The sequence below is a fragment of the Hoplias malabaricus genome, chromosome 5, assembly GCF_029633855.1.
Source record: "Hoplias malabaricus isolate fHopMal1 chromosome 5, fHopMal1.hap1, whole genome shotgun sequence".
Lineage (NCBI taxonomy): Eukaryota > Metazoa > Chordata > Actinopteri > Characiformes > Erythrinidae > Hoplias > Hoplias malabaricus.
This window is the reverse complement of record NC_089804.1, coordinates 33,052,169-33,124,257: the sequence shown is the minus strand read 5'-3', so window position 1 is coordinate 33,124,257 and position 72,089 is coordinate 33,052,169. Positions and strand designations below refer to the sequence as shown.

General features: G+C 41.4%; 3 protein-coding genes across 5 annotated transcripts; 2 read left to right on the top strand and 1 right to left on the bottom strand.

Annotated features, from left to right (window-relative positions):
• The first annotated feature begins 17,598 nt into the window (after positions 1-17,598).
• On the top strand, positions 17,599-19,154 carry pth4 (parathyroid hormone 4). Its single transcript, XM_066670220.1, has 3 exons — positions 17,599-17,681; positions 18,415-18,503; positions 18,708-19,154. Exons 2-3 carry the CDS (start codon positions 18,415-18,417, stop codon positions 18,949-18,951), a joined length of 333 nt encoding a protein of 110 aa, XP_066526317.1. The 5' UTR covers positions 17,599-17,681; the 3' UTR covers positions 18,952-19,154.
• A 451-nt stretch (positions 19,155-19,605) lies between these two features.
• Positions 19,606-50,545, bottom strand: apobec2a (apolipoprotein B mRNA editing enzyme, catalytic polypeptide-like 2a). Its single transcript, XM_066673133.1, has 4 exons — positions 50,300-50,545; positions 44,780-44,960; positions 43,881-44,230; positions 19,606-19,850 (listed from the first exon to the last, which is right to left on the bottom strand). The coding sequence occupies exons 1-3, from the start codon at positions 50,530-50,532 to the stop codon at positions 43,883-43,885; spliced, it is 762 nt and encodes a 253-aa protein (XP_066529230.1). The 5' UTR covers positions 50,533-50,545; the 3' UTR covers positions 19,606-19,850; positions 43,881-43,882.
• A 7,222-nt stretch (positions 50,546-57,767) lies between these two features.
• On the top strand, positions 57,768-66,610 carry elf3 (E74-like factor 3 (ets domain transcription factor, epithelial-specific)). Of its 3 annotated transcripts, none has more exons than XM_066672038.1 (9): positions 57,768-57,814; positions 61,287-61,431; positions 63,077-63,307; positions 63,647-63,769; positions 63,900-64,010; positions 64,283-64,357; positions 64,467-64,571; positions 64,808-65,003; positions 65,300-66,610. In XM_066672038.1, exons 2-9 carry the CDS (start codon positions 61,293-61,295, stop codon positions 65,403-65,405), a joined length of 1,086 nt encoding a protein of 361 aa, XP_066528135.1. In that variant the 5' UTR covers positions 57,768-57,814; positions 61,287-61,292; the 3' UTR covers positions 65,406-66,610. The 3 variants fall into 3 exon arrangements, with proteins under 3 accessions (XP_066528135.1, XP_066528134.1, XP_066528133.1); XM_066672037.1 differs by lacking the exon at positions 57,768-57,814 and adding an exon at positions 57,828-57,984; XM_066672036.1 differs by lacking the exon at positions 57,768-57,814 and adding an exon at positions 60,511-60,618.
• Positions 66,611-72,089: the final 5,479 nt, after the last annotated feature.

Sequence of the window (72,089 nt, the reverse complement as noted above, 5' to 3'; positions counted from 1 at the left end):
GTCGTCCAGGTTTAATTTTGGAAATTTGCTGTAAATTAAATTAGTAAATAAAAAAAACAGTAAATACATTCATGTATATTTTGAGTTAAGTGTGTGTGTTTAGTTTCTGCAGGACTTAAAATAAATTGCACTGAAATGTATCTCTGCAGCGGCACGTTTGCACAAAAGTTAGAATCTCTGTCATTCAATTCCAGGGTCCTGGGGTTATGAGTTCGAGCCCCGCTTCAGGTGATGGTCTGTGAGGAGTTTGGTGTGTTCTTTCAGTGTCTGTGTGGGTTTCCTCTGGGTGCTCCTGTTTCAGCACACAGTCCTAAAATACATGTTGGTAGGTGGACTGGCGACTCAAAAGTGTCCGTAGGTGTTGCCGTGCAAGGGACTGGCGCACCTCCGGGGGCCTATTTCCTGCCTTGCGCCCAGTGATTCCAGGTAGGCTCCGGACCCAATGTGACACTGGACTGGATAAGCGGTTACAGACAATGAATGAATGTATCCCTGGAAAAAAAAAACAGGTTTCTTATTGTGAAGGTCCTACCCTTTGGAACACTGTAAAACTTTAAGGTAAATAAAATCTGCAAACAAAATTAAAATCGAGGAGAAAGTATATGTTGGGAAGTCAAAACAGTAAAAGTCTCTGATTTATTTTTTAAAAAAGATACTTGGTTATTTTATTATCCTTTGCAATTATTTGATATTTATTTTATTTGCATTTTGCCAATCTTTGCTTTCATTTTGTTTTTGTTTTTGTTTTTGTGGATTTTGCTGATAAGGCCTTTTACTTCCGGGATCTCTCATTTGCTTCTGCTTTTGGCACAGGTTTCAAGGGTGGGTTAGAAGGTGACGTTCACCTTGAATCTATATTTATCACTGATTTTCGTCTGACAGGTGCCCTATAACCTCCTCTGGGATCTAGCCATGCCCACCGCACCCTCAAATGGAACAAGCATTTTTACCCATACACAGCTGCACTTAAGCTTAATTTTAGTATTACAAATTTCATACAAACATTATAATTAATAGCTGAATGGTCTGTATATACTGCAGATGCTCATATTTCTTCCCTACGCAAGTGTTTTCTCTCCATCCGGTGGTCTAGAATTTTAGAAATCTCACATTAGTGAAGTGTGCTGAATATTTCTTTTCATGCCTAATGTAGTTATTATACCATCTAGAAAAGTGTTTTGAAATTGTGTTATCAAGAAATATTTAGCACACTAATGTGAACATTTTAAAATTTGTCAGTTGTATGGAGAGAAAACACGTACGTAGGGAAGAAATATCCATCCATCCATTATCTGTAACCGCTTATCCAATTCAGGGTCACGGTGGGTCCAGAGCCTACCTGGAATCATTGGGCGCAAGGCGGGAATACACCCTGGACGGGACGGGAAGTAATATGAACATCTGAAATATCTACAGACAAAAAAAAAATCTACATTCAAAAGTCAATTTGAATGTTTGTATCAACTGTTTAATGCTAAAATTCAGTTGACCTGTTTTGGAAAATAGCTTGTTCCATTGGAAGGGCAAATATATATATATATATATATATTGAAGAATTAAATGTTCTTTTTAGACCGTTCCCAAAGTAATTAAAATTTAGAAGATCTCCAAAAGATCCAAAATACAACCTTCCTCCTCAAGGAGGCGTGCTCGTTCCGGAAGTTTTACAAAGACCAGTCGAGTGAATTTCAAAGCAAATCAAAGTATTTAATACAATACTGGATCCAGGAGAACTAATACATAAGAAACGCAACCTAGTGCCCTTCCACGCAGAGTTCTGACCTCTCCTGATCTGACTCCATAGTTTTATACCCCAAATGACGTATACCCTGCTGGCAAGGCGTTTCTGGCTGATTAACATATATTAATATGCATAATTAGACATGTTAGTACTCAGGTTTCTGCGTGCAGGTTTCCCATGCACCTATGACCTCAAAACACTCATCATGTCCTTCTGACTCTGTAGGTATTATTACCCACATTCCTTTTCTGTCACCAAGATTCAGAGGGGTCACTAATGGACTTAAGGTCACTGAGATGCCCTAAAGTTCAACTGTCCTAACTAAAACTTTGAATTTATACTACAAGCCTAAGTGCAGATCTGTTAAAGATCTAAGAAATTAGAAAGGTGTAAACACTGAGTCAGCATGTCAGTTAGTGTGCAGATTCTAAACTGTTTAAATGCATGGTTAAAATACTGGTTAATCATTCATATGAATACAAGGTTTCATACAATGAATATGTAATTATACTTTCTAATTTTAACTAATCATCATTTAAGGATATTTGTCCACTAACACAAAGTAATAAAATTATTTTTCACAACAATATATATATATATATATATATATATATATATATATATATATATATATATATTGTTGAAAATAATTTTTCTTACACTCTCTTCCTCACATGAACTCTAAGATAATTCAGGATGCAACCACCTTGGTGACTTTGTATAATGTATAATAACCATGGGGTGCCTTTTGTTCCAACCATTTGGGCCAAGCTGAAGACAGACTGGATGTCCCTAACACAGCAGGGGTTCTCCATTTCTGTTAACCTGATTGCTATGGTAATTGATTAGGTGTGGTTAAGGGTGGGAGGATCACTGTGTTATCCTTAAAAGGGTATTGTACAGAGAGTGTTTCAGACTTGTTTAGGAAGAGACCCATGCGCACCCAATAAACTTCATTTTCGTCTCTACTTTTCGAGTCTCCTCTCCTATTTTCAAGAAACAACTTGCCAGCAGAAAAACAACTTCCAGCGACGAAAGCAGGAACAAAAGAACAAATTTTAAAAGACAACAATTTTGGCGTAGTTGGCAGGATCCTGCTGTCCGACGCTGTGAACTCCTGTTGCTGTCAGATTTGGACCAAGAATCCTGTTCTTCTGACGATCTGCTTGTGGCTGACCCTGTCACCTCATACAACAAGGGTGAGCGAAAGAAATCTCAGAACACAGCACACACTGCCAGGGTAGGAGAGTTGTCTTGTCTTAAATGTGGTCCCATGTATTTGTGGGAAGGACACAGGTATAGTTTTATTCCTGGTCAAAGGCTGTAAAATCCGGTAGGACGGCGTTTTCTACTGAGAATCAGGTGTTCCTGGTTTTGGGGAACAGACAGCGTTTCTGTTCTCGGATTAGATTTGTTTCTAACCTTTATCTTAGGAAGGCGCAGAGAGGTTTAGATATACCCTCTGGTCTTTACAAAAGCAACGGCGTTTTGCTTTGGATTTAAGTGTTTCCCTATTTCTACCAGTTCCTAGATCAGAGTTCATGGTGGCGTCCTGGCTCGGGGTTGGATTAAGTCTATTCCTAACTTTTTGTTTTTGTTTACGGCATTTATGTTTTCAGAATAGATCTAAATTCTAACCTTTATCATAGGAAGGCGCAGAGAGGTTTAGAGATACCCTCTGGTCTTTACAAAAGCAACGGCGTTTGCTTTGGATTTAGGTGTTTCCTACTTCCACCGGTTCCTAGATCAGAGTTCATGGTGGCGTCCTGGCTCGGGGTTAGATTAGATCTACTCACAACTGTTTGTTTTGTTTTGTTTTTGATTGTTTTTTGTCTGTAGTTGTGTAGTTTGAAATATTAGCATTTACAATGCAGAAAGTAAGTGGAACTCTGTTTTCCAGATGCGTGACTAGTTCCACAACTAACACAACAGAATCCACACCACCACAGTATACAGACAGGGGTGCATTTGAAGGAGATTTAAAACAGATGCTAGACAGGTTTTGCCTAAAAAGAAAAGCTAAACTGTGTAAAAAGTTTAACATCTCAGAAGATTCAGAATGGAGTCAGGAACAGTGTTTCACTGTTCTAGCTAAATGTGTAAAGAAGAAAGATATTGAAGGGTGTGTACAGGTTTTCAGGCAGTGGCATTCCTTGCTAATGACAGAACAGCATTCTAAAATTGAACAGTTAAAAGAGGAATGCTCCCATCATAAACGTGCTGCCACCAATGCTCAGAAAACCTGTGAACACAGCCAGCGATCACTTGTTCTTCTTGAAGCAAAAGTTGAATTGCTAGAGAAGGAGAAAGACAGACTGATAAGCAACAACACAAAAGCTACCAACCACCAGCTATATCCATCTTTGGATGCTTTTAAGAGAGAAACAGAACAGTCCAGTGGGCCTTCTTCCAGCGACAGTGAAGAAGAGGATTTTAATATCTCTATGTTAGAAGCTGCTCCAGTAGTAATTAAACAGGTGAAAACCAAGGGAGGTGAGGAGAAGATAACAGTTAAACACAAACCACTTTCTCCTGAGCAAATTGATCGTCTCTCTAAAGAATTTAGCCATCCTAAAGTTATGGGGTTGGGTCCTTTTATGACACAAATGTCACGTAAGATCAAACTATACTCTCTACATCCATTAGATGTTTTAGCTTTGTGTTTACAGATATTGATGCCTGATGAGATAGACAAATTAGAGTCATACTATGAGAAACATGTAGATAAGCTTCGATCTATGAAGGCTGTCAAAGAGTGCAATATGGGCATGTTAGCAGTTTTAAAAGAAGCCATGGGTTCTGCTGTTTGTTGGCAAAAGGTAGTGGAGTGTCATCAGAAACAGGATGAATCTGTGAACCAGTATACGTCACGTTTTGCTGAAGTTTATATGTTGCATGGTGGACATGAGGACTGTACTTCTGTTGAAGAAGTACTTAACTCAAAGTTTCCAGTTGCACAATGGGCTGATGGGTTATCTCAAGACATGAGGAAGATTTTGCCTCTTTTGAAACCAAACTGGCGTACAACAGCAGTAGGGGAGCTGTCTGACAGTTTAGTAGCATATGAAAGGGATTCCAGTGTGAGATTACATATATCTGCTGTTTTGCATAATGCCTCCCAACAATCCAGGAGGACACATAATAAAATTGATGGCATATGTGTATATACTGTGGTAAAGAGGGACACTGGGAAAGAAAATGTAAACTGAAGCATTTAGATTCCCGGAAAACTGCTAACTCAAACAGGGATCAGGACAGTTCAGGGGATGAAACTTTATCACCTGAGCTGGCAGGGCGGCTCCTCAAGCTTATTCAACAAGCCAGCCAAAAGCCCGCTTCTCATACTCACAATCAGGTGTCTTTAAACTGATTGTGTCCGCTGTGAGAGCTTATTTGCAACCGGTCACACATGAGAAAGACAATAGATCGTATGTGAAAACTACTGTAAATGATCAAGAATTTGATTCCCCTGTAGTGATGTCACAAACTCTCACAGTGCGTTGTCCACATGAGATTACTTCTTTTTCATCCCCTGCTCATGAAATCATAGTTTCTGCCCAGAGAAGGGGTAACCGGTTTGCTGCTCCCACAGCTCCAAATATTAGCCTCCAAAAGGCACAAATCACAAATCAATCATCCTTAATGATGACTGCATTGTCTGATAATTGTGATGAGAATGATAGTGATGATCATAAGTGTGTATTGTCATCACACACACCGACTTCAGGCATTTATGAGTGTCCCTTAGAAAATCCTGACATGATTAAGTTTTGTGATGGTTCTCCCCAGGTCCTGAATGGAAGCAAACAGGCTGGGTGGACTATATGTTCACCTGATGCAGTGGTAGAAAAGGGCCATCTTCCCGACCATTTCTCAGCACAAGCTGCTGAATTAAAAGCCCTTACTAAGGCTTGCATCTTGGCACCTGGTGTTACTGCAGGTTCTCCCATTGAGAATGCGCCTTTGGTATCTAAACTCATGACAGCTCCTGAGCTCCCAGCTAAGCCTACAATGGCTAAAGTTAAAGCTCACAGTTCCCCCAACCTTATAGAAACCAGAGGTAATATTATGGCTGATGCTACAGCTAAAACACCAGCAAAATTTGACACAATTTCCGCTGCTGCAACAACTTGTAATGAAAACATCCCACAAAATATGGGTTTATCCCTATTGCAAGCAGATGCTCATCCAACTCCTGATACACTGCTGAAATACTGCATGGACCTCACTGACTCTCTTAGCTCCGTACAACAGCGTGAAAAAAAGGGTGTGGGCTAAGTCACCAGAGAGGGGAAACTATTGTACCAGGACAGTTGGTAATGATTATAAATCATACAGCTGCTCCTTTAGAGGAAAAATGCAAAGGTCCGTTTCAGGTTTTGCTAATCACAGAACTTATTTCAACGTCAGAATGGATATTTGCTTCACATTGTAGAATTATGCCACCTCCTAATTAGGGATAATGGGTGAATTAGTTGGAAGAGCTTTGGGAAGATCTGCTGGTATGTAGACCACAGGGGCCAAACCCAAAGTGAAGACTCCCTTTCCCAAATATAACGACTAGCGTTTCCACACTTCCAGCTAATATCTTACGACCCAGTGGTTAGGTAGGGACAGAATGGTGGTATCATATACAATGTTAAAGCAAAATACACAAACACATTTTTTTTTCTCTCTCTATCTCTTTCAAACATACATACAATGGTCAAAAAGATACTGCCGATGGTGTTCTTGTGTTTTACAGCTGCCAGAAGTGGCCAATGGAAGGAGAAATATCTTCGAGACATTTCATCACTGGAACCAAACTGGAGTACTCCCAGTTCTGACAACCATCTAAGTGCTCAACAGAAACACTGTCAAACATCACCAATATTTTTTGTGTAGTGTTGGCTCTACTATAGACAACTACATTTGACCACACTCCTGTATGGTCAAGAGGGGGGAATGTTGAAAATAATTTTTCTTACACTCTCTTCCTCACATGAACTCTAAGATAATTCAGGATGCAACCACCTTGGTGACTTTGTATAATGTATAATAACCATGGGGTGCCTTTTGTTCCAACCATTTGGGCCAAGCTGAAGACAGACTGGATGTCCCTAACACAGCAGGGGTTCTCCATTTCTGTTAACCTGATTGCTATGGTAATTGATTAGGTGTGGTTAAGGGTGGGAGGATCACTGTGTTATCCTTAAAAGGGTATTGTACAGAGAGAGTTTCAGACTTGTTTAGGAAGAGACCCATGCGCACCCAATAAACTTCATTTTCGTCTCTACTTTTCGAGTCTCCTCTCCTATTTTCAAGAAACAACTTGCCAGCAGAAAAACAACTTCCAGCGACGAAAGCAGGAACAAAAGAACAAATTTTAAAAGACAACAATTTATATATATATATATATTATATATATATATATATATACTCAACAACAACATACTTTCTCCCCTTGATTTTAAGAGGTTTTTGGGAAATTGTATTATTTAGTGTAAAATTTTTGACACAAATTTAAAACCATAGAACAGTAGGCAAGGGTTAATAAGAGGGTTAATTTTCTGCATTTGTTTTCAAGTGATCTATTCTACTGATTTCCAGTTGTGTACAGTATAATACAGTACAGAGGGAGTTTTGGAGAACGTTTTTTTCTAGTGTTAGCAAAAGTGGGTTTAGAGAGAAGCATTAGGATCATCATATGTTTAGAATGTACAATATATGTTTTGATGCCATAACAGAGGCTTCTCTCGTACATAAAGTATAAATTCATATAGCGCAATGCTGTAACCTTGTAATGCAGTTACAGCTAGTTAAAGTATGTTTGGGGCAATGCCTCTGTTCCATGATGTGGGTTTTGCAAAAGTAGTTTGTAGCAAGGCCTGTAAATAACCACATTGGTCAGAGTTGGTCGGCTTGTTTGATTTCCTGGCCCTAGATATTTTGTTTTTCGCCTCTTCATGCACTTTACCTAACATTTGTCATGAATATCCTATTTGAAGAGGAAGCAAGAGTAATTTTGGAGCAAGGCCTCAGTCTTATAAAATTGTCTGTGCCAGTGTAATCTTGCAAGGTATTAGACTTTTATGTAGATAAAGTGGGTTTAAAACGCCCTTTAATAATCCATCCCTTTTTTTTCACTAGAAACCACTGTCCACTCCGAAAAATAACTGCTAAAGCTTTCATCCCCCTAAATAGTATTCTTTAAACACGTTTGCAGGCATTTATGCCAACATTATCAGACAAGCGCCATGATTAGAAATAAATAACATGCAGCTACACACAAAACATGTTATATCTGTTTTTGAAGCCTGAAATGTGGCAAAAGTTTGAAAAGTTCAAGGGGGCCAAATACTTTTGCAAGGCACTGTATCCTGTATCGGTTTTAGTAGTTTTACCATGTTAAGAACATTAGGAAGATTAGAGATTTTCTGACTAAACCAGACCAGGAGAAATTTATCCATGCTTTTATTTCTAGCAGGATTGATTACTGAAATGGTTTCTTAACTGGACTTCAAAAAAAGACCTTTAAACAGCTTCAGCTGATTCAAAATGCAGCTGCCAGAGTTGCAAAAGAAGAGATCACTTCACCCCCATTCTCAAATCTGTTACATAATAGCCTTAAAGGTGTTATTACTGGTCTATAAATGTCTTAATGGTGTAGGACCAGCGTATTTATCAAATCTGCTACAGAGATATGAGCTAAGCAGATCTTAGATCTTTAGGAACTAGTCAGTTAGTCCTGCCTCAGGTGAAAACTAAATATGGAGAAGCAGCATTTAGCTACTATGCTGCTCTTAAAGGGAACTAGCTGACTGAGAATATTAGAAGAGCCCAGACTTTAGACACTTTTAAATCAAGACTTAAAGCATTCCTTTTTGAGCAGACTTACAGCTGTTTTAGTTAATAAATATATTGCAGGTTTGAATATGCTAAAATATATCTAGCCATAATCACTTGGTCATCCAGTTTGTCTCATGTCTCTGAGGTCTCTGGTCTTTGGACTGTATAATTTGATTTGTGTGTTGGTATGCTAATTAATAGACATAAAGAGTGTGGCTCTGGGGTCCATACAGGTGATCCTTTTGGTACTCAGGTAAATCCTCAGATGGGATGTGTGTGTGTGTGTGTGTGTGTGTGAGAGAGAGAGAGAGAGAGAGAGAGAGAGAGAGAGAGAGGCATGTTTACAATATATCAAATATAACAATGCAGTGTAAAATTTGCTCTTAATAAATAGCCTACGTCTTTGTGAAGTTTGGCCCTGCCACCTTTCTTTCACAACAGAGAAAAGCAGCTGTTTGTTGACTACTTCTTTTCTCTGGAGTGAGGATGTATTTTCCATTCATTACTCTCTTGTCCATGTTCTTTTTCTTTCCTTCATTTTGGAGGTATGTCCGAGGTATGTTCTCTCCAGTGGAATGTACAGCAACATGATTGTCAGGAAGAAAGTTGATCTCTGACTATTTGATCTTTCTCTTTATCCCTTTTGTCACGATTTGTTTATGATTCTGAGTGTGGAAATGGTTGGACAATGAAATTATCACAAAAAATACATTCTGCGTTATTATAGTTAAACATGCATGCAGAGCCATACCACAGATAAAATACAAAACGTTACAACACAAAACCCCACAACCCACTGCAACACATCCACCATGGAAGAAGCATGTGTGCTCATGTAAAACTGTTAGCCAAAGACTTGATTACCATGTCATATAGTGAGCAAGTCAATATAGGTGTGATTGTTCAATGTGAAAATAAAACACATATCACAGGTTAATTTTTGCCTCAACCTCCACCATTATGCTGCATGCCGTTGCGTCTTGTGAAATACAATATATATATATAACTGGAAACCTGTGTCAGTGTATGAGGAGTAAAATATAAACTAATCCCTGTCTTGTGAATTAACAAACCTGCCTTTATGAGTACTTCAGATGTAACATATATTGCAGAAAAGCTCATTTTAAGTGACTTCTAAGGTTGCAATAAAGGACTGAACAGAAGAGTTTTCCAGAAATTATTAGCTTATTATAATTCTGTTAATGTAAATATTATTTTAGTTGATTGAGATGGCACTCTTTTTAACCATTTTGTATCCAACTAATGATCAATTCTGAAAACAGTGTGAAATACCATAGTTGCCAAAATAATTATCAGCTCATTCATTCACATTTTTGTCAGCCCTTTAAGCCAGGACAATTTGCTTGTGTGTTTATTTTTGGGCTTAGATCAGGATCAGTAAGAGTCTGCAAGTCACAGGTTACTGAATGCAGTTTTTTAGACCAAGTACCTATTATCAAATCAAAGTCTCCAAGTACCACCTATCAATGTCTTGCTTGAATATTTGTAATTTGCATGCTTAAACTGAATGTTTTAAAGGGTGGCACGGGCCTGGAGGTTGTGGGTTCGATTCCTGCCCCCGGTGACTGTCTGTGAGGAGTTGGTGTGTTGTCCTTGTGGGTTTCCTCCGGGTGTTCTGGTTTCCTTCCACAGTCCAAAAACACACGTTAATAGGTGGACTGGCAACTCAAAAAAGTGTCTGTAGGGTGTGTGTGTGTTTGTTGCCCTGTGAAGGACTGGCACCCCCTCCAGGGTGTATTCCTGCCTTGCGCCCAATGATTCCAGGTAGGCTCTGGACCCTGAACTGGATAAGCGGTTACAGATAATGAATGTTTTAAACACAATTATACATTTATGAAAACATATAGAATTTTGGGAAAATAAGCATTTTGAAAGAAATAAAAACGTGAAGAGAGAACAATTTAAAATGTGCTTTAATAGGTTGTAGGTGAAAACTGTAGGTGCAGGTGCTCACAGCGGCTCTCAACACTTTTAGTACTATTAGTAGGTGAAGAAGGCAGAGCGCTGTTAAACAGTGTTTTAGGACTCTAATGATGCGAAGATCGGCCATGTCGTTTTCCTTCAGTTAAGTGTTCTCTCTATTTGTTTTTCTCGTTTCAACTTTGCAGTTTTTGCAATAAAATCCAAATTACTGAACAAAAGCTGAAACTGGTCTTTCTTTTCATAGATTGTGCAAAATACTGGGAGATTGCATTCCCTCCGTGGAAATAAGAAGCAGGGGAATGCTGCACTAGCCTGACACAACTCCCAACTGCAATCATAATTCATTTTTTCAATTAAAAGTCTGCATATTAAAATCAAACTTTACATGATTTCAAAATATAGAAACACATTAAGTTAATGTTATTTTCAACACACACACACACACACACATGTGTATGTATGTATATAAATGTATAATGTATATGCATATATATAAATATAAATCTGATATAGCAAGACTAGCTAAATGTTCATTCATATTTATAAGCAACATAAAGGTATTTTCTGAAGCAGATACTTTTTGTTCTTGTGTTGCGGACGTCCATAGAAATGTCCTACAGTAAAGGTTACAAATGTACCCAAATAAGGATGTCAGCCTACCCGTCAGAAAGGTAGTAACTGTGGGTTATGGACAGAGGAGCTGACTTTCCATCAGAAAGTTAAATGTGTGTGTATCACAGAAACACCTCCATACAACAATAAGAGATTATGATAAAAGCTCAACAACTTTCAAAACATTTAATTCTGAACGTCTGTCACACTCTCGTCTTGTCATGTCTGTTTTTCCGGCCATGTGCTCGATCTCAGCACATGGCTTTGTTTTGTTGTTGTTCTGGTCCCGCCTTTGTTCCGCCTCCTCGTTTGTCTCATTTGTTACCCTGCCCCCTTGTTATCTGTCTCAGGTGCATCTCGTCTATGTTTGGTATTTAAGCCCTCTTGTCTCACTTCCTCCTGTCAAACATTTCTCCTTTCACCTATGTCTAGTCGGTCGTGTTATCTAGTCTGTCCGTCTGTCTCCACAGTTTCTCCGTGATTGTTTTCCTAATCGTTGTTTCATGTCGTAGTTTCTTTTCCTCTGTCGTTAGTTCATTAACTCTTTAGTCTGTCAGTCCCATTTGCCCTGTTTAGCTCCCTGTGTTTAGTTTAGCCTGCTTGGCTCCCTGTTTGTTTTCGTTCTGTTTAAGTCTCTTTGTTTTGTTATTTTTTGTTATTAAAGTTTGTTGTGTTTTAGCAAGTGCGTCCCCTCGTGCCTGACAATGTTCGACCCAACAAAGGAAGCAGCTAGTACAGACTATCCTTTTGCGAGCTGTGCAATTCGCCGGACTCCATTCTGCACAGGCCCCAAAGATCCTGTGCAGGAGGCTTTAAGAGCGGCCTCGGAATGGAGTCGACGGCTTCAGCTCATGACCGGCGCGGTTCCTTACACCCTAACAGAGGGCTCGATTCAAGAGTCGAGTGATTACTCCAGCGGGAATCGTAGGAACCGACGAAAGAAACGTGCTGGAGTCACCCCCTCGATGGTGGATTACCCCCTCAGGTCCAGAGAAATTTTTGGGGGGGTTAAGGGTGGGGGCTGTTAGCCTCACTTCTCTTGTCCAGGCGCACCTCTGGGGGATCCAGGGTTAAAGAAATCCCTCAAGAGTGCGCCCATCAGACCCCCTAAACCCTTAACAGCTCCAGTGCGGGACGTCGTCGCAGGGCCCCCTGCCTCCGTGGACATCGTCGCAGGGCCCCCAGCTCCCAAGCACCTCTCTGCACTCCCTCCTGACCTCCAGCAGAAGCTTACAAGCCTCGTGGCGTGTCTGGAGGTCTCCGTGAACGCGGCGTCCACCACCCCTGTCTCCGTGAACGCGGCGTCCACCACCCCTGTCTCCGTGAACGCGGCATCCACCACCCCTGTCTCCGTGAACGCGGCATCCACCACCCCTGTCTCCGTGAACGCGGCTTCCACAGCCGCCCCTGTCTCCGTGAACGCGGCTTCGACAGCCGCCCCTGTCTCCTTGAACGCAGCTTCCACAGCCGCCCCTGTCTCCGTGAACGCGGCTTCCGCCGCCCCTGTCTCCGTGAAACCGGCTTCCGCCGCCCCTGTCTCCGTGAAACCGGCTTCCGCCGCCCCTGTCTCCATGGACGAGGCGCCTGCCTCCGTGAATGCGGCTTCCACAGCCACCCCTGTCTCCGTGAACGCGGCTTCCAAAGCCGCCCCTGTCTCCGTGAAACCGGCTTCCGCCGCCCCTGTCTCCGTGAAACCGGCTTCCGCCGCCCCTGTCTCCATGGACGAGGCGCCTGCCGCCCCTGTCTCCGTGGAGGCGGCACCCGCCGCCCCTGTCCCCGTGGAGGCGGCTCCCTCAGCCGCTCCTGTCTCCGTGAACGCGGCATCCACCACCCCTGTCTCCGTGAACGCGGCATCCACCACCCCTGTCTCCGTGAACGCGGCATCCGCCGCCCCTGTCTCCGTGAAACCGGCTTCCGCCGCCCCTGTCTCCATGGACGAGGCGCCTGCCGCCCCTGTCTCCGTGGAGGCGGCACCCGCCGCCCCTGTCCCCGTGGAGGCGGCTCCCTCAGCCGCTCCTGTCTCCGTGAACGCGGCATCCACCACCCCTGTCTCCGTGAACGCGGCATCCACCACCCCTGTCTCCGTGAACGCGGCTTCCACAGCCGCCCCTGTCTCCGTGAACGCGGCTTCCACAGCCGCCCCTGTCTCCGTGAACGCGGCTTCCACAGCCGCCCCTGTCTCCGTGAACGCGGCTTCCACAGCCGCCCCTGTCTCCGTGAAACCGGCTTCCGCCGCCCCTGTCTCCGTGAAACCGGCTTCCGCCGCCCCTGTCTCCGTGAAACCGGCTTCCGCCGCCCCTGTCCCCGTGGAGGCGGCTCCCTCAGCCGCTCCTGTCCCCGTGGAGGCGGCTCCCTCAGCCGCTCCTGTGTCCTGAGTCCTGTCTCCTAATGGTTCCTTGTCTTGTCCTAGTTTGTCTTGTTTTCCGTGCCCTCTCCTGTGCCACCTCCTGGGGGGTTTAGGTGTACGCGTCCCGGGAGTTGCGCGTTCAGGGGGGGCATCTGTCATGCCCTCGTCTTGTCATGTCTGTTTTTCCAGCCATGTGCTCAATCTCAGCATATGGCTTTGTTTGGTTGTTGTTCTGGTCCCACCTTTGTTCCGCCTCCTCGTTTGTCTCATTTTTTACCCTGCCCCCTTGTTATCTGTCTCAGGTGCGTCTCGTCTATGTTTGGTATTTGAGCCCTCTTGTCTCACTTCCTCCTGTCGAACATTTCTCCTTTCACATTTGTTTTGTCGTGTTCCCAGTCAGGTCATGTCGTTTTGTTTCATTATCCTTTCTCCTTTGTCCTATGTCTAGTCGGTCGTGTTATCTAGTCTGTGGGTTTGTCTCCACAGTTTCTCCGTGATTGTTTTCCTAGTCGTTGTTTCATGTCGTAGTTTCTTTTCCTCTGTCGTTAGTTCATTAACTCTTTAGTCTGTCAGTCCCATTTGCCCTGTTTAGCTCCCCGTGTTTAGTTTAGCCTGCTTGGCTCCCTGTTTGTTTTCGTTCTGTTTAAGTCTCTTTGTTTTGTTATTAAAGTTTGTTGTGTTTTAGGGAGTGCGTCCGCCTCAGTCAGTCCGCAGTGCTTGTCAGAATACAGTGTGATGGACATAGAACCGTAGTGATGGACACGAAGTGATGAGGCAAAATGTGTCCCAGTTCTACTCTCAGACACCTTTATCACTTGAATGCTGCATCCCTTTTGCTTACGTTTACACTGTTATTAAAGTGCTCACTTTAAAGAAGGGCTCAGGGCAGGATTTTCAAAAGTGTGACACTGCTTTGTGATTGTTTAATGCTGCATTCCATCTCTCTGTGGAAGTTGACTTTTTCCTGAGAAGCCCGCTCGTTGACCTCTGGCCTAGATTTGTATTTTTGCAATCTGATATATTCGACTTTATTTATGGGTCAGTATTTTTTTATTTTATTTCATCACCTCAAAATTTCAAGTTTATCAAATGCCGTAAAAATAAATTAAAATATAAAATATTCAGTCAAATATAATTCAAATATTCAACATTTAGATTCAGATGCTTATGTCATTGATTTAACTCAACCTTGTAAACACACCATCCAGCGGTGTCGCAACGGACACTGAAAATTATTCAAAATTTCAATTCTACAGTGATCCTCATAGCTATGGCTAAAGTTGAGGAACTTAAGTCCATCCTAGTTGTAAAACTTGTTACAATGACCTTTATTTGCTTTTCCCATTCTCCAGCAACATTAAACCGGTGCCCTATCTAGCAATAGCTTTCATGCCTTCCATACACTTTAATCCTCTGTCCTCTGTCAATAGTAAATGCAGGTCGCATATCACTTTTAGTTCTATACCATCTATTCCCCCTACTGCGTCTTTCATAGAACGCAGCGCACACTTTGAACTCTTCATCTTCAAGTGAGACCACTGCAAAAACTTGTCCATACACAGGAGCATGTTGCTGATGACACTCTCCTCCCTCGATGCTATCAGCACGTCATCTGCAAAACCTTGAACCTTGGAATTGAAGATCTTACATGCAAAGGGGCACACTGATGAAGCCACTTAATCCAATGATTTATGGCAATGATAAAATTAACTGCACTCCAAGGACATCCAGTCTTTATCTCTATGTTAAGTTTGATTGGCTCAGTGATTTGATTTCCACAGATCAATTGTAGAAATTAGCTATTGTGCACATCCCTAACTATATCAACGTATACTCTCTGTACATTGATTTCTTCCAACAATCTTTACCTTATCTCATGGAATAGTGTGCCGAATGTGTCTCCAAAATTCAGAAACACAGTGTAAAATCTGGCAGATTCATACTTGAAATCATCTATTCCAGTTTTCAAAGAGAAGACATGCTCATTTATGCCCTGTCTATTTATATAGGCTTTTTGATTTGGGGATAATACTCCTGTTTCCGTCAACCATGGTAATATACAACTGAGGATACATTTCATAAAAATCTTGTAAATTGTAGGAAGCAGAGAGACATCCATCCATGTAGTCGGATCATCAGGCCCATTGTCCTTTTTCGGTATCCTATGAATAAGAGCACCCTCTTGAGAGTCCAGAGCTTTCTTATTAACTAGACAAAAATTAAATATTTGTCTCACTATTCCACAAAGTCGCTATTTATTAGCTTTTATAGTTTCATATGGGATCCACTGGCTTTATTATTTGGAAGGCACTCAAATCACTCTTTCAACTTCTTCAAATCAGAAGAAGTTTCAAACAGAAGACATGCTCATTTATGCCCTGTCTATTTATATAGGCTTTTTGATTTGGGGATAATACTCCTGTTTCCGTCAACCATGGTAATATACAACTGAGGATACATTTCATAAAAATCTTGTAAATTGTAGGAAGCAGAGAGACATCCATCCATGTAGTCGGATCATCAGTCCCATTGTCCTTTTTCGGTATCCTATGAATAAGAGCACCCTCTTGAGAGTCCAGAGCTTTCTTATTAACTAGACAAAAATTTAATATTTGTCTTGCTATTCCACAAAGTCGATATTTATTAGCTTTTATAGTTTCATATGTGATCCACTGGCTTTATTATTTGGAAGGCACTCAAATCACTCTTTCAACTTCTTCAAATCAGAATAAGGAGGTTTTGGGTTCCTCACTTGGAAGGTGTAGATCTAACATTTCTTTCCACAGCTCCCCTCGCAGGGTTCATGGTCCTGATACTTAGCACAATAATATTTATAGACGTGATTCACATCGCTAGTATTGGACACTGTTTCTGGGTATGTGCCGTTATTAAGACACACACACACACACACACACACACACACACACACACACACACACACAAGGTTGCTGTTGAGAACATCCACGGTTGAAGTGCCCTTGAGCAAGGCACTGAACCCAAAACATCTCCCTGGGCGACGGGGAAGGTGCCCCATGCTGCCCCATGCTCTGGGTGTGTGTTCACAGCCCCTAGTACACTAGTGTGTGTTCACTGCCACAGATGGGCTAAATGCGGAAGACACATTTTGTTATACAATAACGAATAATTGCACATTATCATTATCTCACACACACACAAACACTTCTGCATTTCTCCTACACAGAAACCAGTTGTTAAGTGATGAAAGTTCAATGGTTTCTTTTTCTTTTGAGTCAGTGTAACTCAGTCATTCTCCAAGTGTTTGGTTTCAAGCTGAGACCCATCACTAAGAGAGAACTATTTTAATGAAGCAGAATTATAAAAAAGGCCAAAAGGCAGTTTAATCAAGAATGTGTTCGTCTTTGCTGCAGTCTGTTTTTCTGGAAAGGATTTTCACTTGATGTAGTGGAACATGTCTGTGAGGATCTGATGGTATTCAGCTTCATAATCATCACTGAGGGTCAGGGGTTAGTGTTGGTGATTAGTTTTGGATCACACACACTACTCCAACTCATCCCAAAGGAACTCCATCACTCCAGAGAACATTGTTCCACTCTTTCACACACCAGAGGAACTCTATCACTCCGGAGAACACAGTTCCACTGTTCCACACACCAGAGGAACTCCATCGCTCCTAAGAGAACAGTTCCACTGTTCCACACACCAGAGGAACTCCATCACTTCCGTAAACATAATTCCACACACCAGAGGAACTCCATCACTCACGAAAACACAGTTCCACTGATCCACAGCATAATACTGGGTGGCTTTATACCCCCTTAGTGGGATTCTTGGCATTGGGCGTAATGAGATTTTGCTCATGTGAACCTGCTCCAAAATATCCTGCCATTTGATATTGTTCTATAGAGATTATACACAATGTACACAGAGCAGCTGAACTCAGTATAAGGGGATTGTTGAAAATGATTAGCATTGTTAGCATGAATGCTAGTATGTTAACATACTAATTTGTAATGAATGAATTGTGAATTGTGTCAGAATTGAAAGACTGTGTGCATGTGTGTGTGTGCGTGTGTTTCTTTTGACTGGTGAAGTGTGTGTGTGTAAGGTGACGTGCTAACTGCTAACAGTTGCTGACGATATAAAATCCCAGTCACACACACATTCACACACAGAAGAACCAGGAGAACAGGTGGAACACAGTACTCACCAGAAGAACACGGTCAAAAGGTGAGTGTGTTAGACTTGAGAATAGCAAAAAATAGCCTACTAAAAGTGCAATTAATCTGTATTTATTCTTAAGTAAATTAATATTTTCCTTTAACACTTTCTGTTTCTACCTGAGTAAAAATATATATACTGTAGACGTACAGATTTATTCTTCAGGAACAAGAATATGTGTACACAAATACTGAGTGAATATTTGTAGTTTAATTATACATATTTCTAATTGAATAAATAAAAATAATTAATATTTCTACTAGAACAAGAGAATTTTTAAATAATTCTCCTTGAGTAAAGAACTTTGAGTATTGAATCTACATCATATCTTCATTAATTTTGTGTGCAACCTAAGAAAGTATATAGTATGTACACATAGTCACCATGACACTGAAATGTGGAAAAGAAGATGATGATGTTGATGATGTACACATGCTGTGAAACATAATGAAGTTAAAGTAAAATTAGTTGTGAAATGGAATACTTCGGTAATTTTATAAATCGTAAAGTGATATATCTTTACATTTTTTAATTGAAAGCTTTTTTTGGTTCTGTGAAGTTGTTCAGACTTAACAATGGTGAGTTTAAGTAGGCTAATGCTGATCCATAGTTTGCATTACACTGGGATTCTTTGGAAATTGATTCTCCAAAATATTGTTTTAAAAGTTTGAGGTGTTTTATCAATTCAATAATTGAGTTACAATGACAGAAGGTTGTTGTTTTGTTTGCTGTGTGTTTGTAGATGATGTTGAAAGCTCAGAGATGCCAAACCTCTTTCAGTCTGATTGTGATGGTAGTATTAACTCTCACACACTGCCAGGAGAATGAGAGGTCAGTAGAAGTCTCTAAAAGGTTTATGTTCTATAGAGCGGGTGCCACAGAACCACATGTTTAAAATGAGATTATTGCAGAATCTCTGACATATCCAGGCCATCAAGTGTTAGTGTAATGGCTGTTTAATAACAGGGGAAAAAAACTCTTACAGAAAATAACTACTTGCTTGTTATATTACAGTGTCTCTGTCTCACCCTATAGGAGGGCAGTGACGGAGCACCAGCTGCTGCACGATCGTGGACGTTCTATCCAGAGCCTGAAACGGTTAATTTGGCTCTCCAGCGCCATGGAGGGTTTACACACTGCTCATACTCACACCCTAACCACTGACACTAACGCCCCACAGCCTGCAGAGAGCAGTATTCACCGGGGGGCACTAGAACTGCTGCTCAGCGACACGTACCGGCCCTCCTTCTCTTCCAGCATCAGCAACGCAGAAAAATAACACAAACCCCTGCACCAGAATGAACCAATAAATACATCAAACATAACTAAACACCCTCAGAATATATACACACTTACTACAAACAGCATGAGTTATCCTCAGAATATACAAGAACCAGCGCACCCATAACTGACCGGTCCAGGCAAAGCCCCTCATACCTTTCCCTTTATGTTATTTCATAACTGTGATGCAGAGAACAGTAAAATTGATCAACCCCTGCATTTGAAGATGTGTGGAAACTTCCTGTACCTGTATTATTTCGTTGTGATTAGGAATCTCAAGCTGATTCTGAGTAAAACAATGTTTAGATCTGGGTTTAAAACCGTCTGTTTTGAACTGAAATTTTTAGAATTTATAATAAATGAATATTTATTTTTATGTAAATCTATGCATATGCAAGAAAAAAAATAAAATACTTTTGTTTAAACTTTTGTAAAGTTGTAAATAAGAAACTGGTTTTAAAAAAGGAAAAATGCTTTTATATATTGTAATTTTTTATTCATTCATTCCAAACCACTGAGGTTTACGTTTTTGTCATTCATGTAAAAACAGTCATAGATTTTTAAGATAATACATACATACATAAATTATTACTGTGAAAACAACAAAATGACTTTGCAAAACAAAAACATTTCAATCAAACATGATGTCACTTTCAGTAGATTAAAATATAAAATATACTTTCCTTTTAAAAGTGTATAAAGTGTATATCTGGCAATAAAATAAGATAGCTTGTTGGAGTTTGTTGGGAGACCAAACACACACACACATACACATATACACATATTGATGAATTTAATGGACCTTTCTACAGTACAAACACACACAAACACAAACTCTCCTCTTAAGGTGGTTGTAAAGGAGTACATTCAGATCTGATCCTTCACTCCCACTGGGTCCTAAAATAGACAGAATGAGAGAGACAGAGAAAAATGATTAGAGATTATCCTTCATTAATTAAATTTCCAGTTGTTTGATTTCCATGGTGTATAAGATAAGAAATTCCACTTTCAGCCACAAAACAACAACCTAGCAAACTAGACTCCCTAGCAACAACTTGAGACACCTTAGAATCCAAATCCCACTAAACCCGCAAATATTAGAAACCCAATAACCACCCAGGGGTGCGTTTCCCAAAAGCATAGTTGCTAACTACGTTAGCAGCTTACATAGTTTGAATGATGCTGTTGTGATGCAAGTGTTTCTCAAAACCATTGTTGGAACTATTGAACTACGTTGGCAACCTGCATAATCCGAACCATCATTAAACGACAAAGGTGTTTCTCAAAACTGAAAGTTCACAGAAACACTGTCATTAAGTTGTGTAGTTGGAACTACTGTGGCAAGCCTTTTTAACATTAAATCGTCTGACTGAATTTACATTACAGATATCTGCAATTTATTTATGACTATGCACAATTTTAAATATCTGTATAGATATAAAATATATCTCTAATTATATTTTGACTAGGCGAAATAACAATTTGAGATATCTTCGTTTATATTTAACGAGTGTAAATTACGTTAAATTAACCCTTGAATTAAATGGAAGATCCAATTCCAGATAACTGAAATTAATTATTGACTATATTAAACTTACATTTCAGATATCTACAATTAAATTAGGACTAGTCAAAAAGTAAATTAGAGATATCTTGCCCTTTGTTCTGAATAGTCATAATTCCAATTAAAAATATCTTAAATTTCCTCCTTATTAAGGATATTAAAGATACAACTATGATTAGTTTTGATGTATGTGGGTGTAGCAGTGTGATGTTATTCCACTAGATGATTCTTTTCTGGTATTTTATTTTGATATCAGCATGAACTTTCAATTGCAGGTGCAATTTATAGAGGACAGAGAAGGGCAGGGTTTGTGTGGAATGTGTGGAAATATATATAATTTTTATTATATAATAGGATATTTTGTCATAAATGTGTTTTATTTCATTTGTTTCTTTTATTTATTGCAATTTATTTAATTTTAGAAAAGTATAAAAATTGTAGTTTGATTTTCCACAGTAATTTACATATGCGGATTTAGCAACCCTTACAGAGGTGAAGTAAGCTGTGCTCCTGCCTTTCGTCCTCTTTGGAATTGAACCATTGCCAGAGAAGGTATGTGCTGGTGCAGCTCCATATTTGTGGCTCAAAAGATACATGTTTTATTTTTGGATATAAAACAATTGAATTCAGTCATTTGTGTAAAAACGCTGTTCTATGTGTTTTAATATGTGCTGCTCACTGTTGGGCCTGAGTTATGTGCAGGAAGGATTTTAGGGTGCAATGTTAATTACGACATAAGTGTAGAGAAACTAGTGTTCGGGAGGCATCTTTTTGGTTGTTTTTTTATATTTTCTTCATAGAATTCAACCAACAGTGGGATGCATCTGATTGCTTTAAAAGAAATGGATATAATAGTGCACAGTCTCCAACAGGTGCACTTTAGAGCAAGAGAGAAAGCATTAAATATTTGCCTTGTGTGCACTTTATGCAGGTATGTTGAGTTATACTTGAGTTAAACTGTCAGATATATGCATTTAATACTGTTCAGTAAATGGAGAGCATACACAGCATACAGTTTTCTATACCTGTATTTATATTTTTATTGTCATTGTTCTTTTTCCAATATGTAATTAATGAATTGTGCTCTTTGGAAATGTGCCTTTGTCAGAGAAGGCAGAGGAAATAAATACCACTTCATGCTAGCTGGTGTGTTGATGTCTTCCCTTCCATCATCCTTTATCCTTACACAACGCAGAAGTAAACCCGTTACAAGTGGTGCCGTGACCCGGAGCTGATAACAGTTCAGCAGACAGCTGACCACCATGTGTGCTCCTGAGTGCTCTGAGCTCTGTCTCAAGCTTCGTCGATGAGGAATGCTGATCCACAAGGCTTCTAAGGCTATGGTTTGTACTTTGCGGTCATAAGGACTGTTTGGTTGGAAAAGAAAATATATTCTATGGACTGCAACATTTTTTTCCCTGTCTCCTGCTCTTTTGAGAAATAACAAAATAACATTGCACTGGTAGCTGGTAACTGGTATATTTTTTACTTTTTGTTTGATTTTTTTTTACTTTAGCTACAATTTTTACTACAGTTCCTAAGCTGATTGTTTGTTAATAAGAATGGAAGGCATAAATGATGAAGGGACTAGGCATGTCTCCCAGGACTCCATATCCCAGAATGCATCAGACAGTCACATGAGTCTACACCGTTCTCACTCACCGGAATTCTAATCATGCACGCCTGTTTATCCCAGTATATAAACCTCGTTCACTCACCAGTCCGTGCTGAGTATTGCCGTGATTAATTTCCGCATACAAAGCATTCTCTAGAAACCTGACTATCCTGATATCCTGTTGCCTACCTCTCGCTCGTTTTTCGATTCTTGTTTTTTGTTGTGCTCCTTTGGATTTGTTGTTGTTCTCTGGTTCTTGCCTGTTTCTTTTGGCTCATCTCTGAGGTACTGTGTGTTCCCGGTATTCGACCCTTGCTTGTTTTTGTCTTCCCCTTTTTGATTGTGTTTAGTAAACTCTTTTTGACTGTAACCCACAAGTGTCTGCTTTCTGTCCAGTCGTGACAGAATACTCGGCCACAGCATGCAGACAGCGGATTCAGATGCCGTGAGAACGGGCCAAATGCTAGGTCAACACCAGCAAATGCTAGCTAGAGTGACTCAATCTGTAGAATCTCTCGCTCAGCAACAACAAACCAGCAGCAACACCTTTCGCAAGTGTTAGTGTTAATGCCCTAACCCTGAGCGTCCCTCAGTCTCTGTTAACGTCTCTTTGCATTATCCAGTCAGTAAACCTGAAATTTTTGAGGGGAATCAGGCCAAATGTAGCGGATTTTTGTTACAATGTTCTGTATTGTTTTGAGAACTCACATCCTAGTAATGATAAATCGAAAATAACTTTCCTGATCTCCCATCTTTCGGCTAAGGCACTCGAGTGGGCCACTGCAGTTTGGGCTAATGTTATGAATAAAACTTATCCCGAGTTTGTGACTATGTTCCGGGAGGTGTTTGATCACACAAATGAGGGACAATCCTATGGTGAAATCCTTCTGACCCTTAAGCAGGGTTCTTGCACAGCGGCTGCATATGCTTTAGAATTTAGGACTATTGCTGCTGGGTGTGGGTGGAATGAACCAGCACTAATAAATGTTTTCCAGAATGGTCTCAACTCAGATATACTTACAGAACTGGCCTGTGGAGATGGACTAACCTTGGAACAACTTATTTCCCTATCCATCCGCCTCGAGCAACTTCTTAAAAAACGGCCCAAGACCTTGTGTCAGGGACACCTTACTGTAAAGGGTCAATCCTTTCCTGGTTTTAAAAACCCAATGATGAACTCAAGTTCCATTTCTGGTCCTAGTCCTCCTACAGAACCGTGTGATGTTTTGAGACTCCCACAAGAGGAACGCCTTCGTCGCCTACACGGTGGATTGTGTTTATATTGCGGAGGTTCTGATCACTTCAGATGTGATTGTAAAAGACATCCGCAGCGAGGTCCAACACACCACCCGGAGAAGGCTTCACACGTTAATAATCAAATCAAATCAAATCAAATTTATTTATATAGCGCTTTTCACAACTGATGTTGTCACAAAGCAGCTTCACAGAATTCCAGTAAGACAAAGATTTGACATGAAATGTAAAAACAAATGTAAAACCCTCAAGTGAGCAAGCCAGGGGCGACAGTGGCAAGGAAAAACTCCCCAAGCTGAGGAAGAAACCTTGGGAGGAACCAAGGCTCACAAGGGGTGACCCATCCTCCTCTGGTCAATCTACTGGTGATGATAGTTAGTAGTCCATGAGAAATTCAGTGTAGGGACAGCTTCAAGGCACTTGGTGGTTGCTGGAGCATGGGCAGCTGGTCTGAAGCGTGGAGGAGGGTCTCGACAGTCATCCATCAGTGTCCAGACAGACAGGTGGGCAGTTGTTTACTCGGAAAAATGTAAAGGGATGGAATTAGTTTTGAACTGTTTTGTGTTTGTAAAGTAGAAAATATGAAAATTTCCAGAGTGTGGCTAATGACTCCGGCAGATCTGACTATGACAGCTTTAACTAAAAGGAGAGAAGGCATCCCTCCGCTCCACCGTCAACAAACCTGAGTGATCGCGAGAAGCGGCGGGACGACAGCACCAGCGTCTCAGTTTACTATAATTCCCTGTGTCCATGGACCCCCCCGGATCTGCCGCCTTTATCTATGGGGGAGTATTAGCTACCAAAAGATAAACTAAACAAATGTGTTTTTAGCCTAGATTTAAAGATTGCGACTGTGTCTGAGTCCCGAACATTTTCTGGAAGATCATTCCAGAGTCTGGGGGCTTTATAAGAAAAGGCTCTTCCCCCAGCTGAGGCCTTCTGAATTCTGGGAACAATTAAAAATCCAGTATTCTGTGATCTGAGTGAACGTGGAGGCTCATAATAGGAAATTGTATCTTGAAGATATTCAGGAGCAAGCCCATGTAGAGCTTTATATGTTAATAACAAAATTTTGTAGTCAATGCGGAATTTAACAGGCAGCCAATGAAGTGATGATAAAACTGGGCTGATATGTTCAAATTTTCTAGTTTTAGTGAGGACCCTAGCTGCAGCATTTTGAACTAGTTGAAGTTTTCTTAAATTGCTGCTGGTGCATCCTGACAGTAGTGCGTTACAGTAGGCAAGCCTTGAAGTAATAAAGGCATGAACTAATGTTTCTGCGTCCTGAAGGGATAAGGCATTCCTAATCTTAGCAATATTGTGAAGATGTAAAAAAGCTGTCCTAGTGATACTACCTATGTGCTGATCAAATGATAAATCCGGGTCAATTATGACACCAAGATTTTTTGCTGCTGAACCAGGTTTAATTGGAGAGTCAGCGAGATTTAAAATTAAATCTGATAATTTATTTCTTGCCACTTTTGGACCCAAAAGCAGGACCTCTGTTTTGTTGCTGTTTAGAAGGAGGAAGTTACGCAACATCCAGCCTTTAACGTCTTTTACACAGTCCTCTATTTTCTTTAATCTGTGTTTGTCATCGGGCTTGGCTGAAATATACAATTGTGTGTCGTCTGCGTAACAGTGAAAGTTAATGTCATGGTTTCTTATAACTGTGCCTAGCGGTAACATGTATAATGTAAATAATAATGGTCCTAAAATAGAGCCTTGTGGAATTCCAAATCTTACTTTAGAATAATTTGAATTTAGATTGTTTACTTTTACGAATTGATAACGTTCCGTTAAGTAAGATTTGAACCATAATAGGGCTGTCCCTGTGATTCCAACCATGTTTTCTAACCTTTCTATGAGAATATTGTGGTCTATTGTATCGAAGGCTGCGCTTAGGTCAAGAAGCACCAACAGGGATAGGTGGCCTTGATCAGAGGCAAGAAGAAGATCATTTGTTATCTTGACTAGAGCTGTCTCTGTACTATGATGTTGCCTGAATCCAGATTAGAATTTTTCATATATATGATTATTATGTAGATATGAACTAAGTTGTGGGGCCACAGCTCTTTCTAAGATCTTGGACAGAAATGGCAAATTAGAAATAGGCCTGTAATTAGACAGTGTACTAGCATCAAGATTTGGTTTCTTGATCATAGGTTTAATAACTGCTAGTTTAAAAGCTTTGGGTACATGGCCCAGACTAAGGGATGAGTTTACTATAGTTAAAAGAGGATCAATAATAGCTGGTAGTACTTCTTTGAGCAACTTTGTGGGAATTGCATCAAGTGTGCAAGTTGTACAGTTTGCGGAGGTGATAATCTTCTCTAGTTCTAATTGTGGGAGTGGGTAAAAGGTTTCAAGTCTTTCTTTTACAGTTATATTATGTTTTATATCATTCACATCGGGTGGCAGCCAGGATGGATTTGATCCTGTGGCTTGAGTTTGTTGTCTAATATTCTCAATTTTATTATTAAAAAAGTCCATAAAATCTTTACTGGTGAGAGTTGCCGGAATTAGTTGTTCAGAACCTGCTTGATTTTTTGGAATTCTAGAAAACACACTAAACAGTGCTCTCGGATTATTTTTATTATTGGAGATCAGCGAGGCCAGATATGCTGAGCGAGCTTTAGTGAGGGCATTTCTATACTCTATAAGGCTGTCCTTCCAGGCAGAATGGAACACTTACAGCTTGGTTGATCGCCATTTCCGTTCTAGTTTTCGTAATGTTTGTTTTAAAGTACGGGTCTTATCATTATACCATGGTGCAAGCTTTTTCTGTCTTATACTTTTATGTTTAAGTGGTGCTACATTTTCTAAAGTAGATCGACAGGTATTTTCTAGGTAATCAGTTAGTACATCTAGGTCCATTGGGTCTGGTGGAGTTGGAACTGGGGTCGATAGTTCTGGTAGGTTTTTTATAAATTGTAGGGCGGTAGATGGTTTTATTATAAGCCTTGTAGAATAGCGAGGGTTCCTACATATATTATGGCTAAAACGTAGCTCATATGAAATTAAGTAATGATCAGAGATTGCTGAGGATTGCGGTAAGATATTAATTTTGTCAATGTTAAGACCTAGTGTCAGAACTAAGTCTAAAGTGTGGCTGCAGTAGTGTGTAGGCCCTGTTACATTTTGAGTAATACCAATAGAGTCTAAGATTGAGGTAAATGCCTTTTTTAGTGGGTCACTTTCCTTCTCAAAATGGATATTGAAATCTCCTACAATTATAACTTTATGATTGCACACCGCTAGGTTTGTAGCAAAATCGCTGAATTCTTTCAGAAATTCTAAGTAAGGCCCTGGTGGTCTGTAAATGTTGCATAATAAAAATGCGTCCTTTTTTTTGACCGGATTTGTAATAATAGTGGAGAGAACCTCAAAAGAAGAGAAGGTGTCACATTGTTTAAGACTAATTTCTGGGGTATTTTGGTAAATTACACATACTCCACCTCCTTTGCCTGATATTCTTGGGCTATGTGCATAATTATAGCCTAGGGGGGTGGCTTCATTTAGTGCTAAATATTCATTTGGTCTAACCCACGTTTCCGTGAGACAGAAAACATTGAATTTATGATCACTTATAATATCATTTACGATGAGTGCTTTTGAGTTTAGTGATCTTATGTTGAGTAACCCAAATTTTAGTTCTGAGGTGTTGCTGCTAGGTGTTGTGTATGATTTAATATTGATTAGGTTGCTGAAACAGGCTGATTTTGTTTTTCTACTTTTACATTTAGTTCAGGGGAAAGACACAGTCTCAATACAGTTGAACCTGGGTGACGCCTCAAGACAGTTCGCAGACGGTCGGTTTAGCCTGTCTGTCTGCGGCCTGGTCCCAGCTCTGGATTGTCAGCAGCTATCTACACTACTCTGCTGACTAACTAAAAGACTATGAGCTATGCTGCAAGAAAGTAAGGCAGCACCCTCCCGCGTGGGGTGGATACCATCCCTACCTATAAGACCAGGCTTGCCCTCAAAAACGAAACCAATTGTCTATAAAGCCCACTTGATTTTCGGAACACCACTTGGACATCCAGCAGTTTAACGCCCAAAGTCTGCTGTAAGCTTCGTCGCCACGCCGCATTGGTATGGGGCCAGAGCAGATTACGGCATCGGACATTGTCTGGGCCAGTTTAATCACCTCTGTAATATTACCCTTAGTTACCTCAGACTGCCGCAGACGAATATCATTGGCCCCTACATGAATGACTACCCTCGAATATCTCCTATTAGCTAACAGTCTAAGGTTGCCACTAATATCCGGTGCTCTGGCTCCCGATAAACAGCTAACTGTTACTGCCGGCGCCCCTAAAGGAGTAGCCAATTTCACGTGTCGAACAATAGAGTCTCCTATAACCAGAGCACTCTTAACAGGCTCCTCAGCGGGTGCTTCGCTGAGCAGGGCAAACCTGTTTGACACGCGAATCGGAGGAGCGTGGTGTCCCGAGACAGCTATGACGCCGAGACAGGTCACCCATTCACCCCGCTGTGAGGGCTCTAACGCCGGAGTCGTGGGGGTGCTAACTCTCCCTAAGGCACCCGGAGTTGCTAACACTGAATCTTGCTGTTTATCCCTTAACAATAATAAGCTCCGGATGCGCACTTCTAACTGGTCCACTTTATCCACCAGAGAGCTAACTAGCTGACACTTACTACAAACACAACCACTATCTTTATCGCTAGAGGTGGAAAAGGGGGTTAAACTAAACATGCCACACTCCGAGCAGGCAAAACAGCCAGTAGTAGCCATGGAATTGCAGGTACTTACCCCTTTTAGTTGATTTTAGTAACTTAGTAACTTAATACGGTGCGTGTACCCGCAACAAGGTTAATGTCATGATCTTTTCTCATACCAGTCACTGTATACTGCCAAGGAAAATCTATTGTACCAGCACTGATTGACTCTGGAGCCGAGGGAAACTTCATTCAGCAGTCCCTCGTCACCCAGTTGAACATCAAGACGGTCTTCCGATTGGAGGAGATCCCATTTCTCAAGAGACAGTTCCAGTTCAGCTCCAAACAAGTTTTTTACATTATGAGTGGATATCATTTCTAGTGCTCCCTAAAGCAGACTTTCAAATTATATTAGGATTACCTTGGTTAGAGACACACAACCCTAATATATCATGGTGTTATCGTGAGATCACTGCCTGGTCCAACTTTTGTAAATCCCATTGTCTGGTCCTAGATCAAATTTCTATTCATGCCATGTCAATAGAGTCCTGATTCAGAGTCATCTGTACAAATTCCCCCTCAATATGCTAAGTATCTAGAGGTATTCAGTAAAATCAAAGCCACCCCTCCCCATAGAATGTATGACTGCGCCATAGGACTTATGGAGGGGTCCCCTTTGCCTAAATCACGTATTTACCCTCTGAATCTAGAAGAGGAAAAGGCTATGGAACAATATGTTGAGGAAGCTTTAAAACAAGGGTTTATTTGTCCCTCAAGGTCTCCAGTAGCTTCCGGGTTCTTTTTTTTTTTCAAAAAGAAGGATGGAGGACTTAGGCCATGTATTGACTATCGTACTCTTAATGACATCACTAAAAAGTTTGCTTATCCATTACCACTCATTCCTGTTGCGTTAGAACAATTAAGAGGTGCTAAAATATTTACCAAACTGGATCTCCGTAGTTCCGATAATCTTATCCGGATTAGGGAGGGTGATAAATGGAAGACGGTGTTCAGTACCACTAAGGGTCATTGAATACTTAGTCATGAGTTATGGACTCGCTAATGCCCCGTCAGTGTTTCAATCTTTTATCAACGACATATTCAGGGATATGTTGGAAAAAAATTGTGATCGCTTACATTGATGATATATTAATTTACTCTCCAAATCAAATCAAATTTATTTGTATAGTGCTTTTCACAAAGCATCTTCACAGAATTCCAGACATTAATCTTCATGTAACTCATGTTAATTTGGTTCTTCAACGTCTTCAGGAAAATGGTCTTTATGTCAAGGGTGAAAAATGTGAGTTCCATCAGCAGAGTTTCATTTCTTGAGTATGTTATCAGTGCTTCTGGGATTGTTATGGATGATAATAAGGAAGACGCTGTGGTCAACTGGCCAGTCCCTAGAAATATCAAGGAACACCAATGTTTTTTAGGATTCACAAACTTCCATAGGTGATTCATTAGGAACTTCAGTTCCATGGCCGCACCACTTACTGCCTTACATAAAGGTCATTCCCAATGTTTGTATTGGTCTCCTCAAGCACAACTAGCTTTTGATCGTCTTACGAGAGCTTTCACTACTGCCTCCATTCTCAAACATCCGGATCCAGAATTTCCCTTTGTGGCCGAGGTTGACGCTTTGGAGACGGGTGTTGGTGCTGTACTATCTGTAAGGGGGTAAGAGGGATTCTTCTAAGCTATTTCCGATTGCTTTTTATTCACATAAACATCCCATGGAGTGGAATTATGGTATAGGTGATAGAGAACTGCTTGCAGGGAAATTAGCCCTGCGAGAATGGAGACATTGGTTGGAGGGTTCTTTACACCCCTTCACTGTGATAACAGATCACAAGAATCTGGAATATATTCGTACTGCTAAAAGAATGAATTCTCGTCAGGCCAGGTGGTCACTATTTTTCTCGTGTTTCATTCCCCATTACTTTCCGCTCAGGCAGCATTAAGGCTGACGCCCTGTCCCGTATAAATCAGGATGACCTTAAAGAGAGGGAGGACGTTGACTTTATATTACCGCCTTCTATCTCGGTGCCAACTATTAGATGGGAACTCGATGAACAAATCGAACAGGAAAATAGATCTAAAGAAGTGCCCAGTGAATGTCCAGAAGGTAAAAATATGTACAAGCACCACTCAGAGACAAGTTAATCACCTGGGCCCATTCATCCCTGTCATCTGGTCACCCGGGTGAGAGACGCACCACACAACTTATCCTTGCTCGTTATTGGTGGGAGTTCGTTAGACCGGATGTTCATCACGTTGTGTTCAGTTTGTGCGCAGTTTAAAACCCCCAAGATGCTTCCCGCAGGTAAACTAATGCCCCTACCGGGTCCTGAACATCCCTGGTCTCACTTAGCTCTAGACTTTGTCACAGATCTATTCGTAACAGAGGGTTATACCACTGTGCTTACAGGTATTGATCGGTTCTCTAGTGAGGTCAAGGTTATACCATTTCCGTCGCTACCCACCGCTTTCTATATGGCTAAGGCCATATATACTCATGTTTTCCGTCATAATGGAGTTCCTGAAGATATCCTGTCAGATCGAGTTCCGCAACTCACATAACGTGTTTGGAAAGCATTCTTTGAATATTTAGGAGCAAATGACAGTTTTAATTCTGGATATCATCCCCAGAGTAATGGTCAATGTGAACAAGTGAATCAAGAACTGGAAAAATTATTGCGCATGTATTGTCACAAGTATCCTCAGGACTGGTCTCAGTATTTGGTGTGGGCTGAAATAGCACAGAACTCCTTGGTAAATTCTACCGCTGGGCTCACCCCTTATCAGGTTTGAGGGGAGTTCCAGGAAGCTCCGATCCAAGTTTATTGGCCCTTTCCGTGTTTCTGGTAAGATCGATGATGTTACCAGTGTTATCAATGATGTTAGATCAATGATATAAGTTGGAGCTTGCTGCTCAATATCATATTAATAATTCTTTTCATGTCTCTCTCCTCAAACCTGTGGTTTCAGGTCTGTTGAACGAGGTCATGACAGTGATGCTAAACAGTTGAGTGTTTGGCAGGGCAGGGGGTTTCTATTTTCAGCACCACACACTTAGAAACGTGTCATATTCACTAGCCCTGAACTCACAAGCAGAGGAAGGGGAAGATTATGTGATTTATCTGAGAAAACTGTGCCTTCCTTCAGCACCAGCCCAGAAAATGCACGTGATCAATATTTATCTGATATTATCATATGTATGACTAGTAATCATATTAATGACCCAATCCAACAGATGGTTACGAGATTGGGGCATTCATTCGAGCAAGTCTGTCAAGCACATTAGAAATTGATCCAGTTTTAAGGACTCATTATGATTCAACCACTCCAGCTCCTAGCTCTAATCGGCTGAGTGCTACAGTAATTGATGCATCCAAGCTAAATTTGGTGCTCAAGTCAGATATGTATACACCACCATATTTCCATGGTGATAGAGGGTTACCTCTAGCTGAGCTATATACACAATAAAACCACATGCTAATGAGAACAAATTAGATTATTGGTTAAGGTTAAATCAAGCCTCAGAAATGGTTGAGCAAAGTCTTATGTTTAAGCTGAGTTTGGAACTAGGAGTTACGTTCAATGAAAACTGTCCGGAAAAAGCTCTTGCCATAGTGTTTAAGAGCAAATCTATACATTCTTGGACACCCCGTGAAGTGTTCTAGAGGGAGTGCAAGGAATTGTCACCTTAAACTAAATGCAATGGGGGTCTCAGAGGAGTCTCGAGGAGGTGAAAATAATAATAGTCAGATGGACGTGGTGCACAATAGGGACGACTGTGACGTAGAACAAGTGCCCTGTGTTGCAGAGAAAACCACCCTTGATAGAGTCTTGAAAAATGCTGGAAAAAGTCCTTATGTGTAATTCCCAGTCTGCCTGTCACACACTCCCTAAAACCCCAGCTAAATGACTCTGAGAGTGCACGGTCTGTTATAGTTCAATACATACCACAAATGCTCACTGCAGAATGTACAAACTTTGCTTTAAATGCTTTTCTCCTGAACATGTCAGCTATAACTGTGGCTCCAACGCCAGTCAGACCACAGGTTCGAAGAAGACTGGACAGACTCAGGAAAACTAGAGAGCCTCATGTTGGGGGAGGTAAATACTGTGTCCATTAGTAACACCTTCACTGATGACATTTAATCTGTTTATTTGTACAATTGTGGAACAGTGTCAAGAGACAAGACAGTTAATTTTCAGAACTCATTGAGAACGACACAAAGTGACAATTTATTCTACATCACAGTGCTAGTGCAAGGTATATTTGAAATGCAGAGAATATTGGATAGTGGGTCAATGGCTACCACCCTACATGCAGATATCATCCAACAGCTAAGAAGTGCAGGTGTGATAGATGACTTTTTGTCTCCTTCAAATGTTATCTTAGTGGGCTGCGGTAGAAGAAAGACCAATCCAGAGGGTATCTGCAACTTGAAGCTTGAGCTGTATGGGTTCAGCTTTGTTTTCCCTGTTCTTATTATCTAATTATCTTATTGTGGATGGACAGGTTGACCAGTTAATAGGCACTAATGTTTAAAAACCTTTGACTGGACAATTCAAAACAAATGGTGGTTACTGGAGGGCCATGAGTAAACGTGATACTTCATGTCAGGCTGTTAACAGTGTAGTGTAGTAAGGTACACCACAAATATATACATATAATTTTATAATTTGTTTTATAGCCTTGACCTTATTCAAACTCCTCCAACCTCTGATATTTGACTTAATGAAATTAATTAAGATTTATAATTGGCTTAAGCAATTAAAACCTTAATAATTAGTTTGAGAATGAATAATAATCATGCTAAATGAGTCAGGATTTTCAGGAAAATAACGAACAAATTGCAAACACTGTGATTTCAAATAATGAGAGTTTTATTAACAAAGAGAAGTATTTAATTAACATAGCACAGCCTTATAATCTCACGGTATCACAGCAGGGAAAACCGATTTTGACCTTAAGAGGGGCTAGGCACTACTGTCTTGTGATTAAATTGTTGCTAACTAAGGTTAATAAATGGTAAATTATAAAGAGGGTTTATTTAGACATCAGCTCCTGAAAAGGTGTTAAATACGCTAGCTTACTCGTTCGCCGTTTCACCGAGCCGTCGCGTCCTGCTGTTTAATCTCCGTGTCCTGGGGTGCTCTCGTCGTTCCCACGTGGTGAGAAACAGGCCCGCTTATGGAGGATCTCTTTCCAGTCGAGTTGAAGACTTTCGATTCCGAGCTGAGCTGCGTCGATCGAGATTTCCCTTCTTTGGACTTTCACAGGCGTGGCTGGTTTTCCACCGTAGTGGAGCGGCTTTTTCAGAGTATTAGCTAGTCTCGTTGTTCAGCTTTCCAGGATTGATGTCTTCAGGAATCAGCTTATAACGTTAATATATCTGTTATCGATTACTCAAACGGTTGATACCTTACTTTGGCCACAAATAAGTTTCACCCGCTTTGATCACTCGTGAGATCACACTTCGATAGGTAATAAACATAAACAAGATTAAAAGAAAAGAAAGATATTCAAATTACTCGACGTATTAGTAAAACTTCATACTCTTAGCTAATTTCGAGACGTCTCTCGTGAGCCTTTTCTGAAGTCTGAGATTTTCCTTTGTTTCGTTGTCGGCGTGGAGAAGAAAGTGTTTCTTTGTTGTTCAAAGTTTCTCGTCGGCGTCCTCTCTTTCCCGCTTTCTTTCGTGGTCCGTTACTTCTGTCGAGCTCTCGTAACTCTTCAGAACTTCGAACTGAACTGCGTTGGGCTGCTCTGTGTTTTCAAGGCTGGCGTGGTCACGCCTTAACGGGAGGAGTCCTCTTTCTGATTGGACACAAATTCAGTCTCACGTGACTCTCGCGAGGGGGAGAGAGTCGAAGGGGGTTTGAATCATTGATTCACACATAAAGAATATGAATTTCGCGTATCGAAATTCTTATACCTGTTATCAACATATAACAATGGGTACACTGGATTATTAATATCAAACATTTACATAAGGTTTCATTTTTAGGTCCCATTTATGACGATACGCTAGAAAGGAATATTAATCCGTTTTCTCTTATTCAGAGGTAGGGTTTCTTTTCATGATAGGAACAATCCACAATATACAGCATTTCATTAGGAGGTAGGCATTCATCTGAGGGTACAGAAAGTGACATTAATACATCTGTGTATACACAAATAATCAGAGTTCGACTATTTTCCGATATGGTTTCCAGCGACTCCGAGCGAGGCGTAGTTTCGCCAGTGTCCTTTTGGGGTCGCTGTTGATCCATGTGTAGGTTGTCGCTTAGATGAGTCAATGGGGTTCAATTCGAGGTCGCCCCTTTCTGAACATCTGTTGATTCCCGTGGAGATAACGAGACATTGAGGTGCCACTTTGTCCCAAGCGGGATTATAACCCTTCCTTTTGTTTGAGGTTCCTGTCTCTTAAAAGCATTATAAAATTGGTTATCTCCTGAAGAGAGGGGGTCGTTGGGGCCATGTGTTGAAAGTGTCCTTCTCAAGTCCTTTGATGTTTTAGCTTATGTGTGTGTGCATGGTTGTAAAGTCCTTCAACCCCGCAGGTACAGACAACCCACTGGAATGTGACTTGGTCGCAGAGGAAAGGTCCTATTCAGACTGGAAGAGTTTTAATTCAAAACTTTCATTTCTTCATTTCAATCTGTCCAAATCTATCTTAGGTCTATACTCCACTACAACAGTCAGTTTTTACGTCTGTTGTCAATCTTGAGAAGTGGAACAGTAAAACTGAAGAGTGTAGTAACTCTTAAGCCATTGAATGAACATCTTGTAAGGGGCTCGCTTGCCTCCAAGTTCCACACTCTCTGTTGGTATCACTTTTGTTGTAGAGCCAACCAAGTCTTGCTGTTTGCATCGTAAAAAAAAATTAAGAGAAGTTTCAACTCTTTGTGGGGATGGTTGGCTGCCAGTAAAAATAATAAATACAACAGCAGCTGAAATTACTCTGACAAGGATTGCTAAGGTATAAGATGTCTTCACTTGTATTGCTTTGGAAGATTTTGAAAGTATCATGGATCACTTCAGAGGGAAGCCTCTGTGAAAGATCTCAGAAACAACCGCAACAATAATTTAACCAGCCATGGTCTTCAGGATATAAACATTGATGACTGGCAAGTGTTGCTGTTCTGGAAGAGTAAACTTATTTACCTTATTATTAAGTATGACATTGTGTTTTCCAGGCATGGCTTGGATTGTGGGGAAGCACAAGGGTTAAGTCACAGAATATGTCTGATTGATACGGTGACAGGTCATCTATTAAAACTGCTCTGGCAGCAGAGCCGGAACATTTTAACAAGAAATGTTAGCTGTCAGAATGTATTTGCAAGCAATCCTCCAAAACCAAGATAATAGAGTATATGTGACAACCACTGTGAATGAACATGAATGCAATTTTTTTGATTGACAGTGGAGCACAAGCTACTATACTATCCACAACAATGGCTAAAGGATTTGGACTACCTTTGATGAATACTGCTGTTATATTTACAGGGGTAACAGGTGAAAGCTATAACACATAAAACAGAGCCTGTTTGTATAAGGTTTGGTCCTAAATCCATCTCTCTCCCCCTCACTGTAGCTCCAATTAAGTCACCTCCCATCTTGAGAATTAATGCCATTACTCAGCTGAAAATGCAGCTGGATAATACTAGGTTATCTGTCCTTCCAATTCAAGTTTCTGACCCTCATATTCAAGTCAAAAGACAAGGATGAAGGCGGACTGTTGTACACTGAACCTGTAAAGCTAACAGGAAAACCTTTACCTGTAACTAAGCAATATCCACTAGCCAGGGAAGTAATTGAGGGTGTCAGACTAATTATACAAAAATTGGTTTATAAAGGTATATTAATTAAGGCACAGAGTGAGTCATGCTCTCTAATTTGGCCTGTAAAAAAGGCTTCAGGGGCCTGGTCTCTCACAATAGATTACCGCATTGCAAACGTGTGGATAGAACGGATAACACCCATGGTTGCAGATCCTAGTAGCATTTTTGATAGAGTACCAAACACACACACAGCCTTCTCAGTCATTGACATGTCTAATTGATTCTAGTCTGTCCCACTTCATCCTGACACTTGACCATAGTTGGCTTTTTCTTTTGATGGTGAAATGTTTGAGTGGTCATGATTGCCACAGGGGATACACAGTAGTCCAACTATTTATCACCAGGCTCTAAGACAACGTTTAGCAGAACCAGAATGCTCTGTTAAGAAGTCCACTCTAGTTTGTATTGATGAGGTTGTGCTTGCTCCACCTGATATGGAAGTGTACACCAATGATCTTATTGGATTACTCACACATCTTAGTGCACACGGTCACAAAGCTAGTCTGGTTAAAGCACAATTAGCCAAACCCTCTATTCATTATTTAGGGCAGTTAGAAACTGCTGGACAAAGGTCCATTCTTCCTGATCATGCTGCTGCAGTGCGTTTACTCCCAGTACCAATCGCCATTAAAGGGCTTAGGTCATTCTTGGGCTTGTGCAATTATAGTTGACATTGGATTGAGAATTATGCTCAAATTACTCAGCCATTGTAAGCCTGGAGGTTGTGGGTTCGATTCCCGCTCCGGGTGACTGTCTGTGAGGAGTTGGTGTGTTGTCCGCGTGGGTTTCCTCCGGGTGCTCCGGTTTCCTCCCACAGTCCAGACTTAAACGTGTCCATAGGTGTGAGTGAATGTGTGTGTGGGTCTATGTTGCCCTGTGAAGGACTGGCACCCCCTCCAGGGTGTATTCCTGCCTTGCGCCCAATGATTCCAGGTAGGCTCTGGACCCACCGTGACCCTGAATTGGATAAGCGGTTACAGATAATGAATGAATGAATGAAAGGATGGTCTGACATCAACCCCAGCATTAGATTTTGTTCAACTTGGTCAGCCCTTCATATTGTATGTTCATAAACATGATGGTTTCATGACAGCATGTCTCATGCAAGACCATGGTGATCAGTTACAGCCGGTAAAGTACTGTTCAGCTAAATTGGATGTTAATGCAACTATGTTTCCATGTTTGCATGCTGTTCAAGCAATATATTTAGCTGTTACTGTTTGTGCTCCAGTGGTCTTATCACAATTACAGTCTATGCATTGTCCACATGCTGTTAAGTCTCTATTGTCTTCAGCTTGTGTAATTACAGTTACCTCCCAGAGATGGGGTAACTGGCTCTCTGCTCTCACAGATCCTAATATTCACCTGCAAAAGGCACAGGTCACTAATCCCTCATGATTAATCATGACTGAATTGTCTAATTCTTGTAATGAGGGTGAAGATAATCATGACATGATAATCATGTGGTCATGACTGTGACACCATATCTGTTTTCTAACAGCTGCTGGGACCCCTATTAAACATGCCTCTTTATTTTTTGATCTTCTGTCAGCCAGTGAGTTCCTAATAAACTTGTAGTTGTTAAAGTAAAAGCTCACAATTCTTCTACTACAGATGAAACCTGGGGTAATGCCATGACTGATGCATCAAGTTACCAGCAGTGAGAGTATCTGCCACAGAAGTTAATGACACTGGATCACAAACTCTGTGTTCCATGCTGGTGCAAATGTTCTCTGGTGCTCCTGCTTTGTTTAAGGACACACACTTTGAACTATGATCTTGGATGGATAAAGGTGCACATCTTGATTCCCAAGGTTTTTGGACAAAAGAGGGAAAGTACGTAGCTCATGAGGCACGTTTACCATGCCTGGCTCAACAAATTCATAGTTTAGGACATGTAGGTGTCCACAGCATGGTCTATCGGATCTTCTCAGTACGGTGATATCCCAAATTCCATTCCTATGCATCTGAGATTGTACATCTAACAAATTCAGCGGAGGAAGATGATCATACAGGTGAGTGTGGGAGGTCGGTTGAATTACCTCATACCTCAAGCCAAGGTTCAGACCGTAACAGAAATAACTAGTCCCTCTTAATATGGAAACATGGTTGTGCAGATCAACAAAAAAGAGGCTTTGTGGTTTGACTTTTCATTGTTTCATTGTTTGACTGAAATTAATCAAAATTAAGAAAAAATTGTAAAGAAGTCTGAAGAACGGTTTAAACTGATGCAAATGAAAGACCAATTAAAGAAAACAATATATTGTTAAATGCCTTAATATGAAGCATTCACAATTTACATGATCCAAAATTTAAAAACTAACAACATAAGGATTTTTAGTAAAAGGGTCACATAAAATGTGATTTTCAAAAAATTGTATTTTTGTATTATTTCATGTGTCAGGCTTTAAAGGGTTAACCACTTGGTTAGGTTCATGGTGTGAAGTTGGTCTTGACGTTATACTGATCTTTGTTACAAATTGCGGTTAATTTATTAATCCATTTCATAATACGCTGTTGTGGTATTTGTGTTAAAAACAGAAGTAGTAGATTACATGTGACAATGTACAAACCGGATTCCAAAAAAGATGGGACACTAAACATATTGTGAATAAAAACTGAACGCAATGATGTGGAGATGGCAAATGTCAACATTTTATTCGTAATAGAACATAGATTACAGATCAAAACTTTAATCTGAGTAAATGTAACATTTTAAAGGAAAAATATGTTGATTCAAAATTTCACAGTGTCAACAAATCCCAAAAAAGTTGGGACAAGTAGCAATAAGTGGCTGGAAAAAGGAAATTGAGCATATAACGAACAGCTGGAAGACCAATTAACACTAATTAGGTCAATTGACAACATGATTGGATATAAAAAGAGCTTCTCAGAGTGTCAGTATCTCTTTGAAGCCAAGATAGTAAGAGGATCAGAAAGATAGTGCAGCAATGATAAAAGCTACCATCATCAACCGTGCATAACATCATCAAAAGACTCAGAGAATCTGGAACAATTGCTGTGCGTAAGGGTCAAGGCCATAAAACTCTACTGGATGCTCATGATCTCCGGGCCCTTAAACATCACTGCACCTCAAACAAAAATGCCACTGTCAAGGAAATAACAGAATGGGCTCAGAAATACTTCCAGAAAGCATTGTCAGTGAACACAATCCACCGTGCCATCCGCCATTGCCAGCTGAAACTCTACAGTGCAAAGAGGAAGCCAGCAAGCTCTAAGCAAGCTCCACAAGCTCAGACGTTTGCACTGGGCCAGGGGTCTTTTAAAATAGAGTGTGGCAAAATGGAAGACTGTTCTGTGGTCAGATGAGTCACGATTTGAAGTTCTTTATGGAACACTGGGACGCCATGTCATCCGGACCAGAGAGGACAAGGATAACCAGAGTTGTTATCAACTCTCCGTTCAGAAGCCTGCATCACTGATGGTATTGGGTTGCATGAGTGCTTGTGGCATGGGCAGCTTGCATGTCTGGAAAGGCACAATTAATGCAGAGAACTATGTTCAGGTTCTAGAACAACATATGCTCCCAACTAGACGTCATCTCTTTCAGGGAAGACCCTGCATTTTTCAACAAGATAATGCCAGACCACATTCTGCAGCAATCACAACATCATGGCTACGTAGGAGAAGGATCCGGGCACTGAAATGGCCAGCCTGCAGTCCATATCTTTCACCTATAAAGAACATTTGGCGCGTCATAAAGAGGAAGGTGCGACAAAGAAGGCCCGAGACGATTGAACAGTTAGAGGCCTGTATTAGACATGAATGGGAGAGCATTCCTATTTCTAAACTTGAGAAACTGGTCTCCTCTGTCCCCAGACGTCTGTTGAGTGTTGTAAGAAGGGGGGATGCCACACAGTGGTAAAAAAATGGCCTTTTGGAATTCAGTTTGTAAAACAGAATCAGTTATACTACAGCCTACACTAACAATGACAGACAATTATATTTAAATAAATAAATAAAAAAAGAAAGAAGCCTATTCCAACTAGGAATATGTACATTGTTTGGAACGGAGTTTCTGTTTTGTTTATTTCTGTGTACGTTTCTTTACGTATAAGAGGGGGGACTGTTGTAAATTATTTTTTCTTTAGTTGGATTAAACCATTTTTAACATCTAACAGAGTTAGAAGGGTCACACACTCCCTACCAGAATATACCTCTGAACATAGTCAGACAAATATGATCAACTTTAAGTCATTTTATGTCTTACAACAGGTGAATCTATTTCAGATCCTGTCTTTGTCTTTGTTTTGTGACAATGTCTATGTAAGGTCATAAAATGGGGTATTTAAGTAGATGCCTCTTAGTTTTCAGTCCAGAACTTTGAGACTTGAGACCTTCTAGATCTCATAGACCTCATCTTTGTATTCTCCTCTATTCATTTTGATGCCACCAGAAGAAAAAAACTTTCAACAATACGCATGGGTATATTGTATCGTTTGTCAAAATACCCAGCATCTAAAAAGAACATGTTTTAGTATGTTGTTCTTACAGCTCTGAGAAATCATGTCATGAAGGGAATACACGATGAGGCTGGTCATCAAGGGCAACAGCATGCATTGTGGCTTGGAAAACAAAGTTTTTATTGGGCTTCCATTGAGAAAGATATTAAAGAGTATGTTTCTCATTGTAAGAGGTGCATTCTGACGAAGACATCAGTACCAGAGACATTCCAGTGCATTGCCCTGCCCAAACTTGTCTGCAGGGAATTTCTTTTGCTTATATGGCTTTCCAACACATTTACATTCTGACAGGGGTGCAAATTTTGAAAGATTTCTGATTGCAGATTTATTACAGCTGGCAGGAGTAAACAAATTGCACACCACATTGTACCACCCTATGGGCAATGGTCAAACAGAGCGTTTTAACTGAACACTGGGAAATCTGATTTGGACCCTCCCACATAGGTTCAAAGCCAAATGGCCTCAATTGTTGAATACTCTGACTTTTGCGTAAAACTGCACTGTGCACAAGACTACCAGATTTCCTCCTTTCTTTTTCATGTTTGGATGCACTCCTCGGTTGCCTGTTAATGTTATGTTAGAGAGCATCCGATTGGATGATGTCACAGTCGATATGGATGTGTATGTAAGTTTTTTCAATCTTTGGGGAAAGATCTAAAACAGCAATGTCCCTGGCCCATCCAACATGCAGAGCAACAACAGAACATCCAAGTGGAAAATTACAATCGTAACTCTAAAGGCCAGTCTTTTGAGTTGGGTGATTGAGTAGTTATAGCAAATAAAGGAGAGAGACAAGAAGAAATTGGCTGATCAGTGGGAGAGTATGTAGTAGTAAGAACGACTCACTGAATATTTATAGGATTCAAATGAAAGCTGTTCAATGAAATTTACTAATGCCAGTATGTTTCTTACCAGTACCTTCTGGGGGAGAGTCTGATAGTCAGAATTCCAGAGGTGGGACTAATTAGAGACATGGGGAATTTGTGTAAGAAGAGCAAGAGAGAGGCATCCTTGATTTTGGAAAAGGGAGTGGAACACAGCAAGAGAGTGATCGGGTTAACCCAACTATTCAGCTGACATGGTTTCTTTGTCACACCATGATATCTTTGAGCTTGCTGAAGTTAGTGCTAAGAGCAGTGGGCCCACTGAAAATGTAGTATCTACAATCCCCTCATTCAACCCCTTATCTTCAAACACTTTAGAGCCAATCACTGCTTCTCCTAAGGCTACCCAAGCAGATAAGCTGCGCACTAGGCTAGGAATGGCATTGGTTCTATGGTCAAATTGGGTATTAGCTACCACTGGTTTGTCGTAATCCTTCGTGGGATAGCTTCATGGCTGAGTAACCACTTTTGGTTTTGTATTAATATATTCTAGTTTTGCAGAATTTATGGATGCAATCATTTGAAATTGTACTCTTTGCTTTTGGGGGCGCCAGTCCTTCACAGTGCAACACACTCTCATACATTCACTCACACTCTCAGCCTATGGACAGTTATTTGAGTTGCCAATGTGTCCTTTTGGATCGTGAGAGGAAACCGCAGCACCTGGAGGAAACCCACGTGGAGAACACTGCTGTGTAACATTAATTCATAATGTAGTGTATAACAGTGGGGGAGAATGTAGCAGTGTGACAGTCTGATGTAACTAGATTATTTTTGGGGATTTTTTTTCTATATCAGCATGAAATTGCTGGAGCAATTCACAGAGGACAGAGAAGGGCAGGGTATGTATGTGTGTGTGTGTGTGGGGGGGGGGGGGGGGGGATATATATATATATATAGTCATTTTATTTATTGCAATTTAGGGGTGAAGTCAGAGATGTACAGAGGGAGAGTTGCGCCAAGGGAAGTCCAAAATGCTTGGTGGTCACGTGACTCATGCAGGCTCCAAAATGTTCCAGGAAGCTCTAGGAGGCCAATTGAAATGCATAGAGTCAGGGAGAGAAACTGCACATTTTCTATATTCTTCTATAAATCCAGTGATTTGCAATATTTCTACAGCACATTGACTTGTGTATGTGGTTACATATATTCTTAAAATTAAAAAAGAAAAAAATTTGCTGCTATTTCAGAATTAGTGTGAAAATCTGGCGATAATTGCCTTGTATTGTTGATTGTGAAAAATTTCTTCTTATGCTTTTTAAACTTGTATGGTTGTCAATATGTAATATACCTATAGTTTATGATAAGTTAGAGGGAGGTGAAGAGTAAATCAGTTAAGATTTGTTTTCTAACATATCATTGTGGTTTCAGTAATCCTGTCTTAAAGTCAATGTAAAACATGATATCAGATTGGACAGAAGGTGGAGCCTTTGTGTGGAAATCTGCTATTAATAACTGTACATTAAAATATCAGGAAAATAAATCACAGGTTTGCACACAAATAAAAAAAATATTTTACCATATACGTATTACCACAAGATTACAACAGCAAATAAAATATGTGAAGTAATGTTTAAATACCTGCATATGTCAGGCAAAGAACACACCATTGGGAAGCGTATTTGCTTTATTACAAAGAAACAAGTCAAAACACAGGGTGTTGAGACTCGAAGTGCAGGATGAAGGTGTTCTTTCTTTACTGTTTAAAAGTCTCAGATTTATTTATTTTGCATTAAATCCTATTCTACATAATCACAGATACAGTCACAAACACAACAATTCTGTTCCTGTCCCTGATTCTTTTGCAAAATAAAATCCTTATTTCACCTTCTCCACTCACAACTCTACAATCACTCACCCAGTTACATTTAACAAATACTTCCACAGACAAACATCACGTTAGAATAATTTTTGTCTAATTTCCCAGCAGAATAAATCATAAAATGACATTACGAGAAGGTATTTCCAGGCTGTTCGTTGTTATGCTAAAACCTTACTCAAAGCCCTATGGCCTAAATACTAATGTTCCCCAGATCTACTCATTTAGTGTGGAAATCTGCTAACACTATTTAACACATTTTTAACTGGATATAAATGTGCAGTCAATATAAAATCTCATTCTTTAAACATCTTAAAGTTTAAACGCACATCACACTCGCATCTGTTCTGCTATAATTATATGTCTGCCACTAACTTCCACTACTGAGACGCTCCATGTTTTTAAAAAAGTGGTCCATTGGAGTCAACTGAGTTGACAGAACTCTCTCTATATATAGCTCAGGCAACAACTGAGCAAATATTTTTGCCTACCATAGCAACATTTGGTCTACTTCCTAGCCACCACCTAGAAACAACTGAGCTAACACTATGGTTACCATAGGAACAACTGAACAACTTCCTAGCAAACACCTTGTGGTCCATAGCAACAACCAATCAACTTTCTAGCAACAAGCTAATAAACATTTTGGGTACCATAGCAACAACCCAACGACTCCTAGCAATCACCTCAGAATTGCATTAGCTGCACATTCCTCTCTTCAGGAAACACACTTTGTTTCCTCTGTTGTTATTGTTTCTCACCTTTACTGCAGTATTTCGGCGAGTTTTTCTCGATGATACTCGTAGTTTTCCAGGCAGTCCTCCCAAGGTGTGAACTTATCATCCTCATGCTCCACGAACGTGTCCCAGCTATAGGAGAAATCCAGTGGCTTCATCATGCGCAGTTTAGCACCAGCGGCAGCTAGCGCACGCAGCCCAGCCTGGGTGTCCGGCTCATCACAGTCCAGTAGGCGTGCAGAGAAGATGGTGAGCCGCAGGGAGCTCCTCTCACGCAGCAGCTCAGCCAATCGTGCGCAGCATGTGGCACATGGGCTCGAGGACACATACCATGTCACCACACATTTGTCCTTTCCCTCACACTGCGGCAAAATCTGCGTTCAGTCAGAAATAGAAATGCAGTCTAAATTTATACAGTTTCACAGTTTCCCAAAGGAAATACAGATCTTTCCTCCCTGAGTAAACCAGCTTATGCTGGCCATGTTTAGCATAAGCCCCATTCACACATGTACGGTAACCCAAAAATATTCCAGAGTTTACCCCAAGGAGCTGTATATGTGAACGCAAACACCCACATCTGTCCTGGACTTTACGCAGACTTGATCTTCGTAGAGTCCTGGTAAAGACTCCAGGTAAAATGAATGAACCGAGCCGCTAATGTGCCAGAGTATACATGTGCTGAACATGTCTGACACAGAAAATATGTTGTTCAGCACTGGGAAAAGACATACTCTGGAGTTTCTCTAAAGATTCTCTGGAATTCATATGTGAAAGGGGCTATACACTTGGTACAGAATAGATGACACTTCCAGGCTACTAGATGTCAGTATAATGGCAGTAAAAATTGTTTATTGCACCTTTATTTTTATTATAATATTTATTATTATTATTATTAAGAAGAAGAAAAAAAAAAGTGTCCTCACCAGGTTGAAGAAGGCAAGCTCAGCATGGACGCCTGAGTGCTCGTCCTCCACAAAGCCCCGAAGCAGGCTGTCCACCCCAGTTCCCAGATCCACCAGATAACACAGAACTGTCTTATTACGGCCAGAACAGTACTCCACGTTTTTAAACTGGAACTTAAAAGAAAATGGGTCCATACGGTCCCTAGAGAGAGAGAGAGAGAGAGAGAGAGAGAGAGAGAGAGAGAGAGAGGGATTCAGAACAAGTGATATGGAAAAGCAGTAGGTGGTGTAGTGTAGTGTAAAACTGCTTTAATCCACACAATTTGAATCCCTGCTTGGGCAGGAACACCTGTACGACGGAGTTTTAGGGCCACAGCGGTAAAAAAAAAAAAAAAAAACAAGATTCCGAGATTAAAGAATTTTTCAGAATTCTGAGAAAAAAAGTCGGAATAATTCTGAGAAAAAACGTCGGAATAATTCTGAGAAAAAATCTCGGAATAATTCTGAGAAAAAAGTCAGAATAATTCTGAGAAAAAGTCTCAGAATAATTCTCTGCGTATAATGGAGCAGACACAGTGTAACAGAGTAGTGTAACAGAGCCTACGAGGCTCCATCGTGTTAGGCTCGGACTCGTACAAAAAACTAAAGCCTTTATGCATCTCAGTCAGGGGCTGCGTCATGTCTGTGAATGCGTTTAATAAATAGTTCATGCTTAAGGCTTTAGTTTTTTGTACGAGTCCGAGCCGTAACGCGATGGAGCTTCGTGGGCGGCGGAGTCCTACGCGTTCTGTATCCATCATTTTCGTGATCATTAATTGTATCGTAAACTACATGCCATGGGTTCGTGCACTGATTCAGGATTTAAATACTAATCACACTGTGGCCCTGATGTGGAAGAGAAGAGTGTTTATTCCTGAAATCTATATCATAGCATAACTTAAGCAACACATTGCGATCCACAGTTACACTGTGTCTGCTCCATTACACGCAGCGAATAATTCCGACATTTTTTCTCAGAATTATTCCGACATTTTTTCTCAGAATTATTCCGACTTTTTTTCCCAGAATTATTCCGACTTTTTTTCTCGGATTTTTTTTTTTTTTTTTTTTTTTTACCGCTGTGGCCCTAAAACTCCGACTACACCAGCTCAGTGCACTTTCTGGAGAACAAGAGGAATCCGGAGTTATCTAGAACACTGTTCTGTGCTCTATTATAAACTCCACACTGTAGTACATGCTAGTTTTAATCTGCTGTAAGAACATTTCATTCCTGGGTGTGTTTTCCCAGGACAAATTTCTGCTGCTGTAAATCTTTGTCATTTTCTACCATTAGCTTAATGCCAGTGTGCTAGTGCTAGCAGAGTTAGCGATCTGCATAACTCCATTCGTCTGTTGGGGTATTTTGACAGGAGCTAAGAATAAAGCTCAGAGCTCAGATATGGGACCTGACAAGGCCCAGGCTTGACTTCTCCTCCAAATACACCCAGCTGAATAGAGAGGAGCTCCCAGCATGCACTGTGGCAGGGTTTCAGGTGACGCTTTGGGGGTTTAGTGCTGATTATTCCTGCATTACTGTGCTAATATTCAGCTGGAAATAAATGCAGCTCCTTCTCATATGGACGGTTAGAGAGGCCGGAGGGTATTAATACTCACTACTACACACACGCACACACACACACACACACACACACAGAGGAAGACAGTGCCCGGTAATACTATCTTTACAAGGGTTTTCCACACAGCTCTGTATCACTTCTGTGCCTAAACATAAACCCAAGGCTAACACTAACTCTCACATAAAATCTTTAGTTAATTTAGACCACTTTCTTAAAATAAGACTGTGATATTCATGTTAATATTCTTCCAAGAATTCAATGTCCTTGTCTATCATTAGAGGTAATATTATTCATTCTGTATATATATTGTCTGTAACTGATTTTCCAGTTCAGGGCCGGAGCCTACCCAGAATCACTGGGCACAATGAACCCTGGAGTGGAGGCCAGTCCTTCACAGGGCAACACACACTCACACCTATGGACACTTTTGAGTCACCAATCCACCTACCAACCTGTGTTTTTGGACTGTGGGAGGAAACCAGAGCACCCAGAGGAAACCCACGCAGACACAGGGAGAACACACCAAACTACACGCCACCTTGCCACCCAACAGATAATTTGCTGTAAAATAAAAATTATTTATTGTAAATGAAACGAAAAATGCCTAGAATAATGATCAGCTGCCAATTATTTTATATTTTAACAATACCAAAATTAGTTCTAATAAAATGAACATTCTCAATAAATTAACATCCAAAAAATAATTGAATAACCTGAAAAGTGATTCAGTGGATTAACTGTGTTTTTAGGCTGTCTAAAAAGGTGTTTTACCTTATTAGGAAAAGGTTAATGTCACATATCATATAATGCTTGATCAGACCCACACAGGTCCTGGGTTTACTCTGCACATCATGATATTAATACAGGCACAACCCCACAGTGTGTGTGAGTGTTTCCTGGGGCCAGCTGGACCTTGCTGACCCACGGTCCAACCTTGAGCCAAAATTACTGCATCTCGTTCTGTGGCCAGTCCCTCAGCAGCAGAAGAGATCAGACTCTAAGCCCTCTCTTTAATCACCTCCGTCCAGTCATATCTGACAATGAACCACAGCGTTCAGCTCAGACAACAGCCCAGACCTTAATGTTCATATCTCACATTTCACAGATTACAGAACTAGCATTATTTATAAGTAATAACAGCTGCTATCAGTAGGCATCAATGTTCAGTTTTACATACTGCATTTAATTCATTCAGAAATTCATTCACACCTTTCATTCAAACTTCTGTACCTGCTTATTTACTATTAGGCCACAGCAGCCAATAAACAGCTGCGTTAATGAAACTTTTTATTCAGCCTTATTTATCTCTGCTGTTCTGAAGTTAAATATAATCATTCTGCCATTACAACCTCTTGTACAATGGTCTAGTTTTACTATGTATGCTTCAGGAACCTCTGGAACACACTTCAAGTTTAACTATACACTGTCTAATTTAAATGGAATTTAACAGCTTTACTGTTAGTGGAAAGATGATAACCTTCTATAATATCTTATATTAACTGGACGTTGAGAGATATGTATGAGCTATAATTCAGTGTATTTCTAAATCTCTGAAACCTCAGGAAATATAAACCTGAAACCTTAGCACTAAACAGAGCAAAGACATTTTGTGTGTGATATTGATTCTGTATTGATTTTTCATCAGAATCATCATTTGCCTTGAGTTTACACAGCAAACAAAGTGAGTCTGACCTGCTGGAAGTATTTGATTTGCCTTTTATCACTGGAGTGTGTGTGTGTGTGTGTTTGTATGTCTTAGACAGACATTTATAAGTACGTGGTGAGAGATGGATGACAGGCTGAGGGCCCAAAAAACCCAACAGAGCCTCAGTGGAGATTAGTGGAGATCAATTACAGATACGGTAGCTAACCTATTTTATAACAAACCACAACACTGTGGTGCTAAATGACAAACTGGAGGCTACATATGACATATGCAGTTACAAACATGTTCACACTCAAATTTACTATGTTAAAATTCGATTTGTAAATTGCAGCACTGAAATGGCACAGAATCAGTAGCTGGATATGAACAGCTGGGAAGATAAGATTAGATAATTATCTTAAAAGACCAGGTGAAATATCACAGTGCAGTATCGACTTAAAAGCACTTAATCTTGAATTGTGTATTTGCCAACTTTCTGCAGCTCTGAACAAGACAAAGATTCCTGAAGCACCCATAGTAAAGCTAGACCATTTTACAAGAAGTTGTAATGGCAAAAGGATTACATTTAACTTCAGAACAGCACATATAAATAAGGCTGAATAAAAATTCATTAACACAATTGTTTATAAGCTGCCATGGCTTAATGGTTAAAGAAAAGGGCTTAGGACTGAAAAGTCGTTGATTCCCCATGACCAGCTAGAAAATTGGGGCGGTGGGAGTGAAGGAACAGCACTGCCCTCCTCCCTCAGTCCATGGCTGATGTGCCCTTCATCAAGGCCACAACTGCGCACAACTACTCCCCAGGCGCCGGGGATGGCTGCCCACCGCTCAGGGTGTGGTCACAGCTCCTCATGCACTAGTGTGTGTTCACTGCCAAAGATGGATTAAATGTGAAAGAAATTTTGTTGCACGCTGTACAGTGACAAATAATTGCACATATTTATTTGCACATTGTACAATTACAAATAATTGCACACATGTACAATGTACAATGACAAAGGGTTAAAGACTGTAGTGTATTTATGTTCTGGCTATCCTGCATTTTAGTTCAATACAGAACGCTTGTGTAAGGCCTTCGGGCTAGAATACACTGAAGATGAATTTCTTCCAAATTTAAGATGTGTTAATAAAACAGAGCCATTAGCAGAATGATGGTTGCTATAAGAGCTGTTTGTTATGGGTTTATTTTTTGCAGCTGCTCTGTGCTGACACTCTGTGATTATAAAGTTCATCCATTTGTTTTTCCATGTAAACAAAACTCCACCTCTTACCCCCCACCACCTCTCACCCCCAAACCACAAATTTAATGCTCCCACGGATCTTTACACCAAAGGATCGCTGATTCGCTCATTTCGCTGTCAATCAAAAAGGGATTCAGCCCTTTTCATCAATCCCAATCATTCAGCCCAATCATCATGCAGAAGCTGAGCGTCCGGGCCAGCCGAGGCCAGCCCACTGCCCCATAGACCCCCAGAGACGCTGAGCGTCCGATGGGCGGGACAAAGCCCAGCATTTATCCAATGACTCGTTTCGCTGCACTTCACTGCTTCGCTATTGAACTCCGTGGACGCTCAGCGTCCACACCGTTTAAATCACCGTGAAGAGAATGATTGAGAGGAAAGCCGCATCTTTACCAGTGATAAGAAGCTGATTCTGAACAAAAGTTGAGCGCGTTGTAGTGCATATTTATTCAATGACATGTACACACAACAGTATATATTTGATAGCTGAGCTTCCCTTGCAGTCTTAGAGCAATCGCCACTGATATATGTATATATATATATAAATATATGTCTCCGCCCCTTCAACTGCACTGCCCATCCCTTGAGTGCTAACAGCTAACAGTGCACAGCATTCAGAAATCAAAACTTTCTCCAAACTATGGACAGATGTCAGTGTGTACTGCAGGGAGTGGCTTTAGAGGTGGATGTAGTGGGACACTTTAGTGGGGAGCTTTCCAAATTTATACACGGCAGAGAGGGTTTTGATTCCCAGCTTAGGAAGGATCCATGCCCTTTATCATTAACAGTCCTTGGCAAGACTCCTAACATTGTTTAAGCACCATCTGTAATAGGATTCACACCGGGACAGACTCTGGGCAGAGCTGTAAATGACAGGATGTCTGGTTCCACCTCTACTGTCTGCAATTCTGTCTGACCTGATTCTGTCTCAGTGTTGTCGAGGAGACATCACAATAAAAATAAAGAGACCTAGTTATAAGTGTGTGTGGGTGTGTGTGTGTATGTGTGTCCCTCTCACCCTGTGATAGTCTCAAATGGAGGCAGCTCCATGGGCTCAGGTTTGTCCTGAGCATTAGAATTGGAAGCTCCGTTGGTCTTCGCTTCATCTCCATCGGACACGGCTTGATCTTTTCCATTCACTTCCACCTTCTCTCCATTTTCTCCACTGTTCTCCACTGTACCCTCCTCATTTTTCTCCACTGCTCTCTCCTTCCTCCTCAGTGACAACCTGGAGTTGTTTTTCTCTGCCATTCTTCACCACTGAACTGACCACTCACTCACACACACACGCACATACTCACACACTAGGGGGCTGTATTTATAACAGACAGGAGTGGGGGAGGGGGGGGTTCAGCAGCTGTGTGTGTGTGTGTGTGTGTGTGAGAGTGTGTGTCATATAGTTAATCTTTCAGTCCAGCAGACTTTTTTTAGAAAACACCCACCCACACACACACACACCTCTGTTATATCTGCACTCACTGACTGCTTTAGGGACATGCCCTTCCATTAACAGGACACTTTTTAGAATCACCCACACTCATTCTACTTCTACACATACACACACCGCCAAACCCAAACCCTACAACCAAAAATCCCAGTGCAAATCAGAACTCTCTAAAACACATTTTTACTTCTCAATTTTGAAAATATTGGTGGATTTGACTTTTCAACACTTCATGTGCTATTGGCTCTGAATGGCACTAACACACATCCAGCACCAGGTGGCAGCACCCACCTTTTTTTTTTCAGTGAGGGCCGAGCCCAGCTCTCCCTCTCCTCTCCCTGGAACTGTCTCCAGACATACAAGTGTCTCTGAATCCAAATCCGAATAAGAACGAAATCAGAATTAGATCAGAATTACTACGCACTCACACACGTATCCACACATTCCAGAGAGTTTCGGACATTCTCCTGAAGAGGGGCTGAAATCAGAACACAGTAAACAGATCTGAGAGACCCGGAGTGAAAGAGAAAGAGCACAGTGTGTGTGTTGTTGTTGTTGTTGTTGTTGTTGTTGAGCAGAGTCAGAGGCCTAATGTGTGACAGAGCTAAATGACCTGTGTCCAGCTGTGCAGAAGTCCGCAGAGTTAGGTCGCGAGGGGCACAGTTCTGGGGAAATCCCCAGGGGCGTGTCTGGGGCCAGTCTGGAGGACCTGAGAGGTGTGTGAAGAGGGGGTGTCCAGGGTGAGGGAAACACTTCCACTCATTCTACTTTTATATACACACATACACATAGCCCTTCCTCAAATCCACTCCCCCCACATAGACATACACAAACATACATCACCCCCACTTCCACCACAACAACACACACACGATACCTACATACTTTCTGTCTGTGCGGGTCCATAGAAACTCCAGTTTTAGTAAATATGTAACAGAGGATCAGACTGCATTCTCACACACATAAGCAGGTTTTCAGTTCAATTACTATAGACGTGTAGTGTCTCACATTTATACTTTACATATAATACATCATAGAGTTTAGATATTATACATATACTGTTGTATAATATACTTTATATATTACACATATTACATTTCCATTAAAAAACCTGTATATCCATGTTTGTGGAAGTTTAGTTTACTACATAATTTGAAGACAGCAACTATCCTTCACACTATGAAAATTTCATGATGAATAGATCAATAGAAATGCTCCAAAATTACCCTGAATAAAATTCACTTTCCACGGAAGAAATGGTTTCTTTCCTTCTCCTGTAAAGTTACTGTTTTGGAGATACATGTTTTTAATTGGACAGCAACTGTATATTTTACATATTGGCTGGACATATTCTTATGTCCCTTCCTGGATCAGGGCCTTGTCGTGGCGGAAGGGCTTGTGTGGTCTCATGACCTCCAGGGCTATGTCGTCGGGAGCTGTTAGCTCCCAGTAGGGTCTCCCATGACGAACAGGTCTGGAGTGAAGATCCAGACAAACATGATCCAAAAGCATTCCTATGAGTACACACATTAAAATTCAGTGTACCCTGCCCGGGAAAGGGTTACCGGGACCTACCCCTGGAGCCAGGCCTGGGGGTAGTGTCCGACGGCGAGCGCCTGGTGGCTGGGCAGCCCACGTAACCCGGCCGGGCTCAGCCCGAAATGGCAATGTGGGAGGATCATGTAGGCTCACCACCCGCAAGATCCAGAGTAGGGGTGCGGTGCAATGCCCATCGGGCACAGAGCGGGGGCAAGGGGGCCCCTGGCGTCGTGGAACTTGTCAGCGGAAACTGGTTCTTGGTACGTGGAACATAACCTCACTGGGGGGGAAAGAGCCAGAGCTGGTGCGTGAGGTTGAGAGATACCAGCTAGATATAGTTGGGCTCACCTCTACACACAGTGTAGGCTCTGGAACCAAACTCCTCGATAGGGGTTGGTCTCTCTCTTACTCAGGAGTTGCACAGGGTGAGAGGCGCCGGGCGGGTGTGGGGATACTCACAAGTCCCCGGCTGGCGCCTGTACAGCTGGAGTTTGTCCCAGTAAACGAGAGGGTCGCCTCAATGCGGCTCCGGCTTGCAGAGAGGAAAACTTTGACTGTTGTGTGTGCGTATGCACCGAACAGCAGCTCAGAGTATTCGGCCTTCTTGGAGGCAGTGACTGGAGTTCTAGAGGGGATTCCATGCACTGACTCTGTTGTTTTGCTGGGGGACTTCAATGCTCACCTTGGCAATGACTGGGAAACCTGGAGAGGAGTGATTGGGAGGAACGGACTGCCTGATCTAAACCCGAGTGGTGTGATGTTGTTGGACTTCTGTGCTAGCCATGGTTTGTCCATAACGAACACCCTGTTCGAACATAAGATTGCTCATAAGTGTACTTGGTACCAGAGCACTCTGGGCCAAAGGTCAATGATCGACTTTGTGGTTGTGTCTTCTGACCTGAGGCCGTATGTTTTGGACACTCGGGTAAAGAGAGGGGCTGAGCTGTCAACCGATCACCATCTGGTGGTGAGTTGGATCCGATGGCAGGGAAAGCTGCTGGACAGACCTGTTAAACCCAAACGTATTGTGAGGGTGTGCTGGGAAAAGCTGGCAGATGACTCTGTCCGGATGGATTTCAAGTCTCACCTCCGAGAGAACTTCTCACATGTTCCGGAGGAGGTAGGGGGAATGGAGTCTGAATGGACACTGTTCCGGACCTCCATCGTGGAAGCGGCTGCATGTAGCTGTGGTCAAAAGCTTGTCGGTGCCTGTTATGGCGGCAACCCAAGAACCCGTTGGTGGACACCAGGGGTGAGGGAAGCTGTCAAGCGGAAGAAGGAGGCTTTTCGAGATTGGCTAGCTCGGGGAACTTCCGATTCTGCGGATGGGTACCGGCAGGCGAAAAAGGCTGCAGCTGTGGCAGTTGCTGAAGCAAAATCCAGAGCATGGGAGGAGTTTGGAGAGGCCATGGAGAATGACTTCCGGGCGGCCTCAAAGAGGTTCTGGAAAACACTCCGACAGCTCAGGAGGGGGAGGGGGGACACTGTCCAAGCTGTGCTCAGCAAGGATGGTGAAACTCTGAACTCGACTGAGCGTATTGTTGGGCGTTGGAAGGAGCACTTTGAGGAACTCCTTAACCCGAGAGACATGCCTCCTGTACAGAAGGTAGGGCCAGAAGTGTCTGGGGGGTCAGATTCCATTTCCTTGGCTGAAGTCACTGAGGTGGTGAAAAAGCTTCGCAGTGGCAAAGCTCCAGGAGTGGATGAGATTCGCCCAGAGTTACTGAAGGCACTCGATACTGTGGGGCTGTCTTGGATGACACGCCTATACAATATCGCATGGACCTCGGGAACGGTGCCTTTGGATTGGCAAACCGGGGTGGTGGTTCCTATTTTCAAAAAAGGGGACCGGAGAAAGTGTGCCAATTATCGTGGCATTACACTTCTCAGCCTCCCGGGGAAATTCTATGCCAAGGTGCTGGAAAGGAGAATCCATCCGATAGTCGAACCTAGGATATTGGAGGAACAATGCGGATTTCGTCCTGGCCGTGGAACTATGGACCAACTCTTTACTTTTGCACAGATGATTGAGGGGGCGTGGGAATTTGCTACTCCACTCTACACATGCTTTGTGGATTTGGAGAAGGCATATGACCGTGTTCCCCGAGAGATTCTGTAGGAGGTGCTCCAGGAGTATGGGGTGCCAGGGTCGCTCCGGCGAGCCGTACGGTCCTTGTACTCTCAGAGTTTGAGTTGTGTTCGCATCCTTGGTAGTAAGTCAGGATTGTTCAGTGTGGGCATTGGACTCCGTCAGGGCTGTGCCTTATCTCCACTCCTGTTCCTGATATTCATGGACAGGGTGGCGCGGCGTAGCCTGGGGCAGGAGGGCTTCCATCGAGGATCTCGGGAGGTGGCATCTCTGCTTTTTGCGGACGATGTTGTTCTTCTGGCTTCTTCGCACGGAGGCCTCCAGCGTTCACTTGAGCAGTTTGCAGCCGAGTGTGAAGCGGTCGGTATGCGGATCAGCACCTCCAAGTCTGAGGCCATGGTTATCTCCCGGAAACAGATGGCATGCTCCCTTCAGGTAAGGGGTGAGAACCTGCCCCAAGTGAAGGAGTTCAAGTATCTCGGGTTCTTGTTCACGAGTGATGGGAAGAGGGATGGTGAGATTGACCGTAGGATAGGTGCAGCGTCTGCAGTAATGTGGTCACTATACCGCACCGTTGTGGTGAAGAGAGAGCTGAGCAATAAAGCAAAGCTCTCAATTTACCGGTCAGTCTACGTTCCCACTCTCACCTATGGTCATGAGCTCTGGGTAATGACCGAAAGAACAAGATCGCGGATACAAGTGGCCGAAATGAGCTTTCTCCGACGGGTCGCTGGGCGTACTCTCCGTGATCGGGTGAGGAGCTCAGTGACTAGGGAGGAGCTCGGAGTAAAGTCGCTGCTCCTTCGCATTGAGAGAAGTCAGTTGAGGTGGTTTGGGCATTTGATCAGGATGCCTCCTGGACGCCTCCCACTGGAGGTATACCAGGCACGTCCAACTGGAAGGAGACCCCGGGGTAGACCCAGGACACGCTGGAGGGATTATATCTCCCGGCTGTTCTGGGAACGCCTTGGGATCCCCCAGGAGGAATTGGTGGATGTTGCAAGGGACAGAGACGTCTGGGCTTTTTTGCTCGCCCTGTTGCCACCGCGACCCTGAAATGGAGAAGCGGAGAAGAAAATGATGATGATGATGATATTCTTATGTAGGCCGGCACAGTGCCGCAGCAGGGTCCTGGCATTGGGGATTAGAGTCCTGCTCTGGGTGACTGTCTGTGAGGAGTTTTGTTAGACTGAGCAGACGTCCTCTTTTCGCCGGACATGCGTCCGGCCGGGATTCCAAAACTGTCCGGTATTTTGCCGTCCACAGTCTTTACCTTGTCTCAATTCTTACAAGAAGCCCTAATCGCTTTCTTGAAGTGTGCACTTCAATTACATTGTTTTAGGTGAGAAAAAGGGGCGCGCCGGGATCAAGTGTTCAAGGGGTCGGAGCTCAGAACAGAAATGGGACACACTTCGCCGCGCGTACCTTCTTGTGCTTACATCAGCCGAGCTCCGCTCCACACCAGTGTTTTACTGGAGCCTCGAACAGAAATGTGTTGAAAGTTGTTAAGGTAATTTATCATAGCCTCTTCTTTGTATTTGGAAGCTCGAGCCTTTCACTTTGTGCTCTATATTAAAAAACCGGAAAGTCGTCACTTCTGTCCCTATAACGACTCAAATACACGGACACCTGACCGTTACTGACTTTCTGAGTTAATCAAGATATATCGGCGCAGTTTTTCTGTTTAACATTAACTTTAGAGAGACTGAATTAAAGCTGTCACATAAAGCACGTTTTATCGGCCAGACCTTATAAAATATGAAATATAAGTATTTTTACATAAATGTCTGGATACTAGCGATGCTCTGATCATTTATCGAGTCTGTATTACTTCTGGTTGATAAAATGTGGTGCTTGCTTTTAGTAACGTTTAAAAAAACAAAACAAAAAATCAATTTCTGTCATGATCATGAGTTTTCTGGTGTAAAAAAGGCTTCAGTTTTGAAGTTTGGTATGAACAGAAAATAAAAGGTTTCAATGATAATAAACTGTGAAGAAATGGCAAAAATATTATTTTATTATTTTTGCTTTGGGACAAATGTTGAATGGAAAGGAATCTGTCTAAAAAGGCATTTTTTTATCTTGTTAACGAGTATCTGTTTATGTATTAAATTTCAGCAGCATAGTTGCATGGTTATGGAATCATTTGTGCTGCCAACCTGCCCTGTGTCCTCTTTTTTGAAAACTCAAATATGGTCACCCTAAGTTTGGTGTGTTCTCCCTGTGTCCACGTGGGCGCTCTGGTTTCCTCCCACGGTGCAAATCACACATTGGTAGGTTGATTAATGACTCAAAAGTGTCCGTAGGTGTGAGTGAATATTGCCTTGTGAAGGACTGGCGCCCCCTCCAGGGTGTGTTCCCGCCTTGCGCCCTGTGATTCTGGGTAGGACCCAGCACGACCCTGAACTGGATAAGTAAGGAGAGAGATTAGTCTCAAAATACTTTACAACTGCGTAAATGATAATCCACAAATTGAACACAAGTTAAAACACAAGTTTCACTATTCACAAATGAAGACATCCCAATCTGTGTCTCACGGTCTGCAATTTGTACAAATACAGTTACATTCGTTACGTTTTTGGTTTTCATAGATATATCACAATTTAGGAGCAGCTTCCAATTTCGTTGTACTATGTATACTGTGTATAATGACAATAAAGGCTTTCTATTCTATTCTATTTTATGCAAAAATAAATAAATGTTTAAATTTATATTGCAAATATTTGTAAAGTCGAAGTCTCGAATTTAAAATTTATTTGTAAAATGTAGAATCTGCATTTGTGGATCAAGTCACTCACGTGTTTTCCGTGACGTGCATTTGTTCAATTCCTCTTGCGGGTTTTTGGATTTTGAGACTTTCCTTTCGCATTTCACCCGATCCAAATACAAATGCAGCCTGATCCACAAATGTGGCCAGCAGGCGGACAAGCCACCGCACTGTTGTTTTTTGGACGTGGGGGGCAACTTAAACGCATTTGCGCAACATTTAATGTTGAAATTCGAACGAAAGCCCCCAAGCGGCTGAATTCAGCTTCATATCACAGACAGTTAGGAGGGGGATCACTGTGGAACACTTTTGAAGGTGCCCTAAATTTAAGACGTCAAAATCCAGCGGACCTTCCCTAATTTCGCTGCAGACTACTGTTGTCAAATAAAATATGTTAAAATCATCCCGTGTTTGGACTAAAACTGTGTTGCTTATTGGACTGATATGTTTTGTAATTTCGAGATTGGATTGTTAAAACGGGTGATTTGTTTCAAACAGATGCTCTCCCTCAGCCGGAGGGAGGGGCAGATACCCCACGGCTCCGCAACAGAATATGCGCTTCTCATTGGTCATCAATTTTATTTCAGCAGCACAATCAGCAGCTAGAGTTAGCTGTCTATATTTACTGTGGCAGCCAATGGAGTCATAGTCCCGCCTACAGGGGGTTGTTTTGCTGCGGCCCTGACAGCAACAGGTCAGTCCTGAGACACTGAAGGATACAACAGTGTTGTTCCTTGTTCGCCTGCTGGCCAAATTTGTGGATCAGGCTGCATTTGTATTTGGATCGGGTGAAATGCGAAAGGAAAGTCTCAAAATCCAAAAACCCGCGAGAGGAAATCAACAAATGCACGTCACAGAAAACACGTGAGTGACTTGATCCACAAATGCAGATTCTACATTTTTCAAATAAATTTTAAATTAGAGACTTCGATTTTACAAATAGGGCGGCACTATAGCAGGTAGTGTCACAGTCACACAGCTCCAGGGGCCTGGAGTTTGTGGGTTCGATTCCCGCTCTGGGTGACTGTCTGTGAGGAGTTTGGTGTGTTCTCCCCGTGGGTTTCCTCCGGGTGATCCGGTTTCCTCCCACAGTCCAAAAACACACATTGGTAGGTGGATTGGCGACTCAAAAAGTGTCCGTAGGTGTGAGTGTTTGAGTGAATGTGTGTGTGTGTCTGTGTTGCCCTGTGAAGGACTGGCGCTCCCTCCAGGGTGTATTCCCGCCTTGCGCCCAATGATTCCAGGTAGGCTCTGGGCCCACCGTGACCCTGAACTGGATAAGCGGTTACAGATAATGAATGATTTTACAAATATATGCAATGTAAATGTAAACAAACGTATTTATTGTTGCATAAAATTGTGATATATCTATGAAAACCAAAAACATGTATTTATGAATGTAACTGTATTTGTACAAATTGAAGACCGTGAGACACAGACTGGCATGTATTCATTTGCGAATAGTGAAACATATTTGTGACTTGTGTTTTATTTGTGGATTAACATTTACGCATTTGTAAAGTATTTTGAGACTAATCTCTCTCCATAGATAAGCACTTACAGACAATGAATATATGTATATATGTATATATTCCTGTATTAATATTTATTACACCTTATTTCTTTGCTCGCACTCGTCTCTGGCAATTCTGGGATATAAAAACTTCATTTCGTCACCTTGTACTTGCTTGTAATGAGCAATGGCATAGTTGAATCTATCTAGTTGTTTATTTATATGCCTTATGTACACTGTGATCATTCAGTAATATATATATATATATATATATATATATATTATCCAGTTCAGGGTCGCGAGATATATATATATATATATATATATATATATATAATATGCCACACTGGCATACTCAACTGTCTTTCTGTCTTTCTCTAGATGTGACTTTCTGTCTGCCTCTGCCTACCTCTCTCTCTGTCTGTCTCTCCATGTGTCTGTAATATAAATATAAAAGTAGTATTGTGTTATACCTGTTCTCCTGCATTCTTGTGGTTGAGTGGAAATAGTGGGAGGGACTTGGGGCAGTTGTGCAATGTGGGAAAGTTTAGGTAGTGTTACAAGGACAGGAGTTTAATACCTGCGGGAAAAACTGTCAAAAAAGAGCTGTACACGTCACGGAAAGGCCAAAACACACATGTCAATCACACACAAAAAACACATTCAAACACTTTAAGGGATTTACAGACATTTGGCAAGCGAGTGGGATCAGATTCCACAGCTCTGAATCACACAGAGAACTGGAGCATCTAGAACCGTATGCACAGGAACTGCAGAGGGGACATGGAGATGGAGATGAGGAGATGGAGGAAAGGCTATAGAGGGAGGAGATGGAGATGGAGGGAAGATATGGATGGAGGGGTTGGAGGGAGGATTTGGATGGAGGTGATGGATAGGAGGAGATGGAGGCAAGTTGATGGAGAAGAGGAGTTGGAGGACAGGAGATTGAGCAGAACTCTGTAAAACTGGGTCCACTGGAGGGCAGCAGAGAGCCACTGTTCACAAGTTCACACACACAGACACACTGTTCCATGCACCTAAACACTCTACAGAATTAATTAATCATTTACCAGATCAATCACCTTCACATTCCTTTTCCCTCCTTTATTAAACAGAGAGAGAGAGAGAGCGCACACACACACACACACACACACACAGAGAGAGAGAGAGCGAGAGGGGCTGATTCTGAGTCAGTAAATAAACTGAATCATTGACCATTGAACAGATTTTCCTCAACAACAGTCCACACAAAGATCACATATACACACTGATAGATATCTAAGTAATACATCTGCAAATATATTCAAATTAATTAATGCATGTAAATGAGTGTTGTTTATATTTATGTCAGTGTTTAAAGGTGGACTGTGTTGTTGAGGAAAGTCTGTTTTAATGAATATTAATTACTAAATATAGGTCAGCTGTCTCTCTTTTTCTCTTTGTTTGTGTGCATTATATGCTACCTTGCTCAACTGTGATTTTCACACTCCTGAGTGAGAGACAGAGAGGTAGAGGGAGAGAGTGAGAGACAGCGAGAGAGGTAGAGGGAGAGAGTGAGAGACAGCAAGAGAGGTAGAGAGAGAGAGAGAGAGATCAAGGGAGGGAGGGAGGGAGAGACAACACAGTAGATGAGTGTGAGAGGTGAGGATTTATTTTGTTGTTCTCATGAAAATGGGTGCATGAAAAACAAAGTGAGGGAGAAAGAGAGTGAGTGAAAGTACAACTGAGTGCAACAGTGAGAGGGAGCGGTGGTGTGTGTGTGTGTGTGTCCTGTTTCTGCGGAATTCCCCTCCTTCACTCACCTGGCCACGCCCCTTTTAGTCCCCTCCCACTGTTGCTCTATAAAATGTGCAGGTAAAAGTAGCTCAGGTAAACTCAGAGGACCTGACACACTCTCAAAAACTCTCTCTCGCTGAGAGGCAACCCTGTGGATTTAAATCTGACCTTTACTGTCTGACTGTACGCTTATAATTTCACCTGGACAGGTAAACACACACAAATTTTGCTTCAATTACACACTGCAGTCACAGTGAGAATCAGAAAAGTAGAAGGACGTATACAGTAAGGATTGGAATTAGGATTTACATTTACATTTTATTAGGATTTAACATTTCATTTATATTAACTGTACTGTGTATTTGCTTCAAAATGCCTAGAACAAAGAAACACAATATAGTGTAATTGTTGTTATATAATTATGATATAATAAAACCTTAAGTAATTTGTGGTTCTATACGCTATAATTGCTGTTTATTGCATGTAACAGTAATTAAAGGAAAATGTTTAATTTTTTTAAATGCATTAGACAGTGTGCAATCTTTAATACGACTTTGATAAATTCCATGTAACTGTGAGTAATGTATAATACAATTTTACATTACAATCCAAAATTCATAAAATGGATAATAACATGTAGAACAAAGCACTGTATGTATGTGGTTTGTAAAATTTCATGATGAACAGAAGAACAGAAATGCCCCAAAAATGCTTAGGTAAAATAATTTCAAGCAACTTTTATCATGAGTTAAGAATTGTGTGTGTGTGTAGTGAGTGATGCAGAATGAGAGTGGCTTGTATCTGAACTGCATTTATTTGCACTTTAACAAACTGAATAATGTTTCTGATAAAGTTTTACCATCTGCCATGTTTCCAGGTCGCAATGGCGGCGAGTGAACTGAGTCTGATCCTGAACAATGCTAATGCTAACCTTTACCCGTCAGAACCATTGCCCACTCTGAGCACCATGATGGTTCCCAGCATCCTTCGCACCCATGACATCAGCTTTACCACCACACTCGGTAAACAAACAAACAAACAAAAATGTTTTGTCTCCTTCCTGTCTGTAATGAAGGCTGCTAATCGGGAGTTTCAACACGCAATTCCAGTCTTTGCTTTTATATTTTACACTAGATGCTGAAATATTTCTGTAAGGATTTGATGGCATTCAGCCTCATACAAAATGGAGAGACCAGGTGTTGATGGATGACATTGTTTTGTGCTCTGTCGCTCCAGAGACATTGCTCTAATGATAGAAACTCTACTCCACTGGCCAACTTTTGGCATTGAGTATCTCATGTGCAGCTATTCTAGGGTAAATAAACTCACTCAGTAGAAAGGAGATAAGCTCCAAATGCACATGCACAAAAATGAATTAACATTGTCAAAACGCATATTTAACTGTAGCAGACATACTCAGAGTGGACTAAAGGCTTTGTGTACAGTGTGGCACAAAGCACTAACCGTCATCTGTTAGCTGACAATCGTCTTATCTTTAGCACAGACTTAACAGGAAAACACAGCGTTAACGAGACTAACTTCACAGTGACTTCATCTCTGAGCTGAAAACAATTAAATTATTAACTCAGGGAATGTTTAACATCCCCTGAAGCTAGCCCAGCACTCAGGAATGTGTGTGTGTGTGTGTGTATGTGTGTGTTTTATCAACACACAGGTTCATTGCTAAGTGCTAAAGGCTAAGCATTAAAGTTTTAAGGCTCAGATCCAAAAAGATAACAGCAGAGTTTGTTTACCTTCAGTTAAAGGAGTTTGAGTCAAGCCCAGCCTTTGTTTACAGACTCTAAAACTCAAGCTAATAAACCTGAGCTTGACCTATAACTTCACACAAAGTTCCTTTGAAGATAGTCTCCCTTTATTTAACCTTGTTTTGTGGGATACTAATATTAGAAGTATTGTATTATATTACATTCTATTATGTTATATTATATTATATTATATTAAAGAAGGAGGGCGGCACGGTGGCGCAGCAGGTAGTGTCGCAGTCACACAGCTCCAGGGGCCTGGAGGTTGTAGGTTCGATTCCCGCTCCGGGTGACTGTCTGTGAGGAGTTGGTGTGTTCTCCCCGTGTCCGCGTGGGTTTCCTCCGGGTGCTCCAGTTTCCTCCCACAGTCCAAAAACACACGTTGCAGGTGGATTGGTGACTCGAAAGTGTCCGCAGGTGTGAGTGAATGTGTGTGTGTCTGTGTTGCCCTGTGAAGGACTGGCGTCCCCTCCAGGGTGTATTCCCGCCTTGCGCCCGATGATTCCAGGTAGGCTCTGGACCCCTCGTGACCCTAAATTGGATAAGCGGTTACAGATAATGGATGGATGGATATTAAAGAAGAAACTACAAAGTATAAAATGATATTTATAAAACAGATTATTTATTGTTTTAAAATTGTTCCTATAGATCACACCTCACATTTCATTTGTACCAAAATGAAAAATGCTCCATCAAGTGAGTCCCTCACATGTGAGCAGCCATGTTTAAAATATCTAAATATAAATAATCTCTGACATATCTAGGTCACAATGTGTTAGCTAAACTACTGATAACAGATGCTAATTTAATTAAATAAAATGTAATTTACTCTGTGTCAGAGGCTGTGTCCCTCACTAAATAGCCAAATTTTTAGCATACTCACTGTGTACCTGTTGTCCTGCAGGCCCATGGCATCAGGTGAACCCTCAGTACTGGAGCAGGAGAAACGTTCTGGAGTGGATCGAATTCCATGTGGAGGAGAGTAAATATGACGCTAGCATGCTAAGCATGGATTATTGTGACATGGACGGCATGATGCTCTGTCAGCTCAACAGAGACACCCTGCTCAGGATGTTCGGCCCGATGCTCGGAGAAAGGCTCTATCAGAACCTGGAGATGCTTAAAATCAAACACAGTATGAGAGTTTCTCATTCTTTTGCTAATATAAGTACCCTTATCCATAACATACTTAGTATTAGCATATCATAATAATATTGATGGAACGATAGCTATGTATTAACTTTAGAATCATATTTGTGATACAGTGAATAGCTATATTTTCTGTTTATTGGCAAAAAATTAACCACATTAGCTGTTAAAAAACAAATCTTATTTTACAGTGCAGCTTTCAAACTTTTGTTATGTGTAAGAACACACCAGAACAAAGCTTTAAAACATGTGATATAGAAGACTTTTAAAAGGTTTAACTTTGTTAAATATTTGGTTAAAAAATACTGTCTGTTTTTGTCTGAAGGCGATGACCTTAGTCAGAATTGCACGTTAACTGAGACGTACGATCTTCTGGACAACTTCCTTCAGGACTTCCCTCAAGGTCTGGGGCTCCTGGACACTGTGGTGGTTCAGAATGTCCCGACAGGTGAGACGCTGCTCAGAAAACCAGACATGAGTTAAATTATTTTAAATCTTTAATTTCTCCTGGCAAGTCCCACTATGTTAACATAATGTCATATTCATAATAATCATGATGACGTCTTTGTATTTTACAGATAAGAAGGAGACTGATTACGGCTACTACAGCGAGTACAAGACCCAGTTGACACCGGGCAGCGACAATGGCTATGACTCTTATTCTGAAAGTCTGCAGAGCTCCACAGCAGGTTAGAAACCACTGTGCTAATCTAGAACATGTGGTTAGTGGAATTAAACTTAAAAAAATCTTTTTAGTCTGAGTTTAGGCTTAATTTAGGTTTGGGAGCCTGAGCCTAGATCTAAAGAATATGTACATACATAAGAGTAATTATATTTTCACTGTGGTAAATACTAAACTGTAAAGACTGATGACGTTTTCCTGGGGCTCTGTGAAAAACAAGCTGCTGTTTAAAATCATTTTGACTATGTTTTCAACAGACCTTTATTTTTCTCTTGTCAGGAAGTTTCCAAAACCCAAGCTCTCCAGAATCCACCTTGAGCGACTCTGACCCAGAATATTACCCCGTCTCAACAAGTGAGTCCAGATCTACAGAACCTCTGTCCATTGGCAATCATTAGACCCCTGGTGGGAATTTTGTGCACAGCAGCCTGACCTTGTATTCACCTGAGGTGTTTTTCCACAGAGAGCTTTGTGAAGCAGGAGCCGGTAGAGAAGAAGAAGAGAGGAAGACCTCCCAAACTGAGCCGTGGATCAGAACACTTCCTGGAGACTAAGAAAACCAAACATGGTGAGCTCCTGCATGGATGTGGTCATTTTTCTAAAGCTACTCATTGATAGCTCAGAAGACATGCAGAGATACTGAGGAGACAATACAGAGATATTAATGAGATGCTACAAATAGTGTTACAAAAATCTCTTTGTTTCAGGACTGGACCTCTTCCACAATCACAAAGTTAAAAGTTAATGTTCAGTTTCTGATGGACAGAGTTTGTAATTAATTAATTTTCCTCGTTAACCCTTTAGCTCCTCGCGGGACTCATCTGTGGGAGTTTATACGAGACATTCTGATCCATCCAGAGAAGAACCAGGGCCTGATGAAGTGGGAGGACCGCAGAGATGGTATCTTCAAGTTCCTCAAGTCTGAGGCAGTGGCTCAGCTCTGGGGTCAGAAGAAGAAGAACAGCAGCATGACATATGAGAAGCTCAGCAGAGCCATGAGGTCAGCAGCCCTCTCTGCACTAATACTGATAATCAATAAAGCTGATCAGTTAGCATCAGGGCTTCAGTCATCAATGATATTTCAGCAGTAACTCCAGAGCCCATAGCTGCTAGTGCCCTTGTACACTTCCAGTCCAGTACGATTTAGGAAATGATTCAGTGTCAGGATTTGCTTGGATTTGATTCAGTGATCCAGTTCTACATCTGTCCAGAGTTCCTAAATAAAGCAGGTGCTTGCTATGGTGATGTGTATTAAATCAAATGCAGTGCTCTGATTGATTCTGATTTGTTCTGCAGGTACTATTACAAGAGAGAAATCCTGGAGCGAGTCGATGGACGACGACTCGTCTACAAGTTCGGGAAGAACTCCAGTGGCTGGAAGCTGGAGGAAGTGGGAAAGTGAAAGGAATGGGAATTGGGAATGATGTAAAAAGAGACACTGGAAAAACAGTGGGATTTGGACAGAAAATATTTTTCTCTATCTTTGGCACTTAAAAGGAGAAGAAGCTGGAGACTCCATCCATGAAGGACTTCAACCTTTGAGGCATTCCGCTTGGAAGATCATCTTTTTTCTTCTTGTTTTTTGCAGAGACAGAATTCCCAAAAGTGGGAATGACACATTGAACAAACTGTAAGCCACGTTTGGCTAAAGTAGGTTTTATGAACCGATAAAAATAATAATAATAATAATAATAATAAGTGTAATAACTGTAATGGTAATGATGCTGATGTTGTGCTGTAATCCTTGTTCTTTTTTCTGTGATTGACACTCCTCTAGATCCATGGGTCATGCTGGCATGACCAAAATAAACAAAAACCCAGTATAAGACATGATTTCCTGGAGCTGAGTTTACTGAAAGGAAATGTTTGTGTGGGTTTTTTTCTGCCTAATCTCAGAAACGTTTTCATACTTTTGCCAAAGCTTCATCATCTATGAACTACACTGAGAACTGATTTCTGGCCAAGTAAAAACATCTTAAATCTAGTCCATATATCTAATAGTAGATGGGAATATAATAAATTATATAATGTTTTGTTGTTTAAAGGGATTTTCTCTTTTGATAAAACAATGACATGCCTGTGAATGGAATAAGACTCTTTCTCTGGATGGATTCATTTCAAATACACCCAGAAATAAGAAAATTATCTTCTAACAAAAGGTTCTCACAAAAATCTCAGAATGAGACACATTTTGGATATGGACTAGATTTCAGATGATTTCTCTCAGAGATTTTTTTTTTACAGAGAATGGCTTGAGTCCTGCTCCATTAATGAAGACAAGATCTGAACACCTCTCTGTCTGTGAAGTTAAACCTGTCTCCACTAAATATCCGCTGCCTTTTCTACAGTTTTTAAGGCATTTTAAGTTTAAGGCATTTATTGTGTTTATTAAATGCTCTGCTTCGGTGTCAATCAGAAGAGAATCAGGTTTTGAGAGGGGGTGGGGGTTGGGGTGATTGTTGTTTTTCTGTTTTGTGGACTGTGATTTTATCACAAATTCTGTATGAGAATTTCTTCTCAGATCATATCACTAAAGAGACACTTATTACAGTATATGGCACATTGAGTGGTCTGTTTTTTATGGAGTATTTTCTAAAATAAAATATATTCGGCTAAACAAGCTCTGGTGTCTTTCCCTGCAAGGACTTTATCTCCACAGCTCTTCAATGCGTTCAGTAGCAGGAGCTTCTACTGACCTATGCAGTGTGGTTTTATTGGGTCCTTTTCCTTTTATACTCTGCACCACTCCCTGAATTCACTGGAAATGGCGTGTGGGTGAACATTGTGAGAACATGAATGTAAATAAAGGATTCAGACGAGGAGCAAAGTCAAAGTTTCACATACTCACACAGTCACTCATATTCATAGCTATGCAAAGTTTCACACACACTTAATCAGTCACACACACTCACACTTGGGACCATTTCACACACTCACCCAGTCACTCACACACTCACACCTCAGACCATTCCACACACTCACCCAGTCACTCACACCTGTGGACTCAGACATTCACCCAGTCACTCACACACACCTGTGGACAGTTTCACACACTCACCCAGTCACTCATACACTCACATCTGTGGAAAGTTTCACACACTCACCCAGTCACTCACAAACATACCCAGTTACTCACACACTCACCCAGTTACTCACACAGTCACTCATTCACACCTGTGGACAGTTTCACACACTCACCCAGTCACTCACTCACACCTGTGGACAGTTTCACATACTCACCCAGTATCTCAGAGGAAAATTGTGTTTGTCCTCACCCTCTGAGTGCTGGGGGAGCTTAGCTAACACGTAAGGTAAAGTAGTGAATGTGACAAATGACTGAGTGAACATTTGGTAAAAAGCCTGGTGAGGGTGAACTCGCAGCTAGAGGAACAGGCAGCCTTGACCCAAAAGAGGGACACCTCACACCTGGCACTCCTAGAGACCCTACATGCACAAAAGTGGGATATGAACCAGTGCTCCACCAGCTCCACCTCAGAGCGGAATTCTGAAAAATTGGCCGGTGTGTGTGGGTGTGTGGTGGTTTTTGTTTTGGTTTGTGGAGGAAGACCGGTCCAACTGGAACGGAACCAGAGCAGCTTTGTCTCGGAGCAATTATTTAATAGACACCCACTCATTTTTCTCAGAAATAAATCTCTGCACCAACCATGCATTCACGACCCAGAGCTAAGAACTAAGTCCAAACTCTATCCACCAAGATGACAATGTTCAATCCCACAGAACGGGGTTTATCAGAGACTACCTCCAGAACTTTGGAGTGGAGAGGATGGAATGGCCAGCATTGGGAGGAGGTGCCAGGCTGTTACGGCTATGTATGGTTCTTCAACTTGCTACTGAGGCTCCTGTTAAATGAATAAATTGTTAAATTACCAATATGTCTTGTTTCTTCAAACTTCAATCATCCATTCCAACAAATGAGTCAATGGCAATATAAGCTGTTTGGGATTGGCAGAGAGGATTTGGCAAATTTTTCATGGGTGCAACCCACATACTCAGCTCTACTGCTCATGCCACAAATGCATGTTCCTTAAAAATGTGGCACCATTTAAAAGGGAAATTAACAGGCTTTCCAAAGGTATAAGATTTATTGCCAAGAAGCATTGTTACAACAAATAAACAATCTACCAAACATACATTTCCTTACTTTTTGTGCTAAGTTTAGAACAGCAAGTCATTACATACAGGTCTGTTATAATGTAGCACCAGTGTAGCTTACACATTTTAAATTGGGCTCATCTGGATTTTCACACCTCTGTGCTGCAGGAATCATCTCTACTGTGTATGCAGACATTATAGCAGACTTAGGTACATTGCTGTGAGAAATTAATGGCATAAAACATCCATGAGAGTGTTAGATAGTTCAGGACTTGGGGTTAAATGAACAGCCATCATTCCAAAGAAAGCACAACCAAATGTTTATACCATATATCTGGATTTTATACCCCCTGGTGGACCTTTGGTATTGAGCCTGGTGAAGTTGGGCTCATGTGCAAAGAGCTCCACTCTAATTCATCATTTTCTACAGAGATTAAACCTACTGTGCGCACCTTTACACTCATTACAACAGGTGTCTAAGACTTCCTAAAATTTGGATAATCTCTCTCTCTCTCTCTCTCTCTCTCTCTCTCTCTGTCTAACACCTCTTAACTCTCTCGTTCAGACAAAAATACAAGGACACTTGACACCCGTCCGACACAACTGGGACAAAGGGTGTTTACACCTGCAGCGAGAGAGCATACCTGTCCAGCAGGTGTATTTGGCAGATAGCCAGGCCTCTCTGAGCACGTAGCTTACTGGAAACCCTGTTAGCGTTGCCAGTAATAAGCCAGAGGGTGTGGCTAAGCCCTCTGATTGGTGGAGAATGATATCAGCTCGCACTGTCCTTAAAGATCCGTTACATGACAGTGGAGCAGTAACCAGGTCACTTTCACTTTCTCACTGTTTTGCCCCCGCTATCACTCCACAAACAACACATTTATATCTCCTGTCTATCTGTCTATCGGCCAATCAGAGCAGAAAACTTAGTGGTGTCTCATGCTGGGCTCAGTGCTGACATAATAGCACCACTGTTTATCTGCAGGTGAACAGTTTCTCACGTTTCTCACCAGTGCTCACAACACTCATCATTCTTATCTGGACAAACATATCTCATCTCCTTTCTCATTGTTTCTCCTGAGGTGTTTTAGGAGGATCTACATTGAGTCAGCTACTGCACATTTAAGGTGTGTTTTCTGTATGGATCTGACCCCCTGCTCTCCCAAACACACACACATACACCAGTGCTGGACAAAGTACACAAACCATGTACTTGAGTAACGGTACAGATACTCAAGGTAAAATATAACTCCAGTAAAAGTAGAAGTCCTGTTTGTAGATGTCTACCTGAGTAAAAGTACAAAAGTATTTCCAACCCCAATTCCAATGAAACAGAGTACAATGATTTCACCACTTTGTGAACAACTGTGTGAGCAAATCGTCCAACAGTTTAAGAACAACCTTTCACAACGTACAGGGAAATATGGCAACGGAGACCCCGGACTGTTGAGCAACTGAAGTTGTACATCAAGCAAGAATGTGAAAGGATTCCACCTACAAACCTTCAACAATTAGTGTCCTCAGTTCCCAAACACTTTGATGTAACACAGTGGTAGACATTCCCCTGTCCCAACTTTTTTGGAACGTGTTCAGGCCTCAAATTCAAAATGAGTGAATATTTGCAAAACAATAAAATTGATCTGTTTGAACATTAAATATCTTTTCCTTGTATAGTATTCAATTGAATATAGGTAGAAAAGTATTTGCAAATCATCATATTGTTTTTATTTGTTTTACACAACGTCCACACTTAGGGTTGTACATTCAAATGTACTTATATATCTAAATTAAAAGTACTATGACGTATTATGGCTCTAATGTCCTATTATTAATTTTGTAACAAGACTCATGCTTAACACACTATAAGTGAAAAGACTCTCGTGTAACTCTTGGTTCCCCAGTCTTTTAATAGAATGTCATTAATTAGTCTGAGACTCAACACAGCAGAAACGGCCAAAGATTAAATACAATGTATATTAACTATTACATATACATCAAAGGTGCTGCCCCTCCAAACCAACAGAGGTCAATGTCTCTTGAGTATTAATTATAATTTATGCTTCTGCATTGAACCTATGCCATAGGCAGCACGGCCTGATGTGCACTTCTCCAGAAATTTAACTCGTCCCGTATATGCAGACCACAACCACTGTGATTGGTCTGCAGTCGGACGAACATGGTTCAAGTTGTCCAGGAATATTAACTCTTCTACATTACACACCCTAAATATTGCACTTTAAATATTTGTAAAACTAGCACCACTACATTGTGTAGTACATAGGGTTGAAGAAGATGTTTGAAATAGTCTCAAATTCACACATCAGGTTTAAAAAAATCCAAGGAGAGGGTCCCACTCAAGACCCTGCAGCTGTGTGTGTGTATACTACTAAACTATTTTAATTAAAAGCCTCCAGAGTAATTAAGTATTCACACACTTAACACACACACATTCATAACTTATGTGGACATGTGGATGTGTGAGTGTGTGCGAATACTTAATTACTCTGGAGGCCTTTAATTAAAGTAGTTTAGTAGGATACACACAGACACACACACACGCAGGGTCTCAGGGTCTTGGGTGTCTGTGAGGAGAGTGGTGTGCTCTCCCTGTGTCAGTGTGGGTTTCCTCTGGGTGCTCCGCTTTCCTCCCACAGTCCAAACACTTATGCTGGTGGGCGGAGTGACTGTGTGAAACTGTTCAGAAGTGTGAGTATGTAAGTGACTGGGTGAGTGTGTGAGTGCGTGAGCAAAGCTCCTGCGAACTCTTCCATGTTGAAGGATGTTTTTCCTTCAAAGTTCAGTGCTGGATGTTGGTTGCACTCTCATGGGTAAACACTGAGCAGGCTTTGCTTTACCACTGGTCATTTGACTGTCACTAGGGTAACAGTGCGTGTGTTTGTGTGTGTGCACAGGGTGTGTGTTAAGTGCCTGTCGTTTACATAGTTTACTGTTTACCAAGCTTAGCTTGTGCAGTGGAACAATCAAGAGAAGCTTTAACTTCAAAATAAGTGTCAACAAGTGTCCAGCACTGCTGATAACACCCCCACTCCACACACACACACACACACGCTCTCTCTCATGCTCGCTCACTCACGTGGACGTTAATATTCAGACTCACGTGTATCATACTTTTTTATCGTGGCTGTAAAACACACTCTTTCAGTAAAGTACGGTGGCAGTGGCTCTGGGCCATAAGCTATGTGAAGTTTCCGTTAAGGTCACTTTGGTCCACACCCCACTCTCTTCTTGACCAGTTAACAACAAATTTTGCATTATTATGTAGTTGTTTATAAAAGTTTATAGCCACTCTGTTAATCTGTAACTGCATCCCCTCTGAGCCTCGGACCAGTCCTCCAACAGACCCTTTTTAAAGCAGACATAAAATTCACTTCTTGGCTTTTTTGGAGACCCCTGAGTTTTTGCATGAGGGCAGCAAAAAGGGGCACACTTGGAGGAGAACACTAACTGTTGCTCAGACTGCTGTTTACGAATAGCTGTGGAACAGACCCCCAGCCTTCTGATGCTCCCGGGTGTGATGGTGAGACAGTTTCACCGCTCTGGATTCATATCTCTAATACTTTAGTTAAAATTACAAGCTACTCACATTACAGGTTCTGATTGGTTGTGTTATTATTTATTGTTTATTTTTAGGAATTGCCAAGGCATAAAGTATAAGCTGTAAAAACATTGAGGAAACAACAATGGAGGTACGTTTACCTCATTGTTCACTTTTCACCAAGAATTGACGCACACTCACATCTGCAACAATAACAGAGCTGTTCATGACCTTATGTGGCGTATTGGTGTGTGTGCGTGTGTGTGGGTTCTGTTGAAGTAATAAAATCTTGGTCATCAGCCACTGCCCTGAGTTCAGAATGGAGATAAACATCAGCAGAAACATTCACATCAACAACAGCACCGTCAGTAATTAGGGGAGATGTTTTCCTGAGGATACACTCCATGGTTTCTTTAA

Coding starts and splice junctions, on each gene's coding strand:
- pth4 (XM_066670220.1), top strand. CDS start 18,415: ATGATGTTGAAAGCTCAGAGATGCCAAACCTCTTTCAGTCTGATTGTG. Junction 18,504..18,707: donor CACTGCCAGGAGAATGAGAG/GTCAGTAGAAGT, acceptor CTCACCCTATAG/GAGGGCAGTGACGGAGCACC.
- apobec2a (XM_066673133.1), bottom strand. CDS start 50,532: ATGGCAGAGAAAAACAACTCCAGGTTGTCACTGAGGAGGAAGGAGAGA. Junction 44,961..50,299: donor CCATTTGAGACTATCACAGG/GTGAGAGGGACA, acceptor CTCTCTCTCTAG/GGACCGTATGGACCCATTTT. Junction 44,231..44,779: donor AGCTTGCCTTCTTCAACCTG/GTGAGGACACTT, acceptor GACTGAACGCAG/ATTTTGCCGCAGTGTGAGGG.
- elf3 (XM_066672038.1), top strand. CDS start 61,293: ATGGCGGCGAGTGAACTGAGTCTGATCCTGAACAATGCTAATGCTAAC. Junction 61,432..63,076: donor CAGCTTTACCACCACACTCG/GTAAACAAACAA, acceptor GTTGTCCTGCAG/GCCCATGGCATCAGGTGAAC. Junction 63,308..63,646: donor GATGCTTAAAATCAAACACA/GTATGAGAGTTT, acceptor TTTTGTCTGAAG/GCGATGACCTTAGTCAGAAT.